The sequence below is a fragment of the Callospermophilus lateralis genome, chromosome 10 (genome assembly GCF_048772815.1).
Source record: "Callospermophilus lateralis isolate mCalLat2 chromosome 10, mCalLat2.hap1, whole genome shotgun sequence".
Classification (NCBI taxonomy): Eukaryota; Metazoa; Chordata; class Mammalia; order Rodentia; family Sciuridae; genus Callospermophilus; species Callospermophilus lateralis.
Window position 1 is genome coordinate 78,440,923 of NC_135314.1, and position 72,089 is coordinate 78,513,011.

At 33.3% G+C, this 72,089-nt stretch overlaps 5 protein-coding genes and 2 pseudogenes across 5 annotated transcripts; all 7 read right to left on the minus strand.

Moving 5' to 3' along the window:
• Positions 1 to 4,928: 4,928 nt before the first annotated feature.
• Positions 4,929 to 5,909, minus strand: LOC143407873 (olfactory receptor 5K16-like). Its single transcript, XM_076867037.2, has one exon. It carries the CDS (start codon positions 5,907 to 5,909, stop codon positions 4,929 to 4,931), a length of 981 nt encoding a protein of 326 aa, XP_076723152.1.
• Positions 5,910 to 26,954: 21,045 nt separating this feature from the next.
• Positions 26,955 to 27,896, minus strand: LOC143407874 (olfactory receptor 5K3-like). The gene has a single exon (XM_076867038.2). It carries the CDS (start codon positions 27,894 to 27,896, stop codon positions 26,955 to 26,957), a length of 942 nt encoding a protein of 313 aa, XP_076723153.2.
• A 4,858-nt stretch (positions 27,897 to 32,754) lies between these two features.
• LOC143407875 (olfactory receptor 5K16-like) lies at positions 32,755 to 33,375 on the minus strand (annotated as a pseudogene).
• Positions 33,376 to 35,088: 1,713 nt separating this feature from the next.
• Positions 35,089 to 36,060, minus strand: LOC143408532 (olfactory receptor 5K3-like). The gene has a single exon (XM_076868356.2). It carries the CDS (start codon positions 36,058 to 36,060, stop codon positions 35,089 to 35,091), a length of 972 nt encoding a protein of 323 aa, XP_076724471.2.
• Positions 36,061 to 41,122: 5,062 nt separating this feature from the next.
• LOC143407876 (olfactory receptor 5K16-like) lies at positions 41,123 to 41,786 on the minus strand (annotated as a pseudogene).
• Positions 41,787 to 48,294: 6,508 nt separating this feature from the next.
• LOC143407877 (olfactory receptor 5K3-like) lies at positions 48,295 to 49,236 on the minus strand. The gene has a single exon (XM_076867039.2). The coding sequence runs from the start codon at positions 49,234 to 49,236 to the stop codon at positions 48,295 to 48,297; it is 942 nt and encodes a 313-aa protein (XP_076723154.2).
• Positions 49,237 to 56,493: 7,257 nt separating this feature from the next.
• On the minus strand, positions 56,494 to 57,438 carry LOC143407879 (olfactory receptor 5K3-like). The gene has a single exon (XM_077110408.1). The coding sequence runs from the start codon at positions 57,436 to 57,438 to the stop codon at positions 56,494 to 56,496; it is 945 nt and encodes a 314-aa protein (XP_076966523.1).
• Positions 57,439 to 72,089: the final 14,651 nt, after the last annotated feature.

The following is a 72,089-nucleotide window of genomic DNA, read 5'->3' on the forward strand; positions in this document are numbered from 1 at the left end:
GGCATAAGAAAGAAAAGGAAATCATTGTGTGTATATTTTTATCTACTGTTTGCTTGCTATTTTATTTATTTATTCATACATTTAAATTTTTAAACATTTATTTATTTGTTCTAATTTGTTATACATGACACACAGAATGCATTTCAGTTCATAGTACATATATAGAGCACAAATTTTTATGTCTCTGGTTGTACACAATGTAGAGTCACATCATTTGTGTCTTCATATATGTACTTAAGGTGATGATGTCCATATCATTTCACGGATATTCTTAATACCCTTGCCCCCTCTCTTACCTTTCCTCCCCTTTGTCCTATCTAAAGTTCTTCCATTTCTCCCATGATCCCCAACCCCATTCCCATAAATCAGAGAAAACATTCGGCATTTGGTTTTTTGGGTTGGCTTACTTAGCATGATATTCTCCAATTCTATCCATTTACCTGCAAATGCCATAATTTTAATTTCTTTTAATCCTGAGTAGTATTATATTGTGTATATATACCACAGATTCATCTACTGAAGGGCATCTAGGTTTGTTCCACAATTTAGATTTTGTGAATTGTGCTGCTATAAACATTGATGTGGCTGTGTCCCTGTAGTATGCTGTTTTTAAATCCTTTGGGTATAACAGAGGAGTGGGATAGCAGGGTCAAATGGTGGTTCCATTACCAGTTTTCCAAGGAATCTCCATATTGCTTTCCATATTGGCTGTATCAATTTTCAGTCCCACCAGCAATTTATGAGTGTACCATTTTCCCCACATCCTCCCCAACACTTATTGTTGTATGTGTTCGTAATACTTGCCATCTGACAGGCATGAGATGAAATCTGAAGTAGTTTTGATTTGCATTTCTCTAATTGCTAGAGATGTTGAACATTTTTTCATATATTTGTTGATTGACTGTATCTCATCTTCTAAGAACTGTCAGTTCAGTTCCTTGGCCCATTTATTGATTGGCTATTTTTTTTCTGTTAAGATTTTTGAGTTCTTTATATATCCTGGAAATTAGTGCTCTATCTGATGTCTATGTGGTAAAAATTTGCTCCCATTTCTATAGGTTCTCTATTCATCTCACTGATTATTTCTTTTGCTAAGAAGAAGCTTTTTAAGCAGATTATGCTAAGTGAAGCTAGCCAATCCCTAAAAAATAAATGCCAAATGTCTTCTTTGATATAAGGAGAGAAACTAAGAACAGAATAGAGAGGAAGAGCATGAGAAGAAGATCACCACTAAACAGGGATGAGAGGGGAGAGGGAAAGAGAGAGAGAAGGGAAATTGCATGGTAAAGGAAGGAGACCCTCATTGTTACACAAAATTACATATAAGAGGAAGTGAGGGGAAAGGGGGAAAAAAACAAGAGAGAGAAATGAATTACAGTAAATGGGGTAGGGAGAGAAGATGGGAAGGGAGGGGAGGGAAGGGGAGAGAAGGGGAGGGGAGGGGGATAGTAGAGGATAGGAAAGGCAGCAGAATACAACATACACTAGTATGGCAGAGGTAAAAAAGTGGATGTGTAACTGATGTGAATCTGCAATATGTATATAGGGTAAAAATGGGAGTTCATAATCCGCTTGAATCAAATGTATGAAATATGATATGTCAAGAACTTTGTAATGTTTTGAACAACTAATAATAAAAAAATAAAAAAATAAGAAGCTTTTTAGTTTGAATCCATCCTATTTATTGATTCTTGATTTTATTTCTTGCACTCTAGTAGTCTTAATAAGGAAGATGGGCCTAATTTGACACAATGAAGATTGGAGCTTACTTTTACTTCTATTAGCCTCAGGGTCTATGGTTTAATTCCTAGGTCTTTGATCCACTTCAAATTGAGTTTTGTGCCTGGTGAGAGATAGGGGTTTAGTTTCATTTTCCTGCATATGGATTTCCAGTTTTCCCAGCACCATTTGTTGAAGAGGCTATCTTTTCTCCAATATATGTTTTTGGCACCTTTGTCTAATTTGAGATAACTGTATTTATGTGGGTTTGTCTCTCTGTCCTCTATTCTGTACTATTGGTCTACCAGTCTATCTTGGTGCCAATACCATGCCATTTTTGTTAATATTGCTCTGTAGTATAGTTTAAGGTCTGGTGTTATGATGCCACCTGTTTCACTCTTCTTGCTAAGGATTGCTTTATCTATTCTGGGTCACTTATTTTTTTTCCAGATGAATTTCATGACTGTTGTTTTCTATTTCAATGAGAAATGTCATAGTATTTTTTTTAATAATAAACCAAAAATATATACATCAGAAACAAGTGAAAATTATTACTTATAGGACCTCTTTGGAAAAAAAGTCTGATTCATTTTGAGACAGATATTACAATCACTATCTTTGCATTCTCATATTGGAAATCAAGCAATCTATCAGAAATTACTGGGATCCTATCAGAAAAATTCAGGAAAATTTTGAAGTTATTTAGAATAATTACAATAATAATTACTTCAGATTAGTAAATATGTAAAAAAATGTATGAGCTTATCTTTACCATTCAAAGTTATTCGTAAATTTCTGAGGGTATTAGGAAAACAATTTATTATTCTGAAAACTAGTGATTTGATTCATATATTCTGTTTTTTTTCTATGCAAATTTTATTTATTTTGTACAATCAGGGTTTTTTTTCCCCTTTCAGGAAGTAAAGATATAAGTACTCAACGAAAAAGAAAGGAAGGAAGAAGGAAGAAAGGAAGAAAGAAAATACAAGAGAAAAGAAAAGAAATGAATGAATGACAGGGAAGGTGAAAAGGGGAGGGGAGGAAAGGAAAGAGAAAGAGCCAAGCACAAAGCAGGATTATTTAAGTAATTGTTTTATGAACAAAAACCTAAAATAAATTAATGCAGGAAAAGCAGGTAGACCAGTTTGAAACCCTTGATTATGCTTGGGTGAGAGAGAATTGTGTGCAGATAGTGTAACAGAAGAAATTCGGTAGATAGAAGAGAGAGGATTGACAGTTCTTGTGAGAGTTTGGTGTGAAGGGAGAGAAATGAAGGATTACTTTTAATTTCTGACTTGCCCTTTCAGTTGGAGGAAGCTACCATTAGAAAAGAGAAGACCATTTCCCTTTTTGTTCCAGAGAGGAACAATGCTTAGGGGAAATTCAAGAGTTGTGTTTTCATCATGTTAAATTTGAGGTGTCTTTGAGACATTCAAGTTACCATGTGGATTAGGCACTGAGTCTGGAGATTAGGTGAATTAGCATACCTGGAAATCAGCATTCTGGACCATTGTCGTACAAGACATCAAAAATAATAAGAGTCACATAGAAATAAAGAATAGAGAAATTTGGTATCATGTATAAGAACTCTCTCAAATCCAAACAGGAGACTGGGTAGAAGGAGAAGAGTCTTCTCCAGTCATGGTTTATCATGTTTCACTTTTGTTGCTTTCTAAAAGTCTCCCTTGGCTCCTAGAAAATCAGTGTAGGGATTGAGACTCTCTTGTGTTTTCTGTGCAAGACAGAGGCTAGAATTTGATCTCCCTATGTGTGCCTATATATGTGATTTTTATCAATGTGCATGTACAAAAAGGAGACACGAGAATCAATAAGGAAAGAATTCGTTAGCAAATGTTTCTGAAACTAATGCTTAGTCCTAAATCCAATTTTAATTCTCATTTCACAATGTTGGAAAACAAGTCGTACTTTAATACTATGTATTAAAATTCAAGATATTGAAAATGAAAATACACAAATTTTTTTATAAAATCTCCAAAGGTTTAGTGAAGACTTACAGATTTTAACAATATCATAAATGTGTTCAATTAAAATATGTACACATTATAAATATTGAAAACAAGTATTAAAAGACTATTCACACATAGAGGAATTATTCATCATGGAGTTGAAATATTTTAACATTTTCCTCTGTAAACAATGTTACAAATAAATGTAAGTCAAAAGTAGGGCTTATAGAAAATGGAGAGATGATTTATAAAAATAAAAAATAGCCAATTAATACATATAATTTTCTTATATTTGTTGTCATTTTCTAACAAAAATACAAAATATATAACAATGTCTTCATTAATATGTATTAAATGTTTTGAGTTTTAATTAATATTTATTAAATGTTTTAATATGCAAGCTGCTGTTTTATATTTGATATTGTATAACATTGTTGATGCTTTCAAGAATGAAACAAACCTTAACAATATTTTAAGTTAAAGTATACTTTCTTTCTCCTGAATTTGTTATAATTTATTGTGAATAATTTTCCAAAAATGTGTTTATTTTTTCTCATTTCATTCTTTTTCCACTCTTGGAATCTCATCTAAATAAAACTTCATTACTTTAAATGCAGATTACTGTATTTCTTTATGTCTGGTTTCTATCTCTTTTAAAAGATAACCTGTTTTGTGGGGGGGGGGGAAGCAAAGCCAGTTTTCTGAAAAGAAATTATTTTACTTTTTAGTCTAGGAATTTTTTTTATTAGTTGCTCAAGACAATACAATGATCTTGACATATCATATATTTGATTTAAATAGGGTATGAATTCTCATTTTTCCACTTGTACAAATTGCAGGATCACATTGGTTATACATCCATGTGTATACATACAGCAATCCTATGTCAGTTGTAGTCTAGGAATTTTAAGTGTTACAAACACTCTACGTTAAAATCAAATAAGCTTTTGATTAGTAACTAGAAAACATTAATCAAAGAAGACTCCTAATATTTAAACTTTAAATTATGATACTATGTTGATTTACTGAGATTTGGAACAGTACTTTCTCAAAATTTAATGAAACTAATGAAAGCTGGCATAGCAGTTACTATCAAGTTTCTCTTGATTTACTCTGGCTATGTAATTTGAATTAAGATTTGTCAAACAATTTGGAAATTCTACTAACATATATTTTAGCAAACACGACCTCATGAATTAAACAAGTATGTAATGTAAAAGAAAAAAATATTTTTTATGTTCATTATTTATGAAAGCATTTCCAAAAATTAAAAACTGTTTGCAGCAGAGGATGAAGTTTAAGAATGTTGTAAGTCCTCATGACTTTTTTGAGAACATTTATCACTTCCTTATTTCTCAGACTATATATAAAAGGATTTAGTAAGGGAATTACTACTGTATAAAATATTGACACTAGTATACCTTTATACTCTTCTTTGAATGGTCGGATATATGTGAGAAGACAAATGTAGAATATTGAGACTGACAGAAAATGGGATGCACAAGTTGAAAATGCTCTACCTCTCCCCTCCTTAGATTTCATTCTGAAAATAGTGAAAATAATGCAAAGATAAGAAATCAAGACAGTGGAAATAGTAAAGATTTGAATTGGCATTGAAAAAATATATATCATTAGTTCATTAATAAAAGGGTCAGTACAGGAGAGTCTATAAAGGGGAAGGATATCACAGAAAAAGTGATCAATTTTATGAGATCTGCAGAAAGTTAGCCTTAATAGAAAGGTCGTGTGAATCACAGAATGCAGATTACTAGCTATGAAAGTTCCTATAGTCATCTGAATGCAGAGTTTCTTTGACATCAGAGAGTGGTACTGCAGGGGACTGCATATGGCCACATAGCGGTCATAGGCCATTGCTGCCAGAAGAAAGCAGTCTGCAGTCTCAGCAAGACAGAGAAAATAAAACTGTGCCATGCATTCATAGAGGGAAATCCTTCTGTCTTCAGAAAAGAAGTTCTCTAGCATCTTGGGAGTGATGGCACAGGAACAGCAGGAATCCATGAGAGCCAGGTTGCCCAGGAAGATGTACATTGGTGTGTGAAGACGGCGCTCCATGTAAATCAAGGCCACCAACCCTAGATTCCCCACCATGGTGACCAGATAGATGGCAGAGAACACCACAAACAGAAGGACCTTCAGGTTTTGGTTATCTGTAAATCCCATGAGGATAAATTCGGTTGCTGAAGAATGATTTGTCTCAGGCATTCCTGGCTTGTGCTAAGACATAATTTGTAAAGAAATTCAATTGAGATTATAAGCAGAATATGTTTCACTCACCCCTTTTAATTACCCTAAACATACAAAGAAGACTTTTCTACTTCAAATCACCCTATGCTATCTCCTGAAAACTGGCACACTCATAGTATATGAAGTCTTGTGAGAAGAAATATATCGTGGATTATGCACACAACAGGGATTGTCTGGGAATGTCTGTGTGAATTCCTAGGATGGAAAAGCTCTTTGTACATGGCCATGTACAGATTCATGGTCGGTATAATTATTTTTCCATTTCACATCTTAAAAATCATTGTCTTACTGTAAGTTTCTTTCCATGAATTAAAGAATAAGTTATAAACATAATTTATGAGATTAATTTGGTACTTAAAATGAATTATTCTTTAGACATTTTAATGAAGAGATGTCTAAGTTTTTAAAAAATGTTCAGAGTCACAGTGTGTTTGAGAAATATATTCTATAATTTGGTAAACTTTCACAGGTAAGGTCACCAAGAGATATTTTAAAGAAATATTTAGTTATTCTTCAAGACAGGGTAGGAATATAAAACATATTAAAGCATAATATAAAACATTAAAATTCCTTAATAAGTTAAAAATTTGTTTTATATTCATTTTGACATATTCTCGATCCTACTTCTATCTTGTACGTCAAATATTTGTGGAGTTATTTCTCTTAATTATCTGTCTCAATATTTGTCTCTAATTTTAAGTGTCTCTCTCTCTATATATATATATATATATGCATATCTAATATTATGAGACTCATTGACAAAGTTTCCATTCAGTGTGCATATGTTTCATAATAAATGTCTATCTCCTATAATCTCAAACATCTTCTCTAGATAAAGAAAATCCGCTTTTTGTTCAGTCCTATAGTTTCCCCACTTATTTCACTATTTAAACTTGCAGACTCAAATGTATGTTATGTTATAGCATATTCACAAAGGAAATATTATGACAAGTTTGAGAAGTAGCCAGTTGCATTCTTTTGGAAATCTATTGTATCATTTCAATGTGTTAAGTGCCTTATTGTAAAATTTTAAGTCTAAAACTCATTGTTTTCCTGACACATATTTTTCAGTATGATATCTATGTATGTTATTGAATAATTTAGTAATCAAATATGTATATTTCAGAAATTCTTTTCTCCTACATACCAGTAACTTAGTCATTGTTCTATCATATGAGATTAGAATTCAGGTTCTTTAATTTTTTTTAAGAGGAAATATTCTTTGGTTAGAAATGCTTTCCTGCTTGTGCTTTTGTGTTTGTAAAAACATTTCAGGAAAAATTTAGGAGTATAAATATAATATACTCTTCTAAAATATGATTTTACATTTACATTTTAAGTACCTCATTGTTAGTTAAAACTAATTTATGTTTCTGCTCAAAAATTCAAGAGGCATTTCAGGTAAATGGATGGAGTTGGAGAATATCATGCTGAACAAAGTAAACCAATCCCCCCCCAAAACAAAGGCTGAATGTTTTCTCTGATAATTGGATGCTAATCCATAATGGTGGAGGACATGGGGTGAGAGGAGGAAACTTTGGATTGGGCAAAGTCGAGGGAGGGGAGGGGAGGGGAAGAGAGGAGGAATTGGGATAGGAAAGATGGTAGAATGAAACAAACATCATTATCATAGGTACATGTATGATTGCTCATATGATATAAACCTACTTCATGTAAAACCAGAGAAGTGAAAATTGTGCTCCATTTGTGTACAGTGAATCAAAGAGCTCTGCTGTCAGGTACAACTGAGTAAAACAAATAAATTTAAAACTTTTTTTTAAAAAGTTAAAAAGAGGATTTATGCATTTGGTTTTTAAACTCTTTGGTTTTGCTTTAAAATACTTATACTTTGCATTTATCCAATATGCCAGAGTGGCATCAATATAGTCTTTCAAAATAAATAAATAAACAAATAAATAAATTTACAAACTCATTTAGTCACAATCTACTATATATTTATTGAGTTCAGTGGTCATCCAAATGTGCTATATATTTAATATCATTTGGCAACTGTAAATTATGCTATTTCAAGTGCAGAAAAAAACGTGTTTTAAATAATGGTAAGATCATCTTCTGTTTCTTCAAGAAATTATTGTAAGACTTTTGGTTTAACATACTGTAGACAGACAGTTTTGGATAAAAGCCTACTATAATTATTCAAAGGCATTGTTTTATACACATTCTGGTTAGTATTTCTGTTTCTTATTCTTGTCCCCACTGAATTTCATACAATGTTATTCTATTTGCTCACGTAATATGGTAAGATTCCAGAATTTTATCACTACAGGCTTATAATCAATAAATAAAATAAATTGCCCATATATTTTAGGTCTATTCACTTTTAAAATATCCCTCAGAATTTTAATACTTTTTAAAAATAATATGAAAATACAAAAAATGCCAACTGCATCATTATTTTAGCAACGCTTAATGACAAATATGCTGAAAATATTTATGTGGACTCAGGAGAAATATGTTTTATTTTCAGTAACCATTATACTATTTAGGACCTATTGTATCAGAATATAATGAGTGAAAACTCAACTTCTCTTCTCAAGTGCAAAGTCAAATTATTCATCTGAATCAGAAATCAGTTTTTCTCTACAATCCAGAATTATTTTGCATGGTCCTTTATAGACTTACCTGTATATTCTGTGTTAAAAGGATGATGCTTTTGAACTCAGAATACTTAGAATAATTGCCACATTGTGTCTCATTATTTCTTTCCATGGTATCTTCAATTTAGAGACATAATAGAAAAGAATCAAGTGGATAAAATGTGAAGACAATAAAAATACTGAAATATTTCAAAGAAATATATATGTCTTCATGTTTATAGTAAAAATGAATTAGCAATTTACCCTCACACTTTGGTTTACAGATGAACATTTTATAATTGTTTATTGGACACCTGATGTAATGGTCTTTTCTTTTAGGGAAATCAAGATAAAAAATTGGTCTTAAAACTTTGAGAAATAAATTACGAAAATCTAGGACATTTTCTCTACTCATAGGTCAGTGACAACAATTATGTTAGCCTCAGAGCACAGTTAAAGTTTCCCATTAATTCTAAAGGGATTTCCTTGGCACTGACATCAGGGTAATTCTACGTAGATTCCCAACATGAGAGAATGGTTCCCAAAACACCAGTAGCCACACAATATTAATTGAAGAGGGATACATGCTGAGATTCTGAGGTTAAATCAAATGGCCATCACTAAAGTCAGCTTAATGATAATCTTGAGTTTTTACCCACTTAATTCTGCTTCTCTTTGTATCAAATATTGTTTAAATAAAAACTATAATGGATAGCAAAAAGATTCATACCGATCACTTGAAGTGCAAGTTGGAGATTTAAAGAGAGGTTTGGGTTTGTGAAGAGGCATAGTGTGGTGTGATGGGCAAGGACAGCTTCTTTTCTCTCATTTCCTATAGTGAGGAATGAAACTCTAACATTGTGTTCCTTTATTTCACTTATGCATCATAACAACTAGAGAAATCGTTACTGAAGTATGATTGGCATGCAAAAGGCTACTATACATATTTACTGTGTATTGCTCCATGAATTTGAAGATAAGTATACATCCATGAAGTTTATCATAATCAATGGTATAGTCAGAAAATAACTATGTTGGGGTGCTGGGAATCAAACCCAGGGTCTTGTGACACTAGGCAAGTACTCTGTCACTGAGCTACAATTCCAGACCAAGATAACTAAATTGATCTCCCATCTCTATCTCTTCTCTAGTGTAGATGCACACTTATGCCTTAGAAAGGTTTTTGTTCCTTATTATTCTTCAAACCAAGTCTTTATCTTTTATTGGGTATCTAGGCACTCCATAGACAGGGTTTATGTCACTTATGGTTTTCCTTTCACCTTTATGAATCCATCTCTACGGACATCTTCTTCCTCCTCTAGTTCTTCTTGGTGCACTAGATTTCTATTCTGAATATTTATTTGGAATCTACTCCTATCTGAAATGCCCTCTTTGACTTATTCTACTGAATCTCACAATAGAGGTCTCCTCAAATTTCTAATGAACAAACTATTAACAGTCTTTATTCTTTAAAAAAAAAAATTGGGGAGGCACCAGGGATTGAACTCAGGGACACTTGATCACTGAGCTACATCCCCAGCACTGTTTTGTATTTTATTTAGTGTCAGAGGCTCACTAATTTGCTTAGTGCCTCCCTTTTGCTGAGGCTGACTTTGAACTTGCAATCTTTCTGCCTCAGCTTCCTGAGCCACTGGGAGCCACTGGGATTACAGGCATGTGCCACTGGGCCCAGTTTAACAGTCTCTATTATGCAAAGAGTTGTGAATATTCATTTGTATGTTTATGGAGCTTAACTTCCTGGCCATTCTCAGATAATTTTTTTGTTGTTGTTGTTTTTGCTTTACAAATGTCAAACCTCTCATAATTCCAGATAATGTAGTACTCAGTGAGTGCTAATTAAATTGGTTGCAGAGACTTAAATTAGATTCAACATTTACAGAGTGATTATAGAGACAAGTCATTGAATCAGACATTGACAAGTAAGAAATGACCTTGATTTCACAGAATTTCTGTCTAGATGGTAAAATCATTTATACAACTACATAGAGCAGCTGAGACTGAGTTAAGTATTATGTTAAACGAAGAAAGCCAGGCTTAGAAAGATATATTCCATATGCTTCTCTTCTGGGAGAAGAATGGTAGCTCTCAGAGGCTGGAAAGTAGGAGTGAGGCAGAGGTAGGGAAACATTGATCTGTAGGTAATGTACAGTTAGGAGCAAGGAGTTCTAGTATGCTGTTGCACAGCAGGGGATTCTAGATAACATTAATGTAGAGTGCATTTCAAAAAGCCAGAAGAAAAAAAATTGAATTTTTCGCCTCATAGAAATAATAAATGTTTGAGAAGAGAGATATGTGTAGATAGATTAACATTACAATGTATACATGTATTGAAACACATCATGGTAACCTATTAATATGTACAACTTTAATGTTTCTATGTATCAAAAATAATTTAAAATATAAAATAAAAATGAAATGTTATTTTTAGAAGTAAGATATATGGGATCACAAATAAGGAGTTTACTCAGAGGTCTAAAAGAAGACATTATCAAAAAATTATATTTTCTCTGATTCTTGAAGATGAATTAAATTCCCATAGGCAGAAAAATGTGTGGTATATCAGCATTATTGGCTGAAGTAAGAGCATGACTAATGGTAAAAGCATGAATGCTTTAAAAGCACAAACATTTATTCTCCATTTTGGGAATGGAGAATAAATCAAAGTGGCCAGAATCTGGGCTCAAGCTTTGATTAGCAGAAGTCACTAAGTTGTAACTAGTGCTTGTAATTTTGCCCTCTGCCTTTCACTGACATTACTCTGTCACCATGACAACCATTATTCAACTCCTAATAACCAACTCTAAAGCATAGTTCCCATCACTGTCTTAATTAAGTAACCATATGATTTGCCACTATGACCACACTCTGAAATCCATTCCCTCCTCAGTTTTTTGTGAGAACAACTTTTATTTCTCCATCTCTGGTTATTCCTTCCTCTTGTTTTCTATTACATTCTCTTTCTTCCTTTCCTCACAGAATAATTGACATAAAAAGTACAACCTTGGATGCACTTAGGAAATTATACACTCTATTTTAACAGATGTCACTAATTTATGAGTTTGTCCTGATATTTAGCTAGTCAATTACCATATTTTGTGATTTCATTTTGCTCTTGCAATCTAAGCAGAGAATGTTACATTTTAATATTTCTTAAAATTGGATCAAATCTCCCTGAAACATAGATATGAAAATTCTGTCTTCACTTTTTAAAAGTATAGGCAAACATACATTTTTAAATTTTATTCATATATTTTTTTCCAGAATATCATATCTGATATATGGAAACATCCTAAGCATGCTTTCAAAATTCTATCTGCATTTCATGATTTCCTTTTTCAAAGCATTTATATTTCACTTAAATACCACACATATATTAATGGAAAAAAGTGTTAATTGCTTTAAAAATTCTTGAAGAATTGCATTTATTATCAGAGAATGGATCAGTAAATTTAGAACACCCTTCCTTCATTATAGTAAAATATATAATTCATCCTAAATATAGAAATTGTTTTTTAGTATTGATATGATTCTCAGAAATCTTTGTACCATACATGATTATTTATTATAAGATAACATAATGTGTCTAGTATTTGGAAACCATTTTCATAGAAAACAAACTCTTCATTGACATCCTATGTCTTTTCATGCATTCCTAGCTATAGTTTTTGACTATAATAGTTTGCTTATATATGAAGAGAATAATTATTTTCAAGTGGAATGTTGTCCCCACTTGCTCTAGTCATTGATTAATCATACAACAGTTTTTTAATAAGAAAGGAGGACATTTTACTTTGTGTCCATATTGCTAAACCTAGATCAATTATTTACTGAGTAAGGAGAAACAATTTAATCAATTGATATGCAGATTTCATTTTCAACTTTAGTTAAATGACTTCAATAGTTAAATGTATAAAATAAATACTTAATGCATAATGAAGTTGTCATTTACTGAGCATTTTTTTGCTCTAAACATGTTTTAAGAACTTAATTGTACTCCTTTCAATTTCATTGTCCTCTAAAGTAGGTTGTGCGTCATATCTACAAATGAATTAATTTATTATTAATTTATGTTAATGACAACACAAAATTCCAAAGAGTTTGAAACTACAGTCCAGAGTGTACACTTAATTACTATAATGTGTTATTTATATTAAATAGAATTGTGATGCACAACTTCTAACACGTTGCCTAGGAATTCAACTCAGAGTCTGCAATAAACAGCCTGGGAAGGAAGCCAGTCTTCTGTAAATCAGACTGGTAAGAAGCTAGATTGCTGTCTTAAATAATAATACAAGAAGGTAAATAATGGCTTTTGTAACAGCCAGTTCAAAATGACCAGAGCTTGATTATTAACTGTCAATTTCCTAATTTCTGTTCTTGCTCTCAACTTAGGACCAATCAGAAAATGCCAAGTATGCTCTCCTAGTGAATCACATAGGATGCCCTGCTTTGATTTAGCCAAGTTATAGCTTCTCCATGGCAACAGTCTCCAATTCAAGCAAACTTGAAGTCCTGCCAACTTTCCCACTCCTTTGTCTGTCTTTGAGTCTCTGCCAAAATGTAAGTTATTGTGGCAGACCCTTTTAGTGTATCCAGTGATCAATAAATAGACTTTAATAGTCTCATTTAGTTGGAATTATTTTAAAAAATCATACCTATAGGACAATCATTAATATGTGATTTTTGGAATATGCCTTGTGATTGGTCTAGGCATAACCTGTGGATGGGTTTTGTCCACCAAAATTAATCAATCGGTCCTTATCTTTATTGATTAACTGATAATTATACTTTTCCTAAAGTGTACACCTCAGCAACAGTTATTGTATTAGCTCAGTATTGCCTTCCCAAGAAATTTTTTGATTGAGATCTACTGTTCAGAACTATTACAGTTAATAAAGTCATGTTAGAATGTAGGTGTCTTAAAAGTTTCCTGACTGGTAAATTATCATATTGGGCTCTAGTTATGAGTAACTAGAGATCTGTTTTTCATACAAGAAGGGGCAGAAAATAACATCAAAATAGACATTCTGCTTTGAAAAGTATTGGAGGGAAATTTAATTACAGAAAGATAGTACCAAAACATATTCTTAGTGGATGTAAAAGTCATACTTTTTGAATTTCATCAACCTAATTTTTTTTTAATCTAAATTCTCCAGTTTAAAAAAAAATGACTCTGCTAAGACATGTACATGTGTTGGAGTTAATCCTCCATTAAGAGCTCAGAAGCTCAAAAAATTGACAACCATGGCAAATTTTTTGAGAATTAAATCAATGAATGTAAAGATATTAAAGAGGGCTAGGTTTGTGGCTCAGTGGTTCAGTGCTTGCCTAGAATGTGTGGGACACTGGGTTCTAAATAAAGGTTCATTGACAACTAAACAATATTTTTAAAAAGATTAAAGAAATAAAGTGGCTGAGAGAACAATAGAAAATACTACAGATTATTTACATGGCTACATTGAAGTAAAATGTATATGTAATAAAATTCATCCCCTTTAACTGTCTGGATACAATTATGTCATTTCCACAGATCAGATTTAGCATCTTTTTATTACCTTAAATGTTCTCAGATACCTCTTTCTAGTAATCTCTGTCCCCAGTGTGGTGAACTCAGGCAACCACTACCGTGTTGTATGGCAATGCAGTTTTACTTTCTCAAGATTTTTATAAAAAAAATAGAAACATACAGTCTGTGGTCTACATTCATGCTGTCTATTTTTCGAAATTCATCCATAGTTTTGAATCAATTAGTTGCCTTTCATTGATTAGCAGAACTATCCCTTATTAACCTGATTTGTGATGTTAGGGCTGGCCCCTTGAATGTATCTCCTTTTTCAGATGGCATATGACATTGATAAGCCTTGTCACTAGAAGGAGATGGAGGAACATTGCAGAAGGATGAGGCTTCTCTAGTTGCCTGTGCTTCCACTCTTGTTCTTGTTCTTGTTCTTCTTCCACTCTTGTAAGACTTGTCAACCAATGACAAGTCTTACACAACCTCCAACAAATTTTGTTGCTAGAATCACTTCAGTTGTAGGCTTACCAATCAACAATCCTGCCCACAGCTTCCTCCTTGCTTGCTTCAGCATTTGGACTTTGGATGAGCTCTGGCCCAAGAGGAGCAAGAAAATTTTCCATTATGCAATGGGCTGCAGGTCCACTCTCCCCAACAAGGCATGTATCCCAACCCTGGAAGGAAGCCCTGCTTCTTGTTATTCCTTCTTTGGCTACTTTTCCTAAAAAATAGACTATATTTTAGAACTTTCTTTTAATATCTTCCTGTCTCCTAAATCATTCTGCCTAAAACTGAGTCCTTACTGATTCAAATTTAGTGCTGGCTGTGGTCCAAGAAGACAGACACCACGTAATGGGTTTATAGAATAGTTTTGGCCCTGGTACTCAAACACAGTGCGGAGATCTGTGAAAATGGCTACAATTCCATGGCAAACAGTAACAACAATTAAGCAACATTCTGGCTCCTCTTGGGCCAGAGCTCATTATAATTAACATCTACAGTCCTAATTGAAGTGCAATACCTTGGAAACTCAAGTGGCTCTGCACTTAGGCCATATGTTGAGATAATGATTTTAAGGGCTGTTGTGTAGGATGGACTCTGAGTACACAATATGGCTTGCAGGAAGAAAATGACATGCACAAGCCTTTTACTTCTCAAATCATAGACTGGTAGGATCTCATCTGGAAAGCAGAATAAGAGGCCTACATTTCTTGTCCCTTACTTCACAGACCTACTGGTTCAACAATAAAACACAGACCAACTCACTTTGTAGGAAACCCAGAATCTGATTGAGAAGCTCCTGCATTGAATCCAGGGAAGCATAAAATCAGTCACATTAAAGCCAGGGGAAGACTAGAAATATCATTTGCCATAATCCTCCCCTACCCCAGTACAGCACCATATAGTCAGGGGCAACTTTCAACTCGCAGCTTCTTTCTGGGGAAGAAAGGAAGGAAAAAGAACTGGACAAGTCCAATTTTCTGATTTTTCTGGATGCTGTTGAGACATTAACAATTGAAAGGATTAAGAAGGGAAATTTTATCTAGAGTAAAAAAAAGAGAGGAAACACAAATAAATAAAATAAAAAATGAAAGAGGAGACTTTATAAGAGATGTCATACAGGTGAAAGAACATAAGAGATGACTGTATTAAATTACATGTGAAAAAACTGGATAGCCTAAAGAAATAGTGGGCAAGCATTCTAGTATATGTCTCTTTCTTTTATTGTGGGTCCAGTTGTTGTTAGTAGTAGGGGTAGTTAGTAGTAGGGGTAGGGGAAGTAAGCATCTCCAAATAAAACTTTGACTTCACAAAAAATAAGTAGATAAATTCCTAGAAATATAAAATACCAAGTCTGAATCAGGAAGAAACAGACTTATCATAAGGACATTGAGTAATCAGAAATCTCTCCATGAAGAAAAACCCAGGACCTGATGGCTTTACTAATGAATTCAACCAAACATTTAAAAAAACGATTAATGGAAAGCTTCTTAGCCTCTTCCCACCAATGGAAGAAACACTATCAAATGCATTTCAAGAATCCAAAGTCACCCTAATTCTAAATCTACACAGAAACAGTACAAGCAAACCAAATTACAGAGACCAACCTAAATATAAACAGGGAAAGTGACTATCACAAAAGAAAACATTTTATTTAGGGATGAGCAGATGATTTCAATTAGGAATATACATTCCATGACAGAATGCAGGCATAGTTATGCAAAGAAGACAAGTATTTTCAAAAACAAAAGAGAGAAGAATTATGTAAGTTATTTAAAAATATATATAATTTGGCTTTTTAATGACTTCAGACTCTATTCACCTCAGAAATTACAGGATTTCTTTTTTTTAATGGAAGAGTAGTATTACATTGTGTTTGTGTAACAATTTATCAATTTATCAATTGATGAACACCTAGATGGTTTTCATTTCTTAGGTATAGTGAAAAATACTAAAGTATCCCCTGAGGCAGAAGGGTTTTGCTCCTTTTTCTGAGTAGGTATTATAGTTCGCTGACTTCTTGGTTAGAAGCCCTTCTTTCTGGCTCTCTGGGAGGTCTTTCTATTCTCCATATAGGATCTTCTTTCTTTCATGGGAACTATGCAATAAACTAAAAACATTGGGTTGAATTCCTAACTATGTACTTTGCTACCATGACCCTAATACTGCTGTTTTTCTTCCTAGAGTAACTATAGTGAAAACTTTCTTTTTTTCCCTTTTTTTTAAAGAAAGAGAGAGAGAGAGAGAGAGAAAGAGAGAGAGAGAGAGAAAGAGAAAGAGAGAGAGAGAGAGAGAGAGAGAGAATTTTTAATATTTATTTATTTATTTTTAGTTCTCGGCAGACACAACATCTTTGTTTGTATGTGGTGCTGAGGATCAAACCTGGGCCACACACATGCCAGGCGAGCGCGCTACCGCTTGAGCCACATCTCCAGCCCGTGAAAACTTTCTTGAGCTACAACGTACAAGGCTCCTTGGGGCTGCTAGGATATCATAAATTAATCTCTATGAAGAGTCAAAGAGAAAAAAGGAAGAAAAATTTGGGATGCAGAAATTTCAATTTATTGCACTTGGTATTAAGAATCTGAACAATGGATAATTCTAATCTCTAGTTATGGAGGCTGTTGAACAGCATCTTCAGAAAAATAATTTCCTTTAATCCTGTAAACTTCCTGGAGCCCCAATCACTTACCTATGACATACTCTTTTCCTAGCCCTTTTTTATATTAATTTATCCCAGAATGTCCTTCTTGAGCCATACCTCCAGCTCCCTGGATTCCCTGTAACTGTAAAACTCACCATCTCCTGCAGATTAATCTCAGGGTATAACTGGTACCTATTCACAAGCAAAGCTACAGAAGAAATCACATATTTTAATGTGATTGATCTTAATCCAAATTATATGCTAAGACTCTTCTGACCTAAGAAGGATAGGAAAACTATTTACTGAACCATGAGAACATTTCTCAAGACATATTCTCCAGGATACCCTGATATATGAAATAAAAGGGGGTGACCCCCTGAAAAGTCATCTCTGAGAAACTTCAAGGGACTCAGACCATCCCTTATTCCCATCAGAGACTAAGAGAGGTAGAGAAAAATATTCTAGGAGCCATGTCTCAGATCTGTCCCACCAAAACTGTTTGGTCATGCATTCAAATTTTTACACAATTTGGAAGGAAACAATGGCTAAGTATCACCATCCATCATAGATGAATACTTGGGGGCTAGAACTGACTTAGCAGATAGTTTTCCTGCTGGGTCCACAGATTTGAAAAATGGTCCCAGGCTAGAACTCCAGGATATATTTCAGAAAAATAATATTAATCAGAAAAATATTAACATATCTGAGCTCGGTACACTTTAGCCCTGCTTCTGAACATAACATATTAAAAAGGTTTGTATTTATAGAATGGCAGCTCATGGCATTGTAATTTAAACCTTTAGATAGTCTGAAATTTTTGACTCATGGCATGCTGCAGAATCACAGGCTGCCATTAATCTAGACACTTGTTGATATTACAAGCAGAAAGGCACTTTAAGCAGGATTTCCTGGACCTCAAGAGGAGGAAAAAACAGATTATTATTGACTCTACTCTAGAAAACTGAATATCCTCCATCACCACTAAACTTGCAGAAGCTGAAATTTACAAACCAGGTACACAAAACAAAAAATAATGACATATTTATCAGGAAGGACAGAAGCCTTGATAAACAGGAAGGAGGATCCCACATTTTTTAAAGATAATAGTAGCATGTTTGTTTTATGACATTCAAATAACATAGTTTGATACACTAAAGAAACAAAGCTTCCATTGTGGCTCCTCTAGCTTTTTAATTTGGTAGAAGTAATTGTTTTCACAGTTTATTTTCCCACATCATTGACTAGGCAAATAAAGTAAAAGAAAATTTTTGCTATAAACATATGTATAAATGATAAATATATGTAAAATTAATATAAAATATATTGTATATATACTGCACATTTATATTTGTGTACTGAACCAGGAGAACATTTCTGAAGGCATACTCTTCAGGATACCCTGAGATATGAAAAAAAAAGAAGGTGACCCCCTTGGATTGAAAAGTTGTCTCTGAGAAATTTCAAGGGACTCAGACCATTCCTTATTCCCATCAGAGACTACACACACATGCACACATAAATATGCATCATTTTAAACCCAAATGTAACCATTTGTTTGGTATCCACATAGCTTTATACCAAACATGTCTTCTCAAGAATGTTCATGCATATCTTTCTCATTCATATCTTATTTTATTCTGGTAAGAATAAAATACTTAGTGTGAGGTCTTCCCCTTTATATTTTTAAGTGTATGATATAGTATTGAGCGCATTGAGATGTAATTTCTTTGTTTCATAGGTCTGAAGAAGGAGACGGATGGACAATGGAAGGTAGAGTAAAATAAGGAGATTATTTTTAAAACAGAAAAGAAGCAGTCTTCCTTAATGGAGGGGTTCTGAGTAAATTGCCACTGAGTTGCTGCAATCTAGGGGTTCATGTGTTGGAGGTGACCTTCAGAGATAGTAGCTAATGACTTTTAGAAAGGGAGTTTCTAAATCCATCTCAGAGAGGGACACTAAGTAATCATCCACCCTCCCACACAATTAGGATGTTGATCATTGATCTTGTGCTGTTTCTATGCTGCTCAAGTGCTTGATCACGTGCTGTCTGGCCTATCATGTGGGAGGCTTTCCTCTTTTTTGAAAGCTGAAGAAAGCTAAATAATCATGTTGTGTGTGTATGTGTGTGTGTTTGGGGGGGTGTGATAATAGATGTCACAATTTTTTTTATCTAACATGTGTTAACAGACATAGGTTATTGTATACATTGATTTTTGTGCATAATGCTTCAATGAACATGGGTGTGCAAATATCTTCATTATGCTATTACCACTACCTCTGAATATACACCCTGAAACAGGATAACTGGGGTCATAAGGTGGTTCTATTTTTAATCATTTGTTTTCCATAATAGCTGTACCAATTTACATTACCACCAACAGTGACAAGAGTTCCCTTTTTATCTCATTCTTGTTAATATTTTTGTCTCATTTCATATTGATCACAGTTGTCTTAACAGTTATATTATCTTTCATTGTGATTTTAACTTTCATTTTCCTTAATATTAGAGAAGTTGAAAATGTTTTCATATACATTTTGACTATTTGGATGTTTTCTTTTAAAAAAAAGTCTATTCTTCTGCTATTTGCTCATTATTATAATTGGCTTATTTGTGGTTTTTCTTTCTTTAAAAAATTTGTTACTGAATTTTATGAATTACTTATATGCTATGAATATTCACCATTTGTTGAATATATGGTTTGTAAATATTTTTGCCCAACCCAAAGTTTTTTTTATTATTATTTTCCCTTTTCTGTGTGGAAGTTTACCTTGACATATTTCCATCACTAATTTTTCTTTTTATTGCCTGTGCTTGTGGTATTATATCCAAAAAATAATTGGTAACACCAATGTCAAGGGATTATTCTTTATATTTGGCTTTAGGAGTTTTACAGTTTTAGGTCTTCTATTTAAGTCTTTAACCCATTTTTATTTGATTTTTATGCATAAAACAAGGGTACAATTTCATCCTTCTGCATGTGAATATCCAGTTTTCTTGATACCATTAATTGAAGAAGAATTACTAATGTCCAATAGTGCATGACTAGATGCTCAGCATTATTATCCATGAAGAAAATATGTTTTATATGTATGAATATGTAATACATACATACACATAACCTATATGTTGGATATGCATTATATGTATCACTATGTAATTCAGTTGAAAGATATTCACAATTTGGTTTGAACAAATTAAGTTTAAAGATCTCAATTGAATTTTTCAAAATGTTTTATTAGTGCACTATAATTATACATAATAGTGGCGTTCATTTTTACATTATCATACATGCATGGAATATAAGTTGCTCCATTTTGGTCCCAAGGACTTCCTCTTTCCCTCCACTTCTCACTTACCATAATTTCCCATCTATATTTTAGTGGTTTTCCTTCTATCTATTTATTTATTCATTTTTAAATAGGTGCTTCATATATATTCATAAGAGTAATTCCACCATTCCTCTCTTTTCCCATGCCTCTTCCTTCCCCTTTAATCTCCTTTCTCTGCTATGATGATCTTCTACTTTCATGGGAATTCCCCTTTCCCTTTTCCCCCCTTATTTTGATTTATCTTCCACATATGAGAGACAATATTTGACCCTTGACTTTTTGAATCTAGCTTGCATCTCCAGAATTTTCCAAATTGCTTCCCCAAATCGTGTCCCAAATGTTCTGAACCATTATTTTTGTCAGGGTAGCCACAGCAGTAACCCCACTTCTTGGTAACAATTTCTGTTAATCAGTTTTCAGTTATCCGAAAAGAATAACTTGAAGGAAGAAATGTTCATTTTGAGATCACAGTTTCAGAGATTTGGCCCAAGTTCAGTGGGCTCCATTGCTCTGGGCCTGAGGTTAGGCAGAATATCTTGGCAGAAGGATGAGGCAGAGTAGCATAGCTTTGCTCATGGTGGTCAGAAAGCAGAGAGAAAGAGAGAGAGTGAAAGGGGCCACTGGGAAAATGAACCCTTCCAGGGCACATCACAAGTGACATATCTCTTCCAGTCATGTGCCCCTAGCCCTACAGTTAATACCCAGTTATTCATAATGGACTGGAAGATGGACTGGAAGCTTTCATAATCCAATCATTTCAAGTCTGAATATTATCGTATTAACAGAAGTATTTGGGGGACATCTCATCTCCAAGCCATGACAAAGTACAAAGCATATTAATGGAATGGGGAATAAGAAAACGTGGCCAGAATCTAGTCATATGCTAGTAATTGGAGCATTTATAAAGGTTACAAATCAGTGCTGGAGATAAGTATGTTAAATCCTTGAGTACAACTGGCTTTAATTTTCTAACCTCACACTTTAATGGTATTTATTGAATGACCACTGTCTTACTGGCTTCCATCCTAGCATTTGTTATTAGCTTACAAACCTTAAGGGGAACAATTAACTATTGATCGGTTCCCATTGGTTTCAAAATATACTGGTATAAGCATTGCTAGTGAGTTCTGGTTCAACAAATTCAGAATTCTAGATTCCATGAATCCATAGGTTTGAAATAGCTTTCACCCTTAGTGTGAGTTTACCTAAAGATGGTGGAGTCTTAGGCAATCTTGTTTAGATTTATCTAGATTTCTTTCATTGGTAAGAGAAACTTCTTGAAACAGGGTTATTCTCATGAAAATGCCATTCTTTGTGAAACTATCTTACTTTCAGAAGCAGAAACTACACAAATGGAACATTGGACTGAATTTTAAAATGTGGGCTTTAGTTGAGTTCACATTTTTCTACATATGACCATGACACAGGATTAGGACTTCATTCACCCTTCCTAGGAATCGCTAAGCACAATCCAATTTAAAAAGTCAGTACTTCCCAAACTCCAAAACAAACAAACAAACAAAACCCAACCATGTTAAGGTAAGCCAGGGAGCATTGCATCATCCAAATGAAGTTTTATGACAAGCACCAAACAATTACACAGGACTATTTCCATCATTCCTTCTTCACAAAATTTATTTTACACCCATTATACCACACAGCATGTTTAAATACTGACATATAACTATCTAATAAGATAAAGACAAATATGTTCATCTTATTAGAAACAAAATACACCATCACTAAGCATCTTCAAATATTATTGCACTCTAATTTCTATAAATTGACAAAACATTCATGAAATAATTTGCAGAATAGTTTTAACAGAAAAGTGACACCTTTAAACAGATATGACTGGGCCAAGTTGTTTATTAGATATGAAGTTTATGAACATTATACTAACATATCGTGGTTTTTTCTAAGCTGCATGGCACCACCAATAATGTGGGAGAACTCCTAGCTGTTTGTAAGAGCCAAGAATCTCACAGCCTTCAGGATCATCCTGAATATGTCCCTGTGCTTTTGAACTGATTTGGTGATCCACTAAGTGTCAGGATTCCTTTTAATAGTTTTGTGGAATGGATCAATGAGGATTACCTCAAAGAATTTGAATGTGGAAACTTCATCTACACAGTTAGAATTCAGAAGTCCCAGAGACCCTTGTGTGTTGAGTGCATTCCTCAGCAACAGATAGAAGACTTCCAGCTAACTTCAGCTGGAAGCATAATGAACAGGATTGCCAAATGTTGTATTGTTAGGAATTGGGGGTGTTTGAGGTCACCATGACTCAGATAAATCTTGTACATGACATAAACTTGCTTGGTATTCTATCTCAGTATGTGAGCTTTATCAAAATGGATGGGAGAGCCCCATGGAGCACAGAGAGCTGGTGGTACTGCCTTCCGTGGACTCTCAAAAGAAAGCTCAACAAGTCACTGGCTTATTCCTCTGAAACTCTCAGGTATACTTCTACACGTCCAACTTCATTTATCTGATGGCTGCTTCTAGAACAAATGGAAGGAGACTCACTCCCTTGTCCAGATATATATATATGTTTTTTTTTGGGGGGGGGTAGTGTTCTTTAAAGGAAATACATTTTCCAGAAATTTCCAAAAAACGTCTTTTTTTGTGTGTGTGTGTCTCATGCACTTTAAATAAGTTGTATATTCTTTCACCAGCAGATATGTAGGAATCTGTGTTTATTAAGATTAGGGGTGGGTAATGCAGAAATACATAACATACATCACAGTATTAGCAGAAAAGGGAAAGGAAATCAAGGGATGTAATTCTGGCAACTAACAATGTTCATGGAAATAGTGAGTACACTCCCCATTCAATTCAGAGTTCATCAAATTTTTCTGTCTTTACATTTATTTATCCTCTTAAAACATATTTAAGTCCTTAAAGGTTTTTGTTTAAGCAGGTTTGTATTTACCAGTATTTAACATATTAGATTTTAAAACTAAATAGTCAAAAATGTTTTAGTCATTTAAAAATATAAATAATGAACCCATTATAAATTATTAGCATAATTCCATTGAAAGTATTTTGAAGGAATATTTACTGAATTTCCAATTATGTCAGGCTCTGCTTGTGTGCTAGTAATATTAAATCATATATGACATGGTGAATGCATGGAAAAAGCTAGAATTTTATTTTACTTTCTTTTTTTTTACTATTTTTTATTGGTTGTTCAAAACATTACAAAGCTCTTGACATATCATATTTCATACATTAGATTCAAGTGGGTTATGAACTCCCATTTTTACCCCAAATACAAATTGCAGAATCATAATAGCAGCAATTTACAATATATTTTTTCTTTAAAATCTTCATATATGTGTCCCTCTGTCCCTTCTTAGTCTATGTTCAAGTTCTGCTCTGATCACTAGTATGTGAATTGTTGAAGTCAGTCTCTTTCCATAAAATTGCCTGGTAAATTTGCTGGAAGATATAATCATATTACTGTGTTTCCAGGGAGACACTAATGTTTGATGCCTCTAAATAAATTTAGGTTTCTTCAGGTTGCATTTAAGATTATCAGTGATATCTTCCTCTTTATCTTTATTTCCCAAACTCACCAAGAACTCTCTCCAGCTAGTTGTACTCTGAGGGTTCTGTGCAGTTGTGCACAGTCATTTCCACAAACATTGATTCTGGTCATGCTAATTTCCACTTTGCTCCAATTATCAACACTTTTTTTGCCATCTACGAATGTACAGGTGACTTTTCATGTTGCTTAATAACCAGTTACACCAAGCAATATAATCTTTGTTTTCTAAGTCTCCTTCCATGTGGAAAAAAAAAAAAAAAAAGGCGGCAGTACTGAGTCATCCTCCAGCACCCTTTGACCTACCTGGTTGAGCTTAGGCAATCTACTCAATTTACCAATGCATGAAGTTTTCATTCAATGACAGCATAAAAAAACATTTCTTTATTGGGTTAATATAGATGAAAAGTGCAGCTTGGAGCCTAGCAGACAGTATATTTTAGGAAAATTTCTTTTTTAGTTGTGCATTCACTAGAAGAATAAATATTTTTTCAGTTATTTAGGATTTTCACTACTGTTCTGCCTCATTTAATTTGAACTGTGTCTCCATCTTTTGTTAATGTTATGAACACATTAATAATTTTCTTTGGAATCAGAGCAGGATTTTCATACTTCTATTGACCAACAAAACAAATAATGATATCAAGGAGTTAAAAAAACTGATTCAATTTATTCAGTAATTGCATTGTCCTATGTAATAAACAAATAAGCAAACTAATGGAGCAATTAAAATTGATAGGGAGTTCATTATAAATAGCATAATTTTCTATTGGTACATGATAATTCCACATAATACACATTCTACACTACTGGCATTACTTATTCTTGAGTGTCTCCACTGCACTTTGGCTTCCTCCTCACCTCTCCATTCTTTGCCCTCGCAGGGGCAGCCTATGGGGACTCTGACATTGCTGCAATTTGCCGGACCTTCCAGGCCTTCCTTTGAATTCTTGGTGGAAGCCTCCATGACCTCCTAACCACAGTATCCCACAATCCTGCAGAACCAGCACCATGTAGTTACTACCAAGGCCAGCTAGCATCTTGAGCTAGGTAGCCAAGACCCCAGGGACCCTGGAGAAGCAGTCTGCAAGAGCCTGGATGGCTGAACAGGTTGAAAAAACTTCCTAAACTGCCCTGTGCAAGCAGGGTTGCCCCACTGGTCTCTTCTCAAAGGAAATTTTACTCCCTGAAGCCTGATATGAGTGTGGTCTTGCCAATTCCTCAGAAACTCTTAAACCATCTTTCCCATTGTCTCTTTTAGCATTTCTTAGCATTGTTTCTTTAGCATTTCTTAAATGGCAGTAATGTCTTTAACAATTGACACTTCCTTAGCTCCAGTTTTATTCTCACCTTTCAAGTCTAAGCTTTTCAAATCTTTCTGTTCTGCTTTCTGCTCCTGAGTATTACAATAAACTTGACTAAGAGCCACCAGCAATACCTATGCCACCACCTGAAAACTATGCTGCCTAGAATTTTTTTTCTGTCAGATTAAAGTCTATTGCTTTTAAAATCAGCCTCACAGGAAGTCTCAAGAAATGGGCAAATGGAGAAAACTTCTTAGCCAGAAGATAACATGAATGGCTTCCAGACCAATTTCCAATAAAATCCTCCTTCTCCAAAACCTCATGAGCCCTGTCTTTACTTGGGATGGTCCTATTGGCATTCTGATCTTCTGAGCTTCCACAGAATCACCCTTTAAGCTCTACTTACAATAATCTAAGGCTTTTCCAGCTGGCATCATTAAACTTTTCAAAATTTCTCCCACATATTTCCAAAAGCTCCAAAATCATCTGAACTAAGGATCAGTTTAGTGACAGAAATTACTCTACTTCTTAATACCAATATCTGTTTGGTCAGATTTTTTGTTGTTGTTGCTGTGACTAAAAGACCTGACAAGAACAATTTTAATGAAGAAAAGTTTACTTTGGGGCCATATGGTTTCAGAGGTCGCAGTCCATTGAAGGCTGGCTTCATTTCTCAGGATTTGAAATAATGTAGAATATCATAAGGAATGAGTATAGTGAAGCAGAGTAACTCAGGACATTACCAGGAAGGAGAGAGAGAGAGAGAGAGAGAGAGAGAGAGAGAGAGAGAGAGAGAGAGAGAGAGAGACACTCAATTAGCTAGATACAAAATATATACCTCAAAAGTATGCTTCCAATGACCCCCTTCTCCAATCACACCCTACCTGCCTACAGTTACGACCCAGTTAATGCCTATAAGGAGGTTCATTCACTGATTGGGTTAAAACTCTCCTAACTCAATCATTACACTTCTAAACCTTCTTGCATTTTACTACACATGAGCTTTTGGGGGACATCTCACATCTAATCTATAACAATATTCTTGATTAGAGAATAAACATTCTATATAAACACATATTGAAACATAATTCTTTGAAATAACTAAAGTCAAGTTGAAAATAAAATTCAAATAAATAGTTTACTTCTCATAAGTAATATTTCTTAAAGAAAAATTAATATTTGAGAGCTTGGATATGCCCATGATTGTAAAATTATGCTTTGGGATGTGAGGAATTAGCCAACAGTATTAAATGAGGGCTAGTTTTTACAATACAGACTTTCCTCCTTAGCATTTGTTGGTTTTGTTGAACAGGGTGACTATATGCTGACACTCATGAATATTATGAATTTACTCCTGATGGATCTCACTACATTTGCTCTTGAAATATATTTTTGCATAATTCTCCCTTTGAAACAAATTTGACTCAAATGCAATTAATATTTTAACTTTGTAAAGTGGCTATTTTTCACTTTCTCATACTTATAGGTTTAGAAAAAGTATTGTCAAGTTGAAATAAATCTTTCAAGGGAGATTCTATTTGTTATGGAGAATTACAAAAGTCTTTCTTAAGAATTCTTTTCATAATATTTATTACTTCCTTATTTCTTAGAGTATAAACAAAAGGGTTTAACAAAGGAACAACTAGAGTATAAAATATAGCAACCGGTATATCTTTATCCTCTTCATTAACTGTACTTGATCGAGCATACAGGAAGAGCAGAGAACCATAGAATACTGACACAGAGAGAAAGTGGGATGCACAAGTAGATAGAGCTTTGCCCCTTCCCTTTTGGGATTTCATTGTGAATATAGTGAAAAGGATGTAGAAATAAGAGATTAGAACTATGGCAATAGTAAAGATGAGAATTGACCTTGCCAAGATAAATAACATCAATTCATTGATATAAGGATCAACACAGGAGAGTCTGTATAATGGAAGGACATCACAAAAGAAGTGATTGATTTGATGAGATCCACAAAAAGCCAATCTTAACAAAAGCCCTACTTCAACCATGGGATGCAGGTTTCCACCTATGTAGGCTCCTGTGGTCATCTGAATGCAGAGTTTCTTTGACATCAGGGTGTGGTACTGCAGAGGTCTGCATATGGCTACATAGCGGTCATAGGCCATTGCTGCCAGAAGAAAGCAGTCTGTAGTCTCAGCAAGACAGAGAAAATAAAATTGTGCCATGCATTCATAGAGGGACATCCTACTTTCTTCAGAAAAGAAGTTCTCTAGCATCTTGGGAGTGACAGCACAGGAACACAAGGAATCCATGAGAGCCAGGTTGCCCAGGAAGATGTACATTGGTGTGTGAAGATGGCGCTCCATGTAAATCAAGGCCACCAACCCTAGATTCCCCACCATGGTGACCAGATAGATGGCAAAGAATACAACAAACAAAAAGGTCTTCAGATTTGGATTATCTGTAAATCCCACGAGAATAAATTCAGTTGTCAAGGAGTGGTTGTCCTTAGTCATCTCTACCTTGTCCATTGAAATAACAGTTGTTGATGTATAAGATTCTGATTGAGAGAACACAATTTTTCATTGAGTATTTCTTTTTTTCTTTTTTTAGTTGTAAATTTACAAAATACATTTATTTTATTTATTTATTTTTACATGGTTCTGAGGATCTAACACAGTACCTCACACTAAGCAAGTGCTCTAACACTGAGCTACAATCTGAGCCACTCATTGAATATTTCTTTTCATAAAATACAGAGAAATTTCTTCTTCATCATCCTCTGCTCTCTATAGTATACAATTCCACTTAGTTCTATGGGTTTGTTTCTCCTGGAGAGTCATCATGAGAGGCACATCAATTTGTGACTCTCAAAATTAACAAGGATATTTTGATAAATCCAGGGAAGATTGTTAAAGTGGAAAAAGTTTATCTTCAAGTATTTATGCATGTCAGCATAATATTTATAATACTCATATTAGGTTCATTTCCCAAAATAATTCCTATGTCAGCTTTTTGAAGATCCATAAAATATATCTAAAATAAATTTTACTATAAATGCATATTTTTTTCTACTGAGATAACAATTTTTTCATATTCTTCCAAAGGAGTGAATTTTTTAAAAGTATGCTACACATATATTAAATTCATGTGTTAGAGATGGCACAAATATCATTAAAGACTAAAGCAGGTACTACAAATCCCATTCCATATTTCCATTATAATTTTTTACAAATTATAAACTCTTCTTTCTCTGTGTAAGGCACAGTTTACATACAGTGCTACCTTATAAAGTTTTAAATGAGTATCCCCAAATCCCCAAACACACTGACCTCTTTTTTTGAATTGTGGATCATGTCTTCCTTACCCAACACAATCTTCCATTTTTCAAGTGAGATTTATATGGCATTATCCTTTCACATGTATCTGAACAATTTCCTGATTACATTATAATTATTTTGAGGTTAGTTATGTCATACTTCTTAAAGGAGCTATAAAATGCTATAGACTGAGTTAAGTCCACTGCAAGCTCAACCCTTTCACTTGGTATAGGTTACCTTGTTTTCAGTTTCCTGGTAATGATCCTTATTAATCCCTTTGCCTTTGCATAATTAGACCATAAGCTTTGAAAAAGAGTCCACATGGAAAAATTTTAAAATCTTCATATAAAGGAACTAAGATGTGTATCTTTTATCTAAATCAACTCTTCCCTAAGAATCAGAAATTCATGTTGATCAAATATAGAGTTAAATGTATTGAATATAAATTTAATCAAAACAGATTCACCTATATACTTGTTTTTTTTTTTCCTCTCTCTCAGAAAAGGCAAAATCCCTTTAAATCCTAACAGAATTTTTATTTCAAATTCTGCTTTGCTTTAAAACTTATTTTCTCCCATTACTTAGTGGTCTATTAGGACATGGTGACAGACAAATCTAATCATATAAACTATGATCAAATCATGTATTTCTATAATCAGGACATTAAAGAGAAGGTGGTATAAATTAGTTTGCTCAAAAATATTAAAAGTAAGCAAGACATGGAATTAGTTAAATCATAAATCATTTTCAATGTAAATGCCTCAACTATATAAGAGGTTTTTCTTTCTGACATACTCTTGAAATTCTATGATAAAATCAGAGAGTCAGATGAAGCAGAGTATTGTACATCAGACTAGTTCACAAGACTATTCGATTTTGAGAGTTAGAGAGATGAGAAAGCAATTCAAAGTAGAAATAATAAGAAATGGTAAACACTTCAGGTAGTAAATTTTTATAGTTGCTAACATTAAAGGTGAAAATAAATGTGAATACTTATTTTACCTAGATTTCACTAAGAAGAACTTCTAAAAAGTGTGCGATTTGCTTTACCCTAAAGGGATCAGAATTTAAGAATATATATATGCACATTCTTGTTAAAGCATTTGGGATTAAGAAAGTTAGCACTTCAGATACTACGTAAGGGTCAGTGTTAATAATATTTTCTTACGCTGCCAAGTTAAAATTTTCCATCAAATCCTGAAGGGATTTCCTACACTGATGTCAGTGTATTTCATTGGAGACATTAAGTTCTAAAAGCATGCGAACCACAAGAAATTAATTAAAGACATACTGTGAGACAATGCAGTTAAAGAAATTGATATTCACTGAAGTCTGTTTGATGATTATCATGCTGATTTTTTTCTACATAGCATCTTAATTTACACAGTTCTCTTCACCATGCTGTTCACAATATGTAGAACAGGTAGAAAAGTCTGTCGCAGGCTTGTTTGTCCACTTTCTGGAGGAAGTAGAATTAATATAGTTTATGAAAACGTTTAGCATTTGTAGATGAAATTAGAGTATTATCTGGTTCAGCAAGGGTCATCGACTTCTTTACTATGTGAGTTGAATTTATCCCCATATCCTATAATGTACACAGTGGAAATTTGATTTTATTATTCTTCCTCAGCACAAATTACTAAGACTATTATCTTTTCTTTCTTTTTTCCCCCCCACCAGCTGCCCTTTACCTTTATTATGTTTTTTTAAAAACATTTTTCATATCACTAATCACTCTTCATTAAAATGTATCCCTTTGTAGGTACATCTATAATTGGTCACTCCTTCCCCTTCCCCACTGTTTACACAGTGACTTAGCAGGAAGGGATTTCTTTGCTATGTCTAACCTGTACTTCCAGCACTCTCAATAGTGTCTGGCATTTTCTAGTGCTTCTTATTTGCAGAATGAATCAAATAAATGTTGTTTTCCTGCTCAAGAATTCATAACAGAACCTCATCACTTTTCAAGCCATTATCAGTGTTCTGTATTTTGGAGTTCTGAATACTTAAATGTCTGCATCTTATCACCTTGCTTCTCCTGTGCACCTCAGGAAGATGGCCATGTACATCACTTGCATTTTCTTTGTGCACCCACTTCAGTTAATTTGATGGCAAGGTTTCCCTTACTTAGAGTAACATCTCCCTCTTTTTCCATTTTACTTGTGTACATCTTTGAGCTCAAACATGAACTCCTCCATGAGATATTTCCCTGGTCTTTGTAATTGGATTGTCTTTTTCTCTTCTTGCCTTAATTGTGCTTTTCTCTCATTATACAATAATTTCTACTTAATAAGGTGTGACTTGTATTTCTTTTGATTGGGTAACTCTGTATTAAAGACACATATGCTAATGGATCATTTTATATTTCTTTAGGCTCTTTGCAACAACCTGAGTAATTCTCAATCAATATTAATTTCCTTGATGGATAAAATAGATGAGGGTGCTGGATATGATGATAGGTAGAGAAGTCACTATGTGTGAGCAGTATGTAAGACTGGAGAAATGACTTCTAATAAGGAGTTTATAATTTACTTGGAGAGAACAACATACTGGTTTCTAAATAGAACATGATCCAGGCTGTGAATCATCAATAAATAGACACATTATATAGACATAGAGAGGAAGAACTTGGAGGAATATAGAAAGATTTCTCAGAAGAAATGTCATTCACGTGATAAATAGGGTTATACTAGGCAGAGAACATGAAAAAAAGTATCTCAAGAAATCTCATGATACCTACCCATTTTTTTTTATTAATCTTGCTCTTTCAGGCCTGGAAGTTTAAAAGAGCAAGATTAATAAAAAGTTGGATAGTAAAGTAGATTGGCTACAGTGTACACATATGATATAAAGGGACACTTAGAAGTGAAACAGGGGGAATAGTGAGTTAAATTGAAAAATGTCCTACTGGGCCTCTTCCTTTTTAGTCTTCTGTCTCCACCATTTCACTAAAACTTCTTTCTGGCAAGATCACAACCAACTTTAAATGTCATTCCAAATAACATCTGATTAATTTCTTCACCAAGCTATAGAATTTGGTAATACCGGAAGTCACCTCACTTCTTCCTTCTGTGATAATTCTAATGGGCCCAGATTTCTGATTGTTCCACCCTGTCTTTTACATTAGATCCTGTTTCTCCCTTTGCTCTTTATGATGCTGTGTTCTATGGGCTCTGTCCTTGCCCTCCATCTTCTTTCACTGTAGAACATTTCCTTGATTATCTATCTCATCTACTTTAGAGTTTCAATGATCATCTATCTGCCTGTGGCTTCAGTAAAAGAGAGGTTGCAAACAACTTGTCTATACACTTGTATCATAAAATTATGAAGAAAATATTTTAATTAGATGCATATTCTTCTTTGAATTAGATGCTCACAGTATACTAAAATATTAGCTATGTTACAGAACATAGAACTGGAACTGTAAAAGAAGGTTGAATTAAAAACAGTGTGAAAATCACGTTTTACATGTGAAATTTACAACATGTTTTATTACTTGTATACCACTAATAACTGAAATAATACACATATAATATTTGAAAAATTGACTTTATGTGACTTATTATTTTTGAAAAATTAGTATCATAAATTCTCAAGAATATTTTTATTTTACTTTCTAACTTTTTCTAAAAAAAAAATTCTTTAACTGGCCAATAATAACTTTAAATAGTTATAGGACATACTGGGATATGTTGATATATTTATAAATTGTGTAGCTACCAAATCAGGAAATTACTATTTATATCTCCCTAATCATTTATCTTTTTCTTGTGCTTGCAGTGTATGAGATCTTCACATTTAGAAAAAAATATTGTGAGTTGTGGTAAGCTATATTTTCCCACTGTGCTGTGGAACACTACATCTTATTCCAACTATCTAACTGTGTTTTGGTTAACATTGTGAAAAGTATCTCAAGAAAACTCACAATACCTACCCCAATTTTTTAAATTAATCTTTCTCTTTCAAGTTTTTTTAACCCATCATTCCTAAGAATTAGTCATCACTATTCTATTCTCCTCTTCTATGACATCATTTTTTGGGACATTTTTATCACCTAATTTCTAAGGCTACATATGAGAAGATTCAATAACAAAATCATTATCCTATAAAATACCGTCACTATTATATCTTTACCCCTTTCTTCAAAGAGACAAATATATATGAGAAGAAAAATGTAAAATATTAAAACTGAGGGTGAGATGCAAGGGTAGAAAATGTTCTACCCTTCTTATATTTAATTTCAAAAATTGTCAGAATAATGTACAGATAGGAAACCAATACAGTGTAAATGGTAAAGATTTGGATTGGCCTTAAAAATATATATCACTATTCCATTAACAAAAGGGTCTATACAGGAGTTTCTATAAAATGGAAAGATATGACCAAAATGTTGATCAATTTGATGAGACTTGCAAAAAGTTTGCCTTAATAGAAGTCCCACATGAATCATAGAATGCAGATTACCAGCTCTGAAAGTTCCTGTATTCATCTGAATGCAGAGTTTCTTTGACATCAGGGTGTGGTACTACAGGGGGCTGCATATGGCCACATAGCACTCATAGGCTATTGCTGCCAGAAGAAAGCAGTCTGCAGGCTCAGCAAGACAGAGAAAATAAAATTGTTCCATGCATTCAATGAGGGAATCTTTCTGTTCTCAGAAAATATTCTCTAACATTTGGGAGTGATGACACAGGGTCCTCAGGAATCAAATGTGAAGTAGTTGATGCAGGAAGAGGCTAGTAGTTCATTTTATTTCCCAATAGTAGCAATTTATAATTTTTTTCTTTGAAATGTTTTTCTTTGAAACATTTCTTTGAAATGTTATTTATACGTGTGTCCTGTCCTTTCTGAGACTATCCTCAAGTTCCACTCTCATCACTTAATGTGTGAATACTGGAGTTAGTCTCATTCCTTTCTCTCTAATCAATTACCAGATCAGTTTTCTGAAAAATGGAATCATATTACCTTGATGTCAGGAAGACATGTATGATGGTTCTAAATAAATTCAAATTTCTTCAAGTAGCATTTCAGGTTTTTAATGTTCTAATCTTCATCCACCCTTACTACCCAACCAAGAACTCTCCAACTTTGCCACTTTGTTGGCTCTGTTCCATTGATTACCCATATTCCCACTCCAAGTGACACACTTATTTCCATAAAAATTGGTTCCAGGCATGCTAATTTATGTTTTGCTCCAATGATCAAATTTTTTTCCCTTTAAATGTAGTTTATTCTGATGTTTCTTAATAACTAAAGACCTCAGGAAATATAATATCCATTTTCTGAACCACCAAGTATGTAAATAAAAGACAGTATTGATTCAAAGTCCATATCCCTGTGACTTAACAAGATGAGCATAGTCAAGTTACTCAGTATATCAATACATAAGGTTCTCATTGAAAACAGGTGAAACAAAGTAGTCCTAAATTGTTCATAGAAAATATATATGTAATATTTTACTTAGTGTCTAGCAGTTAGTACATTTTAGTAAATTATTTTTCTTGGTATTTGTACTTTTAATTGTTGAGTAAATATTTTTGTTTAGTGAATTAGCATTTAATTACTTTTATGCCAGATTAATACTTAAACAACATCTCCGTCTTTTGTTAATGCTATGAACATATCAATGCTTTTCATTGGAATCAGTTCATGTTTTGGTACTCCAAATGAACAGCAAAACAGGTATTGGTATCAGGAAGAAAAATCTTGATTTAATTGATATTTTCACTAATTACATTGCCATACATGGTAGAAATAAAAAGCTACATCAAATATTAATAAACATATTGTTTTAAATTACAAGTTGATAGATCACTATGTGTGTGTATATGTATATTATATATATGTATAGATAGGTAGATAGATAGATAGTTCTATCTGTTTCAGAGAATTGGAGAGTAAAATTAACTGAGAATTAATTAAGAAAATATACTTGGTTAGGTAATAAGTAGTCTGCATGAATATGTATTCAGAAACAATCTCAGGAAAGAACTAATTGAAAATCAAATTCAAACACAATTTACTTCCCACAGATGGAGTTGCTTATGGAAAGATTAACATTTGTCAACCAGAAATAGCCTGTGGTTATAAGATTATATTTTAGGACTTGAGGAATGTGCCAACAGTATTAAATGGAGACTACTTTATATATATATATATATATATATATATATATATATATATATATATATATATATTGGTTTTATTATTAGAATGCATTGGATTTTTTAAAAATTGTGATTAATTGGGCTTTGACACTGATAAATAATTATTTAGCCCACTCCTGTTGGATATTACTATCTTAGATTTTCAATTACATTTTAGGATGACCTCTCATTTTCACTTTCCCAGTATATGTAGGATTAGAAAATGTATTATCAAGTTGAAATCAATTTTCCAAGGGAGATGATACTTGTTTCAGAAGGTTACAAAATTGTCTCTTCTTGATAATTCTTTTAATGACATTTGTTACTTCCTTGTTTCTTAGACTATAAATAAAAGGGTTTAATAAAGGAATGACTAGAGTATAAAAAATAGCTACAGGTATGTCTTTCTCACCTTCATTGACTGAGCTTGGTTGAGCATACATAAAAAGCAGAGAACCATAGAATATTGACACAGAGAGGAAATGGGATGCACAGGTAGATAAAGCTTTTCCTCTTCCTTTTTTGGATTTCATTGTGAATATAGTGAAAAGAATATAAAAATAGGAGATTAAAACAATAGTAATAGTAAAGATAAGAAATGACCCTGCCAAGATAAGTACCATTAATTCATTGATATACGGATCAACACAGGAGAGTCTGTATAATGGAAGAACATCACAAAAGAAGTGATTGATTTGATGAGACCTAGAGAAAGTTAACCTCAACAAAAGTCCTACTTCAATTATAGGATGCAGAACTCCACCTATGTAGGCTCCTGTGGTCATCTGAATGCAGAGTTCCATTGACATCATAGTGTGGTACTGCAGTGGTCTGCATATGGCCACATAGCGGTCATAGGCCATTGCTGCCAGAAGAAAGCAGTCTATAGTTTCAGCAAGAGAGAGAAAATAAAATTGTACCATGCATTCATAGAGGGAAATCCTTCTGTCCTCAGAAAAGAAGTTCTCTAGCATCTTGGGAGTGATGGCACAGGAACAGCAGGAATCCATGAGAGCCAGGTTGCCCAGGAAGATGTACATTGGTGTGTGAAGACGGCGCTCCATGTAAATCATGGCCACCAACCCTAGATTCCCCACCATGGTGACCAGATAGATGGCAAAGAACACCACAAACAGAAGAGTCTTCATGTCTGGGTTATCTGTGAATCCCATAAGGACAAATTCAGTTGTCATTGAGTGGTTTTCCTCAGTCATCTCTATCTTGTCTGTTGAAATAGGAATTGTTGAGATATAAAACTCTAATTAAAAGCACAAAATTTCCCAGCGTTTTTATAACAGAAGAGTTTTTCAAGCATCTCTTGCTATTTATAAATTACTTCTAGAGCTTTTTGTTCTCTTAAATTTTCAATATCTATGATCTCAGGCAGTGACTCTCCACATTTACAAGGATGTTGTGACAGGTGAAGTGGAAGTGTTTTATCTTTATGCATTTCTGCAATGATAGCATAAACTTTGGGTACCAATATTTGATAATTGTATCACAGTAATTCAGTTTCATACATTTTGAGACATCTAAAATGAGTTCACAAACATCTTTTCTATAATATATGTATTTTTTAACTAGAAGAAATTTATGTTTTCTTTAATGATCAAATATTTTTAGAAAGCATATTACCCATATGTTACCGTTATATATTAGATATTATGCAAAGGTTACTAGGGGCTAAGGAAGTCACTATTGTCTCATAGAAAGCTGCCTTAGAAAGCTAAATAGATAATTGTCCACAGAGTCTCAATTGTCATCACTTTCATGTTGTTATAACATTTTTCATGAACATTGACTCTATTCATTAATCTTATTGATTCTTTCTATATATTCAAATTCTTCATTTTTTTATAAATCATAGTTAATACTCTATATACTTCATGAGATTTTAAGCAAGTGTCCCAGGACAACCCAATCTCATTTTCTTAATGCAGAGAATGTTTTCTATACCCCATATTATCTGTAATTTTTCATGTATAATTTATATTTGCTCTGTTCTTTTACATGTATCTAAACAATTTTCTATTACAAGAATTTTGAGACTAGTTGTTACACACATCTCTGCCAGCAACCCTACGATATTATGTAATGAAAGTACAATTAATTCCAAACCTATCTCTGCCCTGTGACCTGGAATGGGTGACATTGTTTTCAGTATCCTCCTAATAAGACTTAGTGACCTCTTGGTCTCTTCACTTAGAAGAATGTTAACTGTGAAGAAAGTTTTACAAAGAAATTCTTTAAATGATAAAGTTAAGAATCTTGCATATCTGTTATCTAATTTAATTCTTTTCTACTGTTTTTCTTTTTCCTCAGGAAATTATATGATTGTCTACTGTATTAAAGTAGATAAATGCTAATAAAACCTGAATCATTTAAATGCTTCTTTGTTTTTAATACTTATTAAAAGAGAATCCTTTCCATTTTCTTTAAGAAACTATTTAGTCTTATTACCTATTGATCCACCAGGATACATTAAATGACAAATAAAATCATAAATCCTATGGTTAAAATGGGTTGTATCTTCATGATTAAAAACATCAAAATGAAGATTATAAAAATTTGCTTGCTCTAAAATTTTAAATATAAGCCATATAATCAATTAAATATAAATAACTTTCAGCATACATGTATTTATTTTTCAATGAATTTTTTGGATCTTACCTGCATATTTTAAAATTGTATCTTGTAATCAGGAAGTCAGATGAATTGTACTTTTCTATTGCACCTCATCCTAGTTTCCAGTACCAATTTTGCTAACATTTAAAATAAAAAGGGGGGTAAAATATATAAACTATAAAAAAATTATATTTTAAGGAAGTAAATATTCTTGCTTGCTAGTATTAAAAGTAAAAATAAGTTTGAATATCTTATCTAGATTTCACTGAGAAGAGTTTGCTTTATCATCAAGATCTCTGAATTTAGAAATATGTGTGTGTGTGTATAACATATATTCTTGCTAAAGTATTTAGGATTAAGAGGAAAAAAAATCTCACAGGCTACCTAGTCAGAGTTAATACTTACATCCCTTATACTGCCAAATTATATTTTTCCATTAAATACTGAAGGGATTTTCTTGCAATGACATCAGTGTATTTCTATGGAGATATTAAGTCCTAAAAACATATAAGCCACTTGAAATTCATTAAAAGTGTCTTGTGAGACAATGACGTAAAAGTAAGTCAAAGTCATTAAGGTCTGATAATCATCTTGCTAGTTTGTATATAACTGATTTATGTTTTACAATTTTTTTCCCCGTTCTATCCAGAAAATACAAAACAACAAATAAATTTCTCAGGCTATTTTGGCCCTTGTGCAAATGTGGAGTTAATGTGGGTTATGAAAAAAATAATTTTGGAGTGGAGACTAGAAGATTTCTCAGTTTCAATGAAAATCATCAACTTCTTTACTTTATCCCCATATCCTGTAATGCACTCAGTGGATATTTGATTTTATTATTGATCCTGTATACAAATTTCTCTGAGTATACTCTTGTGTTTGGGTTCTTGCAAGCTACCCCTTACCTTTCTTATGATGCTGTTTACATACCACTGGTCACATTTACTAAAATGCATCTGTCAGCACATCAATGAATGATCACTTCATCCGCTTCCTTACAATTGACACTTTGACTTAGCAAGAAGAGATTTCTTTGATAAGTCCAATCCTCAATTTCCAGCCCTCTGGCATTTTTTAGTACTCATTGTTTGTTAAATTAATTTTAAAAATGATATTTTCCTGCTCATGAATTTATAACAGCATCTCATTATTTGTCAGATAAAATTTTCCTTATTTGGGAGTTGTAGATACTCTGCAGTCTGTTTGCATCTTTCACCTTGTTTTTGCTCAGCACCTCAGGAAAGGAGGCCATGACCATCATTCCCTGTTCCTTGTGTACCTGCTTCAGTTAATTCGATGGCAGGCTTTCCCTTGCTTAGAGTAACATCTCCCTCTCTTTCCATTTCTATCCTGCTCATCCTCAAGCTCAAACATGAACTCCTCCATGAGAAATTTTTCTGGTCTTTGTAATCAGATTGTCTTTTCTTGACTTAATGGTATTGTTTTCTGTCTTTATACAACAATTTCTACTTAATCAGGTGTGACTTGTATTTACCTTGATTGTATAACTCTGTATTAAAGAGAGGTATCATTTTATATTTCTCTAGGCTCTTTGCTACAAACTGAGCTAATTCTTAATAGATATTAATTTCCTTGGTGGTTAAAATATATTAGGGTGCTGGATATAATGATAATAGAGAGGTCACTGTGTATGAGCAGTATGTAGATGAAACTTCTTGTATTGGAGACATGGCTTCAGAAAAGGAACTCACAAGTTACTTGGAGAGAACAACATATCAGTTTCTAAGTAAAACACAATCCAGGCTGTGAGTCATCATAAAGTACACACATTATATAGACATAGAGAAGGAAAACTTGGAAGAATGCTCACCTGTAGGAATAAAGAAACATTTCTTAGAAGAAATGTCATTCACACAAACCCTGCAGGATAAATATGATTATAGTAGGCAGAAAACATGAAAAGTATCAAGGAACCTCAAGACAAAAGCCTGGAAGTTTGAAAGAGCAAAATTAATAAAAAATTGGATAGCAAGGTAGGTTCGCTGAAGTAAACACATATGATATAAAGGGACACTTAGGAGTGAAATAGGGGGAATAGTGAGTTAAATTGGAAAATGTCCTAATGGGCCCCTTCCTTCTTAGTCTTCTGTCTCCATCATTTCACTAAAACTACTTTCTGGCAAGATCACAACCAACTTTTAATGTCATTCCAAACAACATCCAACATCTGATTAATTTCTTCACCAAGCTATAGAATTTGGTAATACTGGAAGTCTCCTCATTTCTTCCTTCTGTGATAATTCTAATGGGCCCAGCTTGTTGTTCCCCATCTTTTACACAAGATCCTGTTTCTCCCTTTCCCTTTATGATGCTGTGTTCTATGGGCTCTGTCCTTGCCCTCCATCTTCTTTCATTGCAGAACATTTCCTTGATTATCTATCTCATCTGCTTTAGAGTTTCAACGGTCATCTATCTGCTTGTGGCTTCAGTAAAAGAGAGGTTGCAAACAACTTGTCTATATACTCATATCATAAAATTATGTAGAAAATACTTTAATTAGATGCATATTCTTCTTTGAATTAGATGCTCACAGTATACTAAAATATTAGCTATGTTACAGAACATAGAATTATAAAAGAAGATTTTGTGAAAAATGGTATGAAACTCACATTTTATATATGAAATCTACAACATGTTTTATTACTTGTATACTACTGATACCAAAATCATAGAAATATAATATTTGAAAAAATTGATATGTATGGCTTATTATTTTTGAAATATTAGTTTGTTCAAGGAGATATTTATTTTTCTGTCTAATTTTTATTTTAAAATTTATGTTTAAATGATAAATATTAAGTTTAAATAGTTATAGGCACAGTGGACTATGTTGATACATTTATATACTGTGTAGATATCAAATCGGAGTAATTACAATGTTGATTTTATTTTACTTTTTTGTAATTTGATTGAACTCAGGAGCACTTAACCACTGAGCCACATCCCAGGTAATTTTTTTGGTTTTATTTAGAGACAGAGTCTCACTGAGCTGCTTTGCATCTCACTAAATTTCTAAGGCTGGCTTTAAACTTGTGATCCTCCTGTCTCAACCACAGGGATTATAGACATGTACCACTGTGCCCAGCATCATTTTCATCTTAAACACTTATCATTTCCTTGTGCAGCCAGCCTATGAACTCTTCTCATTTTGAAAAAATTATTATAATTTATAGTAACCTATAGTTTCCCATGGTAGTATAGAACACGATATCTTATTCAAACTATCCATGTTTTGGTTAATGTTGTGCAATTGTTCTTTGTCCCCTCCTCCTACAATTTCCAGGCATTAGTTATCACTTCTGTTTTCCTCTTCCATGAATGACATAAATTTTTAGGACATTTATCACCTAATTTGTCAGGCCACATTAAAAAAAATTAATAACAAAATTATTAAACTATAAAATACTGCCACTTTTTATCTCTTTCTTCAAATAGTCAAATATATGTGAAAAAGAAAAAATGTAGAATATTGAGACTGGGTGTATTTAATTTTTAAAATAATTTAATATCTATTTATTTATTTGTTTGTTTATTTTGTGCTTCTGAGGATCCGACTTAGGGCCTCACTTGTGCTAGACAAATGCTCTACTACTGAGCTACAGCTCCAGGCTTGTTCTTATATTTAACTTTTTAAATTGTGAAAACAATGCAGAGATAGGAAATCAATAAAGTGGAAAGGGTAATGATTTAAATTGTTATTGAAAAATATGTATTATTAGTTTATTAACAAAAGGGTCCATATAAGAGTGTCTATACAATGAAAAGATGACAAAAATTTGATCAATCTGATGAGACCTGCAGAAAGCCTTAATACATATCCTACATGAATCACAGACTGCAGGTTATTAGGTATGAAGATTTCTATACTCATCTGAGTGCAGAGTTTCTTTGACATCAGAGTGTGGTACTGAAGGGGACTGCATATGATCACATAGTGGTCATAGGCCATTGCTGCCAGAAGAAAGCAGTCTGCAGTCTCAGTAAGTCAGAGAAAATAAAATTGTGCCATGCACTTATAGAGGGAAATCCTACTGTCCTCAGAAAGAAATTGTGTAACATCTTGGGAGTGATGGCACAGGAACAACAGGAACCCATGAGAGCATGTTGCCCAAGAAGATGTACAGTGTTGTGTGAAGATGAAGTTCTATGTAAATCAAGGCCACCAACCCTAGATTCCCACCATAATGACCAGATAAATGGCAGAGCATACCACAAGCAGAAGGGTCTTCAGGTTGGGGTGATTTGTGAATCCCATGAGTAAAACAACAGTTGTTCTTGCTGGAAAGTTGAGCATCTCTAGCAATTAGAGAAATGTGAATCCAAACTACTCTAAGGTTTCATCTCACTTCTATCAGAATGGCAGTTATCAAGAATGCAGGCAACAATAAATGCTGGCAAAGATGTGGTGAAAAAGGTACATTCATACATTGCTGGTGGGACTGCAAGTTGGTGCAACCACTATGGAAAGCAGTATGGAAATTCCTCAGAAAATTGGGAATGAAACCACCATTTGACTCAGATATCCCACTCCTTGGTTTATACCCAAAGAACTTAAAATCAGCATACTATAGTGATGTAACCACAACAATGTTGATAACATCTCAATTCACAATAGCTAGACTATGGAACCAACCTAGGTGTCCCTCAACAGATGAATGGATAAAGAAAATGTGATATATATATATTCAATGGAATATTATTCGGCTTTAAAGAAGAGTAAAATTATGGCATTTGCATCCTCTCCCTCTCCCTTACTAGTTCCCAATTAAGGGACCTCTCTCATAGGAGCTCCTATGAGCAGCACCTTGGTAGCACTTTGCACCAATCCTACTGAGACCTGTTTTGTGTTGGGCAGTTACTGTGCTGGGTTTCCTGCCTCTAGGGAGAAGGGAGAGTTGGAAAATGGGTACTTGGCCAACTGGAGTTCCAATCTGTGAGATGGCCCCATCAAAGATGGAGAGGAAGGTGACCCAAGATGGAGGCAGGCCATTTCCTGTGCAGGGGTGTTGGGTCAGGTGGGGGGAACCAGGGGATGGCATTGTGCGATGTGTTTAGAGAAGAGCTCTGTGGCGTGCAGTGTTGCGGCTGTTGGCTGTCTTCAGAGCCTGTGGGATGTCCCCAGGTGAAGGCAGACTACCACACATAGGGGACTATGGCAGTAGCTGCCAAGTTGCAAGATGGAGGTGACCAGGGGATCCCCACATTGTTAGTTGGGGGTCCACAGGGGAGTGGCAGCTGGAGTTCCTGAGGGTGGCTAGCAGCTGAGGATCCTGTGTGGCAGCAGAGCAGCATCTGGGAGTTCTGTGCCAGTGTTTATGCAGTGATCCTGCTAAGGCCCCCGTGAGCCCTGTGTGGGTTAGTAGTTGGGAGTTGGGAGTCCTGTTCTAACTCTGAGGCCCGGAGCCCTACTGTGAGCATAATGCTGGTGATTTCTGCATGAGAGCATCTGTGTAGGGATCCTCTATCACTCTCAGAGAAGCAGTATTCCAGCTAGTTGAGACCTGGGTCTTAGAGCAACACAGAATGCTGCTTCCCTCTGGCATGCCATCTTGGATCACCTAAAAGACCCTTTCTTATGCTAACATTCTCTCCAATAATTTAAAATAAAATTATATTTCCCTATGGGATCAATGTATTGTTTAAAAATTTAGTGGTTCTTTTGACCATTTAGATGATTAAATGCTCAGATTCGCCAAGTTTTATTAAAATTTTCTCTACCTATTTATCATTTCCTAGTTAATGTCACCTGGTGATATTTTCATGAAAACTCTATCCTTTAAGACAGGTAAGAACATAAATTATCTTTGAATACCTTAATAAATTAAAACTGTTTTATATTAATTTTAACACATTCTGAAGTTTAGCCCTATCTTGTATGCCAGATTTCCATAGGAATCATTTCTCTTTTTTAAAATTTATTTATTTTAATTGGGTATATATGACAGCAGAATTCATTTTGATTCATCGTACACAATTGCAACATAACTTTTCATTTCTCTGGTTGCACATGATGTAGTATCTGACCATATGTGCAGTCATACAAGTACCTACAGTAATGATATCCATCTCATTCCATCATCTTTCTTGCTCCCATACCCCTCCCCTTCACTCTCCTCCCTCATCTTTGCCCAATAAAATTCCTCCATTTTTCCCATGCCTCCCCATTATGGATTAACATCCATTTATTAGAGAGAACATTTAACCTTTGGTTTTTTGAGATTAGCTTACTTCGCTTAGCATAATATTCACCAACTGCATCCATTTACCTGCAAATGCCATGATTTTTATTCTCCTTTAATTGTGAGTAATATTTTATTGTGTATATATACCACAGTTTCTTTATCAATTCGTCTATTGAAGGGTGTCTACGTTGGTTCCACAGTTTAGCTATTGCGAATTGAACTGCTATAAACCCTGATGTGGCTGTGTTAATATAGTATGCTGGCTTTAAGTTCTTTGGGTATAGACTGAAAAGTGGGATAGCTTGGTCAAATGGTGGTTCCATTCCAAGTTTTCTAAGGAATTTCCATACTGCTTTCCAGATTGGTTGCACCAATTAGAAATCTCACCAGCAATGTATGAGTGTGCCTTTTCTCCCAACACTTATTGGGAGAAAATTTATTCCTCCCAACACTTATCCTGACCAACACTTATTGTTGTTTGTATTATTGATAAATGCCATTTTGACTGGAGTGAGATGAAATCTTAGAGTAGTTTTTATTTGCATTTATCTAATTACTAGAGATGTTGAACATTTTTCTCATATATTTGTTGATTGATTGTATATCTTCTTCTGAGTAGTGTCTGTTCAGCTTCTTAGCCCATTAATTCATTGAGTTGCTTGTTTTTTGGATGTTAAGTTTTGAATTCTTTATATATCTATATATCCTGGAGATTAGTACTCTATCTGATGTGTGTGTGGCAAAAATTTGCTCCCATGCTATAGGCTCTTCTTTCACCTCATTGATTGTTTCTTTTGCTGAGAAGCTTTTTAGTTTGAATCTATCCAATTCATTGATTCTTGATTTTATTTCTTGTGCTTTTGGAGTCTTGTTAAGGAAGTCGAGTCCCAATCTGACATGATAAAGATTTGGGGCTAGCATTTCTATACATCAGTGATGAATCCTCAGAAAGAGAAATTAGGAAAACTACTCCATTCACAATTGCTTCAAAGAAATGAAATAAAATAAAATACTTGGGAATCAACAAAAGAAGTGAAAGATCTCTACAATGAAAACTACAGAATACTATAGAAAAAAATTGAAGAACACCTTAGAAGATGGAAAGATCTCCCATGCTTTTAGATAGGCAAAATTAATGTTGTCCACATGGCCATACTACCCAAAGTGCTATACAGATTCAATGTGATTCCAATTAAAATCCCAACATCACTCTTTAAAGAAATAGAAAAAGCAATCATGAAATTCATATGGAAAAATAAGAGACCCAGAATAGCCAAAGCATTCCTTAGCAAGAAGAGTGAAACAGGAGGCATCCACAATACCAGACTATAAACTATACTACAGAGCAATATTAACAAAGACAACATGGTATTGGCTCCAAAATAGACTGGTAGAACAATAGTACAGAATAGAGGACACAGAGAAACACCCACATAAATACATTTATCTCATACTGAACAAAGGTGCCAAAAACATATATTGGAAAAAAGATAGCCTCTTCAACAAATGGTGCTGGGAGAACTGAAAATCCATATGCAGCAAAATGAAACTAAACCTTTATCTCTCATCATACACAAAACTCAACTCAAAGTGGATCAAGGACCTAGGAATTAGACCAGAGACCCTGCACCTATTAGGGAATTATTTCTCTTAATTATGCATTTGTCCTAATATTTTTCCTAGATTTAAGTGTCCTTTGTTGCATATTTAACATTATGAAACTTGTTGAGAAAGTCTCCACTAATGGTGTGCACCTCATTCAGGATAAATGCCTAGTCTTATATACTTTCAAAGTTCTCTAATGTCTACATTTTTTCAGTCCAATGGAGATTCTTCATTAATTTTATCATTTAGATTCATAAACTCATTTACTCCTGGAAATCTGCTATGTATTTATTATAATTCAGTGCTCACAGAAATTTGCTCTATATTTATTATCACTTGGCAACCATATTTCAGGTACAGAAACAACATGGGTTTTAAAGAATGGTAAAATTATATTTCTTATCTCCCAGAAATCAGCATAAGTCTTTAGCTTCAAAAATGTTTCAAATATTAATTTTGGATACAAGTCTACAATAGTTGTTCAAAATATGAATTGTTTAAAAAATTTTTGGTTAGTATTTCTCTAATTCTTATTCTTATATGAAGTATATTTAATATATGATATTTCTATTCATTCATATAATATGGTAAGGTTTTCTGTAATTTTATCACTAGACGTTAACTATAATCTATGAGAAAAATAAGTTGTCTATTATATTTTAGGTCTATTACTCTGATAAAATACCCCTCAGAATATTTGTAAAAATATGAAAATACTACTTTTGTCATTATTTTAACAACACTTATTGACAAATAAACTGAAAATATTCATGTGAATTCTGGAAAATAGGTTTAATTTTCAGTAATTATAATTTTATCAGGAGATATTACATCAGAAAATAATAAGTAAAAATTAATTTTCTCTTTCCAAATGCAATGTATTATTCTTCTGATTCAGAAATGACTTCACCATAAAACCCAGAATTATTTTACAGGGTCCATTATAGACTTGCTTGCATATTGGGTGATGAAACTGTTACTTTTGATCTCTGAATACTCTGAATGAGCCACTTACTGAGTGTCATTAGTTCTTTCCCTAGTGTCTTCAATTTAGTGATGATCTAAAAAAAGTGGATAACATTCAAAGCAATAAAAATTACTGAAGTATTTTAAAGAAATATATTCACATTTTTATTAAAAATAAATTAGAAAATCCTTTTTTCACTGAGTTCACTATTGCCCACCTAATAATAGCTTATTTGACATGTGAAACTCTGTTTTTTTTTTTTGAAAATTAATATGAAAAATTTGGTCTTTACAACATTAGGGAATAAACTATGAAAATCTAAAATAACCTCCGTGCCCATATGTCAGTGACAACAATTATGTTAGCTTTAAAGCACAGTTAAGTTGTCTATTTATTATAAAGAAATATCATTGAGATTAACCTCAGGGTAAATCTTTACTGATTCCTAATACAAGATGCATGGTTTCTAAAACACCAGTACCCAAACAAAATTAGTTAAATAGGGATGTATGTTGAGATTCTGAATTAAATCAAATGGTCATAAATAAAGTCTATTTAAGAATTATCTTGATTAGTTGTACACTTAAATCTCTTTTGTATCAAATCTTGTTTACATAAGGACTATAAAGGTTAGGAGAAAAGATTCATACTAATGATTTGAAATTCAAGTTAAAGAGAGATTTGAATAGCGAATTGGATTTCTGAAGAATGTAGTGTGATCAATCAATGCTACTTTCCTTCTTCTTCTTTTTCTTTTTTTACTTCTTGCAATGAATCTGACCAAATTCTATAAAATATTTCTCTGAAACTCTGCTATAACACTTCTTTATTTAACATATGCATCACAAGACAACTAGGGAAATAAACCATTTATTCAAGTATGACTGGCATGTAAATGTTTATTGTACACAACTCCATGATTTGGAGATAAGTATATTTCCATGAAACTCTCATCGAACAAAATTGATACATGTATTCAAATATGACACAATATCACAGTATCATGAACAATTTTTATGTTTTTATATATTAGTTAAATATTCAGGATATATACAGAACTCAAAAAAACTTAACACCAAAAATCAAATAATCCAGATAACAAATGGGAAAAGGATGTTGGGAAAATGTACACTCAAACATTGTGAGTGGGACTACAAATTGGTCTAACCACTATGGAAAACAGTATGAAAATTCCTCAAAAGATAGGAATGAAATCACCATATGACTCACTCCTTCATATTCTCCCCCAAGAATTAAAATCAGCATTTTATAGTGACATAGACACATTAATATTTATATCATTATACTAAATATTAACTCACAATAGCCAAGTTATGAAACCAGCCCAGGAACCAAACAACAGATGAGTGGATCGAGAAAATGTAGTATATGTACACCATGAAATTTTACTTTACCATAAAAAAGAATAAATTTATGATATGTGCTGGTAAATGGATGGAATAGGAGAATATCAATTCTAAGTGAAATAAATCAGACTCAGAAAGCAAGAGTCAAAAGTTTTCTCTCTTATGGGAAACTAGAGGTAAATAAGGAGAAAGGGAGGGGGAATTAGATTCCATAAAAATAGAGGGTATGTCAGTTGAATAAAGTAAGGGGACTAAGGACGTAAGTGGAACAGGAAAAGGGAGGAACTGCAGAATAAAATTGACCAAATTACATTAGCTATATATATGAATACACTACAGAGAATGCCATTTTATGCATACCTGTAAAGCACTAATTTATAATAACCAAGAAATAAATAGAAGGAAGACCAGAACAACAGAGCAAGGGGAACAGGTACAGGTCATAGTGGAGGGAAAGATAAAACACTGGGGCCTGAAATAGAGTGAAATATATTCCATGCATGTATAATTATGTCAAATGTAACCCTATTATTATGTAGGTAATTTCACTCAAACACCATTAATATTTTAATAATTTAATATTTTACTATAAAGTGACTGTTATTGGCTTTCTCAGTTTTTGGAGGTTTAGAAAAAGCACTATCAAATTAAAATAAATCATTCAAGGAATATGATACTTTTTTATAGAAAATTGCCAGAGTGCCTTTTCATAATTCTTTTCATAACATTTGTTACTTCCTTGTTTCTTAGGCTATAAATGAAAGGATTTAATAAAGGAATGACTAGAGTATAAAAAATGGCAATTGGTTTTTCTGTATCCCCTTTATTAACTGAACTTGGTCTAATATACATGAAGAGAAGAGAAACATAGAATATTGACACAGAAAGGAAATGGGATGCACAAGTAGATAGAGCTTTGCCTCTTCCCTCTTTAGATTTCATTGTGAATATAGTGAAAAGGATATAGAAATAAGAGATTAGGACAATAGTAATAGTGAAAATTTGAATTGACCCTGCCAAGATGAATATCATCAATTCATTGATGTAAGGATCAACACAGGAGAGTCTGTATAATGGAAGGACATCACAAAAAAAGTGATTGATCTGGTGAGACTCACAGAAAACCAACCTAAATAAAAGCCCAACTTCAACCATGGGATGCAAGATTCCAGCTATGTAGGCTCCCACGGTCATCTGAATGCAGAGTTTCTTTGACATCAGGGTGTGGTACTGCAGTGGTCTGCATATGGCCACATAGCGGTCGTAGGCCATTGCTGCCAGAAGAAAGCAGTCTGTAGTCTCAGCAAAACAGAAAAAATAGAATTGTGCCATGCATTCATAGAGGGAAATCCTTCTGTCTTCAGAAAAGAAGTTCTGTAACATCTTGGGATTGATGGCACAGGAACAGCAGGAATCCATGAGAGCCAGGTTGCCCAGGAAGATGTACATTGGTGTGTGAAGACGGCGCTCCATGTAAATCAAGGCCACCAACCCTAGATTCCCTACTATGGTGACCAGATAGATGGCAGAGAACACCACAAACAGAAGGGCTTTCAGGTCTGAGTTTTCTGTAAGTCCCATGAGGATGAATTCATTTGAACTGGAGTGATTTGCCACAGGCATTCCTGATTTCTTTGCTGAACTATTTTGTAGAGGAATTCAATTGACATCATAAGTAAAAATGTCTAACTCACCCCTATAATTATCATATGTATCAAGGGTAGCATCTTTTCTTCAGATCACCCTATGCTCTCTCCTGAAAATTGGCAGTTATATCATGTTAGGTCTTGGGAGAATAAATATAGCATGATTTTTGCACACAGGATTTGCCTTGAAATTTCTCATGTATTCATTGTGTGAAAAAGTTCTTTCTACCTAGGTCCGTGGAATGTCTCATAGTTGGTTTAATTAACTTGACATTTCTGAATTAAAATATATGTTCTCATGGTAACTTTCTTCTTAGCAAATTAAAAAAAATTGTACATATTTCTTTATGGAATTGATTCAATATTTTAAAGTAATCGGTCTTTTGATATTTTAAACAACCAATAGGCTAATTATTTAAAGCTGTGAAAATTACAGTGAGTTTGAGAAACAGTTTCTCTAGCTTATTAAACTTTCCCAGATAATTTTATCTAGGAATATTTTATAAAAATTTCTAACTATTTTAATAGGGTAGAAACATAAAAATCTTTAAAATTCTTAATAAATTATAAAATCTTTTAATATTCATTTAAACACATTTTGAATCCTACCCTTATTTTTTACTACCATTCCTTGTTTATTATTCACTTGTCCTAATATTTTTCTCTAGTTTTATGTGTACTATATGCATATTTAATGTTGTGAGACTTGTTGAGAAAGTCTCCATTCATAATGTACATATTCTTAATGAATATTATCTTATATGTAGTCTCATGCACTCTCAAATTGTTGTCTAGAAACCAATGTCTATATTTTTGTTGAGTCTCATAAAAATTCTACATTTTTTGATTATTTAAATTTAGAAACTGAATTACTCCCAATCTGCTATATATTTATTGAATTTCAATGCTCACCTCACTTTATATTTACTATTACTTGGCAACAATATTTCAAATATAGAAACAACATAGGTTTTATAGAATAGTAAGATTGTCTTTCTCCCAGAAATTTCTACAAGTTATTGGGTTCACATATTTTAGATATGAATTTTTGACAAGAGACTATAATAGTTGTTAAAATATTCATTGTTTTAAAAACACATTTTGGCGATTTATTTGCTTCTTATTCTTGTCTATACTGAATTTCATAAACCGTTTTGCTCAAATAATGTGATAAGTTTCTAGAGTTTGATCGATAGACACTTATAATCAATGAATAAGTTGCCCATTATATTTGAAGTAGACTACACTTGTAAAATATCCCTCAAAATTTTATTATTTTGAAAATAATGTAAAAATATAAAATACTGTTCTGTCATTATTTTTTGCAACACATATTGGTAAATATGCTGAAAATATTTATGTGTACTTGGGAAAAATAGTTTTTTGTTTTCAAAAATTATCATTTTATTTAGGAGATGTTGTATCACAAAACAATTAGTGAAAACAAATTTTTTCTTCTCCAATTCAAAGTATAATTATTCCTCTGAATCAGAAATGACTTTTACTATATGACCCAGAATTATTTTACCAGGTCCTTTATAGACTTACCTGTATGTTTGGTGATAAAACTATGGTACTTTTGAACTCAGAATACTCTGAATGAGCCACTTACGGTGTGTCATTTGTTCTTTCCATAATGTCTTCAATTTAGAGACAAATTTAAAAAATTAAATGAATAAAATTCAAACACCATAAAAATTACTAAAGTATTTTAAAGAAATATGTTCAAGTTTATATTATAAATAAATTAGTCACACTGAGTTCACTGATGAATATTTTATCATAGGGTCTTGAACATCAAATATTCTACATTTTAGGGAAATCAAGATTTAAAATGTGGTCTTTAAAACATTGGGGAATAAATTATAAAAATCTAGGGCAGTTTCTCTATTCATAGGTCAGAGTAAACAATTAGGTTAGCCTTGGGGTACAGTTAAAGTTGTCCATTGATTCTAAAGGGATTTTCTTGGCGCTGACATCAGGGTAATTCTGCATGGATTCTCAGTCTGAGAGGCATGTTTCCCAAAACACCAGTAGCCAAAGCAACATTAATGAAAAAGGAATACATGTTGAGATTCTGGGATTCTGTTTATGGATTGGATCATGATTTTTTGCACATTTAATTCTTTCTTTGTGTTTTTTTTCTCTCTCTCTCTTTCTCAAATCTTATTTACATGAAAACTATGATGGGCAGAAAAAAGATTTGAACTGATTATTTGAAGTGAGAGTTAAAGAGATATTTGAAGAGAGAGTTGGATTTGTAGAGGAAAAATGTAATGTGATCAACTAGTGCTGCTTTCCTTTATTTCATGTCTTACAATGAATTTGACCAAATACTTTAGATTCATTCTCTGAAACTCTGACTTTGTGTTCCCTTATTTAATTTATGCCATCATAAGATGACTAGAAAAAAGTCACTTATTAAAGTATGATTGGTTTGCAACGCTGTCAAGGTTTATTGTATGTATCTTCAAGAATTTGGAGATAAGTATACTTTTGAAAACTCCTATCACCACAAAATGGAAACAGATATTGAAAGCTGACATAGAACCGAATAACACATGAATTTTTTATGTTTTATGCATCAGCTAAAAAATTAAAAATAAAATTTTATCTTTTTCAAAAAATTTGGACCTTTAAGCAATGTTTCAATACCTGTTTATTTTGAGCTCTTGGTTTTAGAGATTCAGCCAATGATTGGCAGGCCACATTACTCTGGGCCTAGAGGCAGAAGGACATGGTGACTGGGAAGCAGAGTGAGAGGGCAAGGGTTTGAAGAGAAGATGAACCTTTCCAGAGCATGTCAACAGTGACCTACCTCTTCTAGTCATGTCCCATCTGCCTACACTTACCACCCAGTTAGTCCGTTAAATGTAGGATGGACTAATTAAAATTAGGTTAATTTTGTCATATTCCAATCATTTCATCATTGAATATTCTCACATTAACACAAAGGACATCTTTAATCCAAGCCATAACAAAGCACAAAACACATCTACAGAATAAAGAATAAACCAAGAAAGCCAGAATATGGGAATACGCTAGAAACAGAGGATTTATACTTGTTACAAATTAGTGTTACAGATAAGAATTTTAAAATCTTGATTAAAACTGACATTCAGTTTCTAACTTCAAAATTGAATGAAACTTTTTGAATGGCCACTGGCTTATCAGATTACCACCCTAGCATTTGTTACTAGCTTAAAATCTTAAGGGAAACAACAACTAAAGCTAAATTCCCATCAATTTAAAGGATAGTGGAATAACATCACAAATGACCACTGTGTGACAAATTCAGGATTCTAGATTCCATAGTGATATAGAATTGAATTAGCTTTCATACTTTATGTGAATTTACACTACCGTAGAGAGAGGCAATTTTGTTTAGGTTAACCTAGATTTGTGAGAAACCGTTTTGCAGAAGGTTTACTCTTATAAACATGGTGGCATTTAGGAAACTATTTTCCTTTCAGAAATAACAATTTTACAAATGAAACACTGGGCTAAATTTTAAAATATGGGCTTTGGTTTAGCTCACATTTTCTACATATGATCATGGTATAGGTTTAGGACTTCCTCCATCCATCCTACAAATTTCTAACCAAAATTCATTTTTTAAAGTTAGTATGTCTCAAACTTCAAAATACCCAACCACTTCAAAGTTAGGAGAGCTTTGCATTATCCCATGAAGCTGAATATTTTATCATATGTACCAAAAAAATTGACAATGCTCATTCCAACATTCATCTGTTACAAATTTATTTTATACAGCTTATACCACCCAGCATGTATTAACCTCTGACATGTAACTCCCTATAAAGATAAAGCAAAGACAAGAAAAGTTTACTGTTTTAGAAAGAAGGTACACATTCAATTATTATCTTCAAACATCATTGCACTTTAACCTCCACAATTTGACTAGACATTCATGAAATAATCTACAAACTACTTCCAACAGATAACACTTTTAGGCAGACATGACTGTGCTAAATTCTTTATTATGTATGAACTAAACAAAGATTAAATGGTGAAAATAGAGCTGGGGGGTATTGTGTCTTCTCCAAACTGCAAGGAACCAAAAAAAGTGTGATGGGACCTCCTTTGAAAGTCACCACTCTTGTGGTTTGCAAATGTCTGCTTCGACATCTTCCTGTGTTTATGACTGGTTTGGTGATCTACTGTGTGTAGATTTCTTCTGATAACTTTATGGAATGGATCAATAAATTTAACCTGATAGAATTTTTATGTGGAATTTTCAAGGACCCTGTTAGAATTCAGAACTCACAGAATACACAGAGTTGCTTCTAGCTTGCTCCTCAACAACAGGCTTTCACACCAACTTTACCTGGTTAATAGCATGATGGACAGCCTTGCCATACATTACATCCTTAGGAACAGGGCATTTGCAGCCACTATGGCATGTATGTATCCTGTAGATGACATAACCCTGCCTGGCCTTGTATCCCAGTCTGTACACTTTACCTGGGGGTATTGGGTAGAGGGCCCTGTGAAGCAGAAAGCAGGTGGTACTGCCAGCAGGGGACCTACAGAGAAGAGCACATGACATCAGACTGCTTCTTCCTCCACAACTCCAAGATGTACTTGTATGCAACCATCGTGACTTACCTGATGGCTGCTTTGACTTACCTGATGGCTGCTATCTGTTGAAAAGAAAGAAGCGTCTCTTTCTTGTTCATATATATATATTTTTGTGGCTCTCTTTAAATACAAAAGACACTCATTTCCCAGAAACTTCCAAAAACATCACTTCTTTTGTCCCACTGGTCCCAAATAAATCACATAATCTTCTATCAAATTTTTTTGGGAATCAATGTTCATAAGGACTAGACATGAGTTATTTGGAAATGTATGGCATAAATTATGGTATTATTAGAAGAGGGAAAGGGAATCAAGAAATGTACTTTTGGTAACTGAAAATGTCTATAAACATAGTATGTACACTCTCCATTCAATTAAGTTTCTCAATTTTGTGATCTTTTCATTTGTTTACACTCTTAAAACATAAGTATGTTCCTAAAGAACTGTTACTTATGTAGGTTGTATTGATCTGTATTTCATATATTAGATATTAATATTGAAAAATTTAAAAAAGTTTTAGTCATTTACAAGTAAAAATAATGAACCCCACTTTACATTAACTAACATAATTCCATTAAAACATTCTCAAGGAAATATGTGCTGTATGCAGATGTCAGGCACTGTTTGAGTACTGGTAATACAAAATCAGATGTGACATGATGGAGGCAGGAAGAAAGTAGGCTTCATTTTATTTACTAACAGTTAAAATTAATATTTTTAAAATATATATGATACTCCTCTTTTTTCTTAAATCATGCTTGAGTTCTGATCTCACCACCTAATATGTGAATTTTTTTTCTAATCAATTACCAAGTCAGTTTGCTGAGAGATACAATTATTTTACACTATTGCTGGGAAGACACCAATGTCTCCTGCCTCTAAATAAATTCAGATTCTCAGAATGGCATGTAAGTTTCTCAATAATCTGACACACTTCCCCCTCCCCTGCCCAAATACACCAAGGATCTCTCCAACAGTTAGCCACTATGATGGCTCTGTTCCACTGTTCACCCGTCTTCTCATAGGCAGAGACACACTGATTTTTCACAAACATAGATTCTGATCAGTATAATTTATGTTTTGCTCCAAGGATCAAATTTTTTCCCATCCTTAATTGTACTGTTTATTTCTCATGCTACTTTATAACTAAATATCTCAAATAATATTATCTCCATTTCCTGAATCCCCAAGCATGTGGAAAAAATAAAGTATTGATTTACACTCCAGTTTGTTTTGACTTACCTAGCTGAACTTAGGCACGCTACTCAACATATCAGTGCATGAGGTTTTCATTCAAGAACAAAACAAAAAGAATGTCTCTTTAGTTAATTATTTAATACACATGAAAAGTCTAGCCTGTGTTTAGCAGAGAATATATTTTAGAAAATTATATTTCTTTTATGTTTCTTAATTTATTTGGTGAATAAATATTTTGGTCAGGTGCCAAGGATTTTCACTCCTTTTTTTCTTTCATTTATTTTTGAAAAAAAATGTTTCCATCTCTTCTTAATTCTATATATATATATTAATACATTTCATAAGAATCAGACCACGGTTTTCATAATCCTATTGAATAACAAATCAGGCAATGATGTCAGGTTAAAAAACATCTTCATTTCATTGATATTTTCATTAATTACAATTTTGTGATATGATGTACAAATAAACAAACTATATAAAAAATTAAAAGTGACCAGGATTTATAATAAAAAACATTTCTAATTGTGCATTATAATCATACATAACAGTTGGATTCATTATGCCATATTAATATATACACATAGCATGATTTGATCAATCTCATTCACTGGTACCTTCCCTTTCTTCTCTCCTTCCTCATCTCAATCTGCTTGCTCTATTCTACTGTTCTCCCTTCTATTATAATTGTTGTTACTTTAATTTGTGCATTATAATTACATATGCATAAGTGGGACTCATGGTGATATATCTGTACATGGACAGAGCATGTACAAATATATTTATCTAGATTTTCTAGATTTCATCCCCCATCCTTCCACATGCTTTCCCATTCCTTCTCCTCCTATCATCTTCCTTTACTCAAAGAGCATCATTTTTAACTACATGCTGTTAAATCAAAATATACAGATACTCTATTATAGAGAATTTGAGATTAAAAGTGAATAAAACTAAACATGAAAATATTATTTATTAGAAAATAAATACATACTGAAATATAATATCTTGAAATAATTAAAGTCTAATTCAAAAATCAAATTCAAACACATTGTTTACTTAGACAGATGGAGTTGCTTAAGGAAAAATTAACATTTGAGAACTTAGAATATGCCAGTGATTGTAAAAAATATTCTTCGGGATATAAGAAAGTTGCTAACAATATTAAATGGAGGCAACTTATATATATACTGACTTTTATTTCTACTATTTGTTTTGTTGAAAATTAGGCCTAATTCTGCTACAAGAGTATGAATAATTATTTAATTCATTCCTGATTGATTTTACCACACTTGATTTTTAAGTATATTTTTGCATACTCTCTCCCTTTGGAGTTATTTTCTTTTTATTTTGAAGGGATTGTTATCCACTTTCTCAGTATTTGTAGGTTATAAAACGTACTGTAAAGTAGAAATCAGTCTTTCAATGGAGATGAAACTTGTTATAGAAAGTTACAACATGGCCTCTTCTTCATAATTCTTTTTATAACATTTATTACTTCATTGTTTCTTAAAGTATAAATAAAAGGGTTTAATAAAGGAACTATTAGAGTATAAAATATAGCAGCAGGTACATCTGTATCCCCTTCATTAATTGAACTTGGTTGAGCATACAGGAAGAGCAGAGAACCATAGAATATTGATACAGAGAGAAAGTGGGATGCACAAGTAGATAGAGCTTTGCCCCTTCCCTCTTTAGATTTCATTGTGAATATGGTGAAGAGGATGCAGAGATAAGATATTAGTACTACACTAATAGTAAAGGTTAGAATTGACCCTGCCAAAATATGTACTGCCAATTCATTGATATAAGGATCAACACAGGAGAATCTGTATAATGGAAGGACATCACAAAAAAAGTGATTGATCTGATGAGATCCACAGAAAACCAACCTTAACAAAAGCCCTACTTCAATCATGGGATGCAGGACTCCACCTGTGTAGGCTCCTGTGGTCATCTGAATGCAGAGTTTCTTTGACATCAGGGTGTGGTACTGCAGTGGTCTGCATATGGCCACATAGCGGTCATAAGCCATTGCTGCCAGAAGAAAGCAGTCTGTTGATTCAGCAATACAGAGAAAATAAATTTGTACCATACATTCAGAGAGGGAAATTCTTCTGTCCTCAGAAAAGAAGTTCTGCAACATCTTGGGAGTAACAGCACAGGAACTCAAGGAATCCATGAGAGCCAGGTTGCCCAGGAAGATGTACATTGGTGTGTGAAGATGGTGCTCCATGTAAATCAAGGCCAGCAAACCTAGATTCCCCACCATGGTAACCAGATAGATGGCAGAGAACACCACAAACAGAATGGCTTTCAGGTCTGGGTTATCTGTAAGTCCCATGAGGATGAATTCATTTGTCAATGAATGGTTGACCTTAGTCATCTTTGTCTGTTGAGATAGATATTAATGAGACATTAAATTCTAATTAACAGCATACAATTTTCCATTGATCTTTTTTTTTTTATGCTGGTAGAGGAATTTCTTCATTACTGAACCCTGCTATGTTGAGCACAAAATGCCACATACTTCCAAGGAACAATTGTCTTTCTTGAAGAGTCAGCAACTATGCCCTCCATCTGGGATTATCAAAATTAACAAGGATATTTTGATAATTCCAGGCAGGATGGTTAGAGAACAGAAAGTTGCTGGGCCCAGTGGTGCATGCCCATAATTCCAGTGGCTTAGGAGGCTGAGGCAGGAGGATCACAAGTTCTAAGCCAGTCTCAGCAACTCAAGGAGGCCTTAAGCAACTTAACAAGATCTTATCTCAAAAAACAAAACAAAACAAACAAACAAACAAAAAGACCCAAAGGCTGGGGATGTTGCCCAGTGGTTAAGCACTGCTGGGTCCAATTTCTGGTACAAAAAAAGCACAGAAATTTTATCTTTAAGTTTTTATTCATAGTCATATAAACATTTAGGGTATCCATGTTTGATCCATTTTTTCCAAGTCATTTCCATTTCATTTTTTTTAAAAAATACCTTAAATAAGATGTTCGTAATATCATACTTATAATCCCAGCAACTAGGGAGGGTGAGACGGAGGGCTCAAAATTTGGAGGCTGGATTTAGCAATTTAGAGATATTCTGTTTCAAAATAAATAATGAAAAACTAGGTGTGTAGCTCACTGATAAAGTTCTGTGTTTAATCCTCAGTACCAAACAACAAAAAAAATCCCAAACTTTTTAAAAATCAATTTTCCTATAAATTCATGTTTTTCTATTGTGTTAATGATCTTTATTTATCCTTCTAGGGAAGGGAATGGTTTAAAATATTTTACACATATGTTAAATTAATATGTTAAATATGGCACAAAGATCAATAAGGAATAAGGAGGGTATTGTACCAGAAAAAAAATGGAAAGCCAAAGATATAAATGTCCAGAGATCATAACCTTTGCATAACTTACGGTTATACACTTTTAATGAACAATGACTCTGTCCATTACATTATTCCCATTGATTGTTTCCTAATTCTAAGCTCTTCCTCTTTTGCTGAAGCATAGTTTACATACAGTGGTACTTAATAAACTTTTAAGTATCCCAGACCACAGTTACCACAGTTTTGAATTGTAGTGCATGTGTTATATGTATACTCAGACTAAGCTTTGAAGAAAGGTCCACAAAGAACATTTTCAAAATCATCTTCTTAAGAAACCAAGGTATATTTCCTTTGTTGAAACTACCTCTTTTCTACTAGAAGATTATATGTTTTCTAAATTTAGAAATATAGCTCGATAAAAGCAGTTCACCTTCATATATCAGTTTTCTCACTTGAAAAACAGGAAACCCATTAAATCCTAATAGGATATTTGATTTCAAATTTTATTTACTTTAAAGAGCTATTTTTTCTATTACTTAGTGATAAGGTTGATCACAGATCAGTAATTCACTGATAAAGCTGATCATAGAAATTCTATGATAAAACTGTATTTTTATTTCCACAAATACTAAAAGAAAGCCATTAGAAGTTAATTTTTTTTCCTAAAATGTTAAGGTAAATACCAATGTAAGCATGTAATACTTTAGTTGAACTACAAATAACTTTCAATGTATATTCCTAAATAAATTAACAAATTTTTGGATCTTACCTATATATTTTGAAGTTCTATGTTATAATCAGATATTCACATGAATCACAGCATTATAACTTTCTCCATTTACCATGCTATTCAATACTGAGAAGAATTAGAGAACTAAGTAAACAATGAAAATTTAGAAACAATGAAACATGGTAAATAATTCTAGGAAATATATTTTCTAATATGTTAAAATTTAAATTAAAAATAAATTCAAACACTTCTTCTGTGTAGATTTCACTAAGAAGAGCTTTTTGAAAGTGCAATGTTTGCTTTATGTGTGAAGGTCTCAGAATTTAAGAATATATATGTGTTCATTCTTGCAAAAACATTTGGGATTAAGAGAACACAAATTTCAGAGACTACAGGTCAGTGTTAATAATGTGTCCCTACACTGCCAAGTTAAAGTTTACTGTCAAATCCTGAAGGGATTTCCTTGCAATTTCATTATTTTATTTCTGTGTGCTATTAAGTCCTAATAGCATATGAACGACTTGTCATTCATTAAAGATGTCTTGTGAGACAATGAGATTAACGCAAGTGAAACTCACTAAAGTTTGTTTGATCCAGCCAATTTGTATGTAACTGACTTAGTTTTTATAATTCTCTTCACCGTGATTTCCATAAAATGTAGAATAGGCAGAAAAATAGTCTCAGGTTCTTTGAACCCCTTTCTGAAGGAAGTAGAATTAATTGGTTTATGAAAGATAATTAGCTTTGAGAGGAAACTGGGAGGTATCAGAGCTTCAGCTAGGGTAATCAATTTTTCACCCTGTGCCTTGAATACCCATGTGGAAATTTGATTTTTTAATTTGTTCTATATAAAAATTCTGAGACTGTTCTCCTGTCCTTTCTCTTCATATCATGTCTTTTATATTTCTTACCCTGCTGTTTTCTCTTCTTCATACCACTAATCACTGTATAATAATTATGCATTTATCTGTGAGTACATCGGTAATTAGTCACTCCTTTCCTACCCCATAATTGGTGCTCTGGTTTAGGGAGAAGGGATTTCGTTGATTTGTCCAATTCTGTATTTCCAGTCCTCTGAATTGTGTTTGTCATTTTGTAGTGCTTATTGTTTGCTGAATGAATTTCAAAGTGATACTTTCCTGTTCAAGAGTTCTGAACGGAACCTCATCATTTTTTCAAACTAGGTCCATTTTCCTAATTTTGGAATTCTATATATTTCCCACTTTGCTTTCTCCTGTGCACCAGAGGCAAGATGGCCATGTGCATCACTTCCCTGATCCTTGTGTACCTGCTTTATTCTGTATGATATCAGTTTTTCTTACACCTAAAATAAATTCTCCCTCTTTTTCCATTTCAATCCTGCCCATATTTAAGGTCATATATAAACACCCTTTATATGAGAACTTTCTCTGGTTTGTGATCAAACCTTTTGATCTTCATTACCTAAATTGTTCTTTCTGTATATCAGTATTCACTTAACTAGGTGTGACTTATATGTCTCTGGATTTTTGTGAACCTCTGCTCTAAACAGCCTTAACATAGGTATCACTTTATAGTTCTTTTGGGCTCTTTGAAGCCAACTGAGCTAAATTTCTGATACATATTATTTCAATATTTATATCTTTTAAAATTTTTCCCAGTGAATTTGTAATTTTAGATAAACCTCTGAGGGTAAGAGTGCTATAAACAGTAGAGAGCATGAGAATATAAAGTACCTTAGGAAAACTCAGGACAAATGTATAGACATTAGAAAGTGTAACATATAATCATATATTGTATAGTAAAGTAGTTTGGCCAAAACTTACAACATGATATAAGGGAAGCTTACAAATAACAAAAGGGAAATGCAAGTTTAATTGGAAAATTTTCTGATTGGTTTCATCCTGTTTAATCTTTGTACTTCTGTCATTTTACTGAAACTCTTCTTTGATAGTTGACATCCAACTCTAAATGTCATTCGAAAGAACATCTAAGAAACTTCTTAACCAAGTTGACTGGTTTGGTTATCAATCTCATCTAGAGTTTCAACTGTCATCTATCTGCTTGCAACTTCATCAGAAGACAGATTGCCACCTGTTCTTTGCACATTCAAATCAGTAAAATCACTTAAAAATAATTTAAATATTGCCTCTTCTCTTACATATTTGATATATGCAACACTCTGCTGCCATGTTATGTATATCACAAAACATAAAAGTAGAAATGAATAAGGAATAAGATTGAGTGAATAAAGAGTATGAAATTTTTTTCTATCAATAATACAAAGGTTGTATAACATTTGTATTTTTGCTTTGAATTATATAATTTCCTCATATATTGTGGATATACTTTCTTCTTCATATGACTGGTTTGCGAATATTTGATCCCACCCTGAAGCTTGTTTCTTCACACTTCTCTTGTTCCCTTTCACATGCAGAAACTTTTTAGTGTGACATTATCTTGTTTGTCTATTTTTGTTATTTTAATTTGGGGGTGTTATAAAATACAATTGCCTATACTGTTGGCTTGAATTGTTTCCCCCTTTGATTGTTGTCTAGTATTTCACAGTCTCAAGACTTACATTTAGGCCTTTGATGTATTTTGAGTTAGTTTAGTATATGGTGAGAGAATAAAGGGCTAGATTTTTCATCATGGGGATATCCAGTTTCCACTTTTATTGAAGAGTGTACATTTTTTGGCTCCTTTTGTCAAAGTGAGTATTGTCCACTCAGGCAAGGATAGCTGACATGATAGTGGAGTTGGGGTACCTGTCAGTTGCTTAGGGACTTATGGAAGACCAAGGAAGGTATGTTGCAGTATGCCCAGTAGCAAGGGGTGGGCACCTGAAGTCTGAGGACTGCATGATGTAAGGATTTCAATGGTTGCATAGAGAGTGGTACCTACTTCTGGTATCACTGGTAGTTGCATGGGTGGCTTTGTCTGGCTTTGGGAGTCCACTTGGCTCAAGGAAGCTTGTCAACTTTCTCCTTAGGACAATGGAAGGATGTGTGGGGCTGCCAGTCTCCTCTTAATAGTGGGGTGACTAGGAAGGCCGAACCATTTGAAATAGCCAAGTGGCTGCTTTAGCACCTGAGGTGGGTAAGGAACCAAGATAGTAGTGTAGGTCGGAGCCTGTAGTGGGGCAAAATGTAGGTTCAGATTTTTCATAGCAATGTAGTAGTGTCATTCACCACTAGCTCCTCAAAGTGAGTACAGAGGCTATGAGGGTTGCAGTATTCTCCAGCAGAAATATTTCAGTGTCTATGGCCTAATTAGGGGCTTCTGGGCACCAATTAATTACCTATCTTGTGAAGTCCTTCTTGGTTAAACTTGATCTCAATTGGAGAGATGGGTGTTAAACATTGTTTTTTTTTTTTTCTTTTTAAGCCTTTTAATAATACCATTATGAGCATCATGTTCCATAATGTTTTAGCAACATCCCCTGTGGACTTTGGCACTCTAACTCAAACAATGCACTGAAAGTAGCAGTTAAGTTTTCATTCCTTTTTGTGTTGGGAAATATACCAAGCACCACTGGTCAGTAATTTTTTGTTGTCCTATTTTCAAAATGTTTCTTAATGTCTGTCTGACACAGTTAAAAAGACATTTTATACAGATATATTTGTCCAAATCAGAGAAAATACTAGTTTAAATGGATCCAATTGAGGCAAAAAAAAATCTTTATAAAGTCTAAGTCATGTTGTAATGGATTTGATTTTTAGGTCATGTGACTTAGCAGAGCAATGTAGCCAGAAACATATAAATTATGATATTTGTGGAATTTATATAAAGTTCATCAAATATACCAAAAGGAGCCTCCATACAGTCACAGGCTTGCTGATGTTACTGGCTGATTATCAGGGGAATAGAGTTGCACTTACACTGTGGGATAAACTAACATTTTTTTTAGCACCATGCGATCCATAGACTTCACATGGTACTGCCTTTCTTCAATTTGACAGTAGGTTGATGAATGTCAAAACACTAATTATAAAAGTCATGTTGATGTGATGCAAAAATCTCTTAGGAATTGTTCTTCTGGAAACCCACTGTGGTAAATATCTAACATGTGACCAGGCAAATATAAAGGGAATCAAAAGCGATTAGTAGATTACCACTAGTATAGCTTTGTGGGGGAGCGGGTATAGAGCACTGAACTCAGGGCACTGGACCACTCAGTCATATCCCCAGCCCTATTTTATATTTTTTATTTCGAAACAAGTTCTCACTGAGATGCTTAGCTCCTTGCTCAATTGCTGAGGCTGGTTTTGAACTCTTGATCCTCTTGCCTCACCCTCCCTAAACTCTGGAATTACAGGTATGAGCCACTGCACCTGGCTAGTATAGCTTTGATACTAGATCAAAAGTGAGGACTGCACATTGTCCCATTAGACTTCATCTCCTAAGAATCCTCAGAAGAGATATCCAAATCAGGGGGATGTTCGTTCCTAGAATTTATGAGTATCAAGTACTTCTAAGCAGTTTAAGAGGTGTGCTGCAATAGATCTGTCATTCACAATATTATTTATCCAGCTGTGCGTATGCTGAGAACTGGCAGGTATCAAAAGAGTCCTTGTTCAGAAAATAGCCTAAGTTCAATAGAAGAAATAAAATGAGTAAGATAAAAAATAATAAGAAAAGGGTCAAAAAGAGTAGAGAGAAGCTGATGAGTATAAAAAATTAAAAAATTAACAAGGGTCATACAACACATAGAAATTGGATTACTGTAAAGAAAAAGAATAAAGAAGAAATAATTTTTTAAAGTTACAATCCAAAACTTTAGGTGAATAATCATATCTTAGTCAGGTCAGATTTTTTTTTTTTTTTATCACTGTGACCAAAATTCCTAATAAGAGCAACGTAGAGGAGGAAAAGTTTATTTTGGCTCACAGTGACCATTCAGTCCATGGTCAGCTAATTCTATACCTCTTGGCCCAGAGTGAGACAGAACAACATGGAAGAATGGCATGGTGGAAGAAAGCTATTAAGTTCATGACAGACAGGAAGCAGAGAGAAAGAACTCTGCTCACCCAGGACATAATAAAAACCCCAAAGGCCTACACCCATTGACCAACTTCTGGCAGCCATGCTCTACCTAACTAGAGTTACCCATTAATCCATTAAAATTATTAATCCATCAAATGGAGTAAGCCACTGAATAGGTTTCAACTTCTGTAATCTAAATTATTTCACCTTGGAACATCCCAGTATTGTTGCAAACATTAGCTTCTAGGGATACTTCATATTCAAACTATGAACAGAGTTTTCATCATGGTCACAAGATTCCATCAGACTGGGCTTGAGGTGAAGCAAAACATAAGTGAACGTAGAAGAAAGCTGCCCACCTTATTGAAGCTGGAAAGCTGGAGAGAGAAGGAAGGAAGGATGGAAAAGGGGGGGGGGAGAGAGAGAGAAAGAGAGAGAGAGAGAGAATGAGGATTTTTGTTTTCCAGTGACCAATTTCCTCCAGAAATGCAGCACCTGCCTACAAGTAATTAATTCATCAAATGGATAAACTCACTTATTAGGTTTCAGCTCTAATAATTTAATCATTTAAAATAAACAATCCTGCATTGCCACATGAGCTTTTAGGGGAATATCTCATATCTAAACCATAACATTATGGCACTGGTTCCCAAAACTTCTGTCCATCTCACAATGCAAATGCATTCAGCCTATCTCTAAGCGTTCTCATAATCTTAAGAATTCCAATATCACTCAAAGTGCAGGTTGAAAGTTTACTCTGAGACTGAAGGCAAATTTTTGGCTGTGAGACACTGAAAAAAATCATAGGACATTATACACATCCAATGTATAATGAATGGCACAGAGTAAGCATTGCTATTCCAAAGGAGAGGAATAGGGCCATGGATGCAATCAAAGCAATCCATATAGGCAAACAAGTCCTGTAGCCCCACCTCCAGCATCTGGGGCACATGGTAGCAAAATGTCTTCAAAGGGCTTGGGCAACCCCTTCCCCATGTCCTTGCCAGTTGCAGCCCACATGTCCTTTTACTTAGGGTGGATCTGTCCATAGTGTGCTAAATTACCTTATGAATCCCCTTCTCAGGGGCCACCCCATGAATTCTGATTATGAAACACACTACCCAGCTCCCCAGGCCAACCTTTGAAATATCAGTGAAAGACTCTATGACCCCCTAACTCCAGCATTCTACAATCCTGCAGAATAGCAACACATAGAAAGAATCAAGGTCTGCTTTCAGTTCAAACAACAGCCAAAGCCCCAGGAACATTTTTTTGCAGTGGCCACTGAATGACTGGGTGGCTGATGATGGTGAATGGAATCTTGGGAAATCTACTTCCTAGGCATTCTGGTATGAACAGTGTACTCCCATTGTCTCTCTTTTTTAAATTGATTTTATTATTTTTTAAATACATGACAACAGTGGAATGTATTGCAAACCTTATTACACATATAGAGCACAATTTTTCGTATCTCTGTGTATAAAGTATGTTCACGTCAATTTATGCCATTTTACATGTACATTTTTTTTTTCAAATTAAGAAAGGTTTTATTTTTCCTGACAAAATAAATAGCATTAATACACATACAAATGCCAGAGAAAGAGTTCACTGGATTTTATAAAAGAGAAAACCACACACAGGTTTCAACTAGCAATCAGAACAACTGCAGAATGACCACTGCTTGTGGTGACATAAGTACAACATGTGCTTGTCTAAGAAGTTGTTTTGTGTTTGTATCTATGTGGAAATGCATGACAAAAGTGAAGCAATGCAAGACGAAATGGCAGGTAGTCAAACTTTAAGTCCCTTTTCCCCACTCTAATGTGCTCTCATTCTGCTTTTGAGAATTAAAGTAATTAGTAGGTCATTTTACAAAGAACTTTAATATCAAAGACTTCTTCCAAAAATCTAAAATAGACTCAAGGCCATGAGGAAAGTTATACAGGATAGTGGGGGGTTTGTGTTCTCAAAAGCCAGATTCATTTTTTTTTGCATTAAAATTCTTAATACACATATATATCACAATTTTTCAGATCTCTGTTTGTATATAAGGTATGTTGACACCCAATTCAAGTCTTCATACGTGTGCTTTGTATAATGATGACCATCACATTCTACCACTGTCTCTTAAATGAGTGTTGCATTTGTAAACTTGAGCCTGCGATGGGTGGGGTATTGTTGATTCTTGAAATGTTTTCAAGGCAACATTCCTATTATTTCTGTGCAAAATACTTAGCTTCTCCTTATTGGTGGTAATATCATTAAAAAAAACTATATAATCTAGGCCCCAGCTTTACCTGTGGTTTTTGGCAAAACTGCAAGTTTTAGAAATCTGTCTTCTCTTCTTTCTGTTCCCAATCCTCAGGGTAAACCTGGCTAACATGGACTATAATATCAATTCCACTGCCTACATTCTGTAACATCTTAAAATTTCCTCAGCCATATTAATTATTAGTCTATCACTTTTAAATATGGTCTCATACCAAGTCTCATAATATGGACAAAATATAGACAAGTTCTTCACTAGAATGCAAATAAATGACTTCTAACTCAATTCCCATAGAATGCTTGTTTCCCTCTGATACCTCATGATCATACTATGTACTCTCTATGTTCCTGTTGGCATTCTCCTAGTCCCAATTCCCACCATAACTGTCCCTTGAACTATGTTTACAACATTATAATCCTTCTCCTCCCTGAATCTCCAATTTTTTCAAGCCATTTCCAAAGATTTATGTACCATATGGTTAGCTTATTCACAGTAATGACTCCACTTCTCGGTACCAATTCCTATGTTAGTTAACTTTTCATAACTGTGACAAAAAATACCTAAAAAACAACTTAGAGGAGAAAAAGTTTACTTTGGACTCAGGTTATCAGAAGTTCAATGCATGGAATGCAGACTACATCAAATAGGTTACCTAAATCTATATATTGAAACATACTTATGATAGTTGGACCAGAAACATTAATTGCAGAGTTTATTAATATAAGTATTGTACTTTAAGTTATAGAAAATACTAATACCTTCATGCATAAAATCAATCTAACTTGAAATCATTTGGCATCTGGCTTCTCAAAAGCAACATACATCATAAAATAACTTTAAATCAATATTTTCAATAATACCAAGGGGGAAATTATTCTCCAAGGGTCATATATCTAGAGAATGGTAATATATGTATAAATAATCAGGAAAATTGAAAGTCACCATTATAAAATCAACAGTAATAGTTGATGGAGATGAGATACTTAGTTATATAAAAATTTAAGTGTAAATTTGCTACTTGTGTACTCTCATATTTCATCACATCCAATATTTTTAAGTTATTGTTTGGGTGTTGAAATAATTTCACACATTCTTTGATATTAAGGGACAGAGCATAAGTACACTTCTTGGAGTGAAACCTAGATTTAGCGGCTTGTTTCTAATGGATGGCATATAAATAGGAGAAAGTGTTACCTATACAGTGTTGAAAGCCATCAGACCTCACTTTCACCAAGAGATCCTGGTTTATATTATCAGTAACAAGGCAGGTTGATATCTAGCACACCCTGATTTGATTCAATGAGAAGAGCACTTTAATTCTGTGTCATTCCTCTTCAAATTCCCTAGAAAAAGACATGACCAAACACTAGACAAGTCAAAGCTGTAGAACACTATACAAAACACCTATAGATACCGCTTGTAAATTGTTGAGCTCATGAATGAGAAAGAAAGACCAAAAAGCATCACAGATTGTAAGAAACTCAGGAGAGTTGACAACATGGTGCCAATGGGAATCCTGTTTGGGTCACAAAATGGAAAGGAGAACTTAATGGAAAAAATACTGAAATAAAAAATAGTTTAATTAATAGTATTATATCAATTTCCTGTCTTATTTGTGAAAAGTGTGCCATGATTATGTAAGATATTCATAATTAAGGAATTATATGAAGTGTATAATTCTCTTATACTGTCCTTGTAAGTTCTTGTAATCTAATACCATCAATAATAATAAAGCTAATGAATAGTAAAAAACCAGTGAAAGCGATGAAAAAGGAGTAGTAAAGGAAAATAACTCCCTCAATTGCCATATATGTACTAGTAGTAGTCAAATAGGGAGAGAGCTAAAGTTAAGGACCTAATTGCCATATAGTGGTCAAACAATATTAACAGGAGACAAAACAAAAGTAGCATCATAAATGCAGATAAGAGCAATTGCATGTATAATAAAAATATTAACATAGCCAACTAAAACAAAAGTGCAAACCATCGAAATACCAAGTAAAAAGAACCATATCAATAAGGAGACAGTAAATATAACATGATGCAGTTTGTAAACATTAAATGGAAAAATATCATCATGGTGAGACCAAATTCATTCATCATGTTACTGTAAATATGTTATTAACTTAAATATTATAAGATTCTCAGATTTTTTCAAAAATGAAAATCTATATTTTATATTATGATACATACTATATGTAATAAGAACAATAGATCCTGGATTTTATTTAGGTTTTCACACACAGAGAAAAAACAATGTATGTATATGTGTGTGTGTGTGTGTGTGTGTGTGTGTATAAATGCATGTATATATACACACATATACATATAAAATATGTGTATATATGTATAAATTTAAATTGTCTACAAATAAAGGGACCAGTAGGGATATTTCAGGAAAAATATTGGTAAGAATTTCAATATTCATGCATAAATGAAGTTAAATAAACACATAACAGACTACTATATATTTTTACAAAGGTGTCAATGGCATTTTACCAGACTTAACTACTGTTACAGAATGATTTACAGAATGATGTTGCAAAGTTTTAAAAAGCAATGCCAAAATGTTTAAACACCTCCCTCCCATATGACCATTTGAGTAAAAAGTTATATGAGTGTGCATATTTTCATGCATTGTTTGTTTGTTTACTTATTTTTTAAATAAACAGAAAATATAGACCAGAAAACACTGAAAATTATTATGTATAAGATCTCTTTGGAAAATGTCTAATTACAATCCTGAACAGAAATTGCAGTGCCTTGAATTATATTTCTTATGTTGGAGAATGGTAAACTTTTTAGAGACTACTGGGATCATATCAGAAAGATTCTGGACAAAAAGATTCCAGAAGAAAGTGTTTGGGAGGAGTTCCCACTGGCGAAAGAGTAATAATGACAATTTACTTAAGCTAAGAAAATATGTTAAAAACTGAGTTCATAATGATGACTTAAAAATATTAAAGATTTTCATGGGACATTCACAAATAAACTTACTCTGAACACTGGATTTATATATTCTAATTTTTCTAAGTGAAAAGTATTTATTTTATACCCTGAGGTTTTTTCTTCTCAATAATAAAGTAAAGCTTTAAATATTTAGAGGGAGCGACTAATAGAGAGAGAACGGAAGAAAGGGAGATTAAGAGCATAATACAGAAGAAAGGAAAAGGAAAGAAAGATAAAAAATAAAGAAATAAAAGGAAAGGAATTAAGGGAGGGAGAGAGAATTAGAGGAAGAAAGAAAGTAAAGAAAAAAATTAAAAAAAAGGAAGGACAAAGAATGGAATTAAGGAAGGAGTGTGTAAAAGCAAGAAAAGGTGAAGAAAAACAATGAAAGCAAAGATAAAATGCCAAGATAAGAAAACTGAGAAGCAAAAGACTAAGGAAAGAAATAAGCCATCACTATCTTGAAAACTAAATGAAAAAAAAATCAAAAATATACATTCTGAAATTTAATAAAGTTCCAAATAAGAAAAGTTTCCTGAAAATCATTAGGGACAATAGTATAATGGAAAACAGAACATGTAATTCCTTAAAAGTAACACAGCTTTCTAGAATATAAATGAAGAATGTGCTCACATTTTAGTAAAACATTATTTCAGCTCTAGGATTCTGAGAAAACCATTCCAGTAGGTAGAATCTACCATTACAGCAGGGAGGGGCAATGTTTAGGGGAAATTCAAGAGTAATTTTGATCATGCTAAATTTGAGTTGTTTTTGAGACATTCAAGTTACCATGTGAAAAATGCAGTTAAGATAAAGAATCTGGAAATTAGGTGAGTTAACCCAGCTATAAATATATATTCTGGACCATCTTGTATAAAGATATTAAAAGTCATGAACTAGAGTAAATTATACTCCATGAATGTTTGGTTATGTCAAAATGAACCCCACTAGTATGAATAACTATAATGCAGTAATAAAAACATTGAAAAATAAAGTCACCTAGAACTAAAGAATAGGAAAATTGATATTTTCTGGATCCTAATAACAGAATGTATTAGAAGCAAAAGCATCTTCCCTAGTCATGTCACGTTATGTTGTAGTTTTGTTGTTTGTTTTTAAGTGTCTCTCTTATTTCTCAGGACAAAAGTGAATGCACGGGACTGTTTGGTTTGGCTATGCAAAGACTAGAAATAAGCTTCCCTGTGTATGAGTACACATGTGATTGTATCAGTATGCACATACAAACAGAGGCATGAGTAAGTAAGGGAAGATCTGGTTAGTAAATGCTTCTGGAACTAATGGCTGGTCCAAAACCACATTTTAATTCTTACTTTACAACATTCCAAAACAAATTTTATCTACTTCAATTTCATACATTAAATTCAAGTTATGAAAAAATAAAAAAAACACAAAATTGTTAATAACATCTCTCTCAATGTGGGGTGAGGGCTTATAAATTTTGCAGTAATGGAAAAGATAAATATGTACTCAACTGTCCCAGGATCAATGAACAGTACTTTTATTCTTGTTGAATTTTGATTCCCTTCTTATTTTTTGTTGGAATTTACTTTGAATAATCTGATTTGTTACATTCTTATGTGTATCAATTCTTGATTTAAAACCAGAGTGTTTTAATTATTCAAACTTTATCATATATTTTTATTATAAAATGTATTTACTATTTCTTTTATTTATTTTTCTAGAAATATCTAAAATTTAACAAAAAGCTATGTGTATAATGAGAATTGTAATGCATTCTGCTGTTGTGTATTTAAAAAATAAATAAAATCAATTTAAAAAAAGAAAAAGTTTTGAATCATTCTCCAGAATTCCAAAGCAATATTTTGATGCTTACCTGAATTATAAACAAAATAATCCACATATTATATTATTATAATTCAAATCAAATAATACATAATTCAAATAAAATATCATATTCAATATATACTAATCATATACTAAATTAGTTCTAAGATAAATCAACAGTCAATGACTCTACATAACAAAACTGTTCATTTCAAAAGGCCAGCAGAAAGGATTTTGAAAGCTTTCATAATATTGAAATGATAAGTGTTTGAGGAGATAGCTTTTTTTTTTTTTTCCCCTGGTTTAAGCATTATCCTGTGTACAGGATAAAACAAGTTTGTAATTTCATTCTTTTGAATATATATACCCAATTTTCCCAGTACCATTTATTGAAGAAGATTGACAAATGTCCAGTAGTACCTGACTATTGCATTATTAGCCATCAAAAACATTATATATATATATATATATATATATATATATATATATATATATATGGCACATAAGTACATAGGTGCATATTACATAGGTGTGGATATAAATTGTTCATGTCAACGTATAATTTGGTTTAAAGATATCTACAAATTAAACAAATTCAGTTTTTAAATTTCAGCTGGCTTATATTCAGCATTTCTGAATCAGGCAGCCTTCAGAATCAGAATCAATTCCAAGAACTTCTGGGCTGTAATGTGGACAAGCATTTTTGGACAGAAAATAAAACTGATATGTAAAGACAGGTTAATTAGTTACAATTTACTGCTTTGTTTCATTCATTTGTCCAGCTGAATGCTGGACAACTGTAACTGAATCTCTGCTGCTGAAATTGACTAAGAATCAGCTGATGGTTACAAGGACATACTCCCAAAGTAGGCTTTCATTTGGTTTACATACTAGATTAGGTTGAAGTTCATTACATAAGGACTCAGAGGCAGAGGTATCCTCAGACTTAAATTTAATTTAACTCAAGTATATTATGTGTATAAATATGCACA

Coding starts and splice junctions, on each gene's coding strand:
- LOC143407873 (XM_076867037.2), bottom strand. CDS start 5,909: ATGCCTGAGACAAATCATTCTTCAGCAACCGAATTTATCCTCATGGGA.
- LOC143407874 (XM_076867038.2), bottom strand. CDS start 27,896: ATGACTAAGGACAACCACTCCTTGACAACTGAATTTATTCTCGTGGGA.
- LOC143408532 (XM_076868356.2), bottom strand. CDS start 36,060: ATGACTGAGGAAAACCACTCAATGACAACTGAATTTGTCCTTATGGGA.
- LOC143407877 (XM_076867039.2), bottom strand. CDS start 49,236: ATGCCTGTGGCAAATCACTCCAGTTCAAATGAATTCATCCTCATGGGA.
- LOC143407879 (XM_077110408.1), bottom strand. CDS start 57,438: ATGACTAAGGTCAACCATTCATTGACAAATGAATTCATCCTCATGGGA.